Source organism: Colossoma macropomum, unplaced genomic scaffold, assembly GCF_904425465.1.
Source record: "Colossoma macropomum unplaced genomic scaffold, Colossoma_macropomum, whole genome shotgun sequence".
NCBI classification, from domain to species: domain Eukaryota; kingdom Metazoa; phylum Chordata; class Actinopteri; order Characiformes; family Serrasalmidae; genus Colossoma; species Colossoma macropomum.
The window spans coordinates 7862251-7934122 of NW_023494789.1; the positions used below are offsets into that span (position 1 = coordinate 7862251).

General features: G+C 39.8%; 4 protein-coding genes across 10 annotated transcripts in view; 2 read left to right on the forward strand and 2 right to left on the reverse strand.

Moving 5' to 3' along the window:
* Nucleotides 1-15199: 15199 nt before the first annotated feature.
* On the reverse strand, nucleotides 15200-31974 carry sucla2 (succinate-CoA ligase ADP-forming subunit beta). The gene is made up of 11 exons (XM_036569963.1): nucleotides 31891-31974; nucleotides 29523-29718; nucleotides 24806-24905; nucleotides 23642-23804; nucleotides 22207-22335; nucleotides 21223-21361; nucleotides 20262-20423; nucleotides 19773-19915; nucleotides 19537-19657; nucleotides 17811-17899; nucleotides 15200-16399 (listed from the first exon to the last, which is right to left on the reverse strand). Exons 1-11 carry the CDS (start codon nucleotides 31972-31974, stop codon nucleotides 16325-16327), a joined length of 1401 nt encoding a protein of 466 aa, XP_036425856.1. The 3' UTR covers nucleotides 15200-16324.
* A 2081-nt stretch (nucleotides 31975-34055) lies between these two features.
* On the forward strand, nucleotides 34056-39558 carry nudt15 (nudix (nucleoside diphosphate linked moiety X)-type motif 15). Its single transcript, XM_036569498.1, has 4 exons — nucleotides 34056-34410; nucleotides 34520-34690; nucleotides 36434-36630; nucleotides 39149-39558. The coding sequence occupies exons 1-4, from the start codon at nucleotides 34370-34372 to the stop codon at nucleotides 39265-39267; spliced, it is 528 nt and encodes a 175-aa protein (XP_036425391.1). The 5' UTR covers nucleotides 34056-34369; the 3' UTR covers nucleotides 39268-39558.
* Nucleotides 39559-42470: 2912 nt separating this feature from the next.
* Nucleotides 42471-57711, forward strand: itm2ba (integral membrane protein 2Ba). Of its 2 annotated transcripts, none has more exons than XM_036569970.1 (6): nucleotides 42471-42696; nucleotides 52204-52335; nucleotides 52929-53186; nucleotides 54017-54127; nucleotides 55888-56038; nucleotides 56657-57711. In XM_036569970.1, exons 1-6 carry the CDS (start codon nucleotides 42610-42612, stop codon nucleotides 56743-56745), a joined length of 828 nt encoding a protein of 275 aa, XP_036425863.1. In that variant the 5' UTR covers nucleotides 42471-42609; the 3' UTR covers nucleotides 56746-57711. The 2 variants fall into 2 exon arrangements, with proteins under 2 accessions (XP_036425863.1, XP_036425865.1); XM_036569972.1 differs by having other exon boundaries at nucleotides 52968-53186; nucleotides 56657-56913.
* Nucleotides 57712-59168: 1457 nt separating this feature from the next.
* The window catches only part of abi2b (abl-interactor 2b), a 19457-nt gene continuing 6753 nt past the window's right edge, over nucleotides 59169-71872 (reverse strand). The window contains exons 3-12 of one of the 6 annotated variants that reach the window (XM_036569969.1): nucleotides 71830-71872; nucleotides 71579-71596; nucleotides 71394-71491; nucleotides 69035-69181; nucleotides 67119-67240; nucleotides 65711-65935; nucleotides 63676-63864; nucleotides 62830-62916; nucleotides 62166-62357; nucleotides 59169-61054 (exon numbers count right to left, since the gene is read on the reverse strand). The exon at nucleotides 71830-71872 is cut by the window's right edge and continues 134 nt beyond it. In XM_036569969.1, the coding sequence (XP_036425862.1) occupies nucleotides 60879-61054; nucleotides 62166-62357; nucleotides 62830-62916; nucleotides 63676-63864; nucleotides 65711-65935; nucleotides 67119-67240; nucleotides 69035-69181; nucleotides 71394-71491; nucleotides 71579-71596; nucleotides 71830-71872 (1297 nt within the window). In that variant the 3' untranslated portion in view covers nucleotides 59169-60878. The remainder of the gene's footprint in view (nucleotides 61055-62165; nucleotides 62358-62829; nucleotides 62917-63675; nucleotides 63865-65710; nucleotides 65936-67118; nucleotides 67241-69034; nucleotides 69182-71393; nucleotides 71492-71578; nucleotides 71597-71829) is intronic. The other 5 variants (XM_036569965.1, XM_036569964.1, XM_036569967.1 and 2 more) reach the window with 5 other exon arrangements.

Genomic DNA, 71872 nt, shown 5'->3' on the forward strand with positions numbered 1-71872 from the left:
TCTCTCTCTCTCTCCCTCTCTCTCTCTGTCTCTCTCTCTCTTTTTCCTTTCTTTTCTCTCTCTCTTTCCTTTCTTTTCTTTTTTTCTTTTCTTTTCTCTCTCTCTGTCTCTCTCTTTTTCCTTTCTTTTCTCTCTCTCCGTCTCTCTCTCTCTCTCTCTTTCCTTTCTTTTCCTTTCTCTCTCTCTCTCTCTCTCTCTCTCTCTCTCTCTCTCTCTCTCTGTCTCTCTCTCTTTCCTTTCTTTTCTTTTCTTTTCTCTCTGTCTCTCTCTCTCTCTTTTTCCTTTCTTTTCTTTTCTCTTCCCTTTTCAATCTCTCCCTCTCCCACCTCTTTCTCTCCTTTCTTTCCCTCCTTCTCTTTTTCCTCTCGTTTCTTACACCCCTTTCCCTCCCTCTTTCCTTGTTTTTGTCTCTCTCTCCTTCGCTCTCAGTTTTTCTCTCTACTGCTCTCAAATATTTCTCTTTCTCTCTCTTTCCCTCTCTTTTCTTTTCTCTTTTTTCTTTCTCTCCCTTTCCATTCTTTCCTTTTCAATGTATCACTCCCTCTTGTGTCTTTCTCTCTCCTTCTTTTTCTCTCTCCATCCCTGTTTCTCTCCCACTTCTGTCTCTTTTCCTCTCTTTCAGTTTATCTCTCCCTCTCTTTCCTTTTTTCTTTCTCTTCCTTCCCCTTCTTTCTTTCTTTCTTTCTATCTTGCTTCCTCTCCTTTTTCTTTCTTCTCTTTCCCTCCATCTATTTCCTCCTGCTATCTTTCTCTCTCTTCCTCCCCATATCTCTTTCTCTCTCTTTAATCGCTCTTTTTCTGTCCCTCTCTTTCCTTCTTTCTCCCCTGCTCCCCTTTCTCACTCTTTCTCTCCTCCCCTCTTTCTCTCTATCCCCCTCCCATGTTTCTTTCTCCATCTCCTCTTTTTCCCACTCTTTCTCTTCTCTTTCTCTGTCTCTCCCCTCTCCTTTTCACTTTCTTCCCTAGCCTCCCTTCTTTCATCTCTATTTCTTCTTTCTTTCTCCTTTTTTTCTCTTTCTTTATCTCTCCCATCTTTCTCTCCCCCTCCTTTTCTTTCCATCTCCTGTCTTTTTTCTCTCTCCCCATATCCCACTCTCTCTTCCCCCTTTCTTTTTCTTTTTTTCTCTTCTCTCTCATTTTCTCTACCTCTTCTTTCTTTCCCTCTCTCCCTTCTCTCCTTTTTTCTTTCTCCTCTCTATATTTCCTTTCTTTTTTCTCACCCTCTCTCAATCTCTCCCACTCTCATCTTTCTCTTTTTCTATCACTCTCCCTTTCCCTCTCTCTCTCTTTTTTCCCCTCATTTTTTACACTTTCTCCCTCCCTCTTTCCTTGTTTTCCTCTCTCCTGCTCCAATATATTTCTTTCTCCCTCTTTCCCATTCCCCATTCGTTCTCTCTCAATTTATCTCTCCCTCCCATCTCCTTTTCTCTCTCCTTTATTTTTTCTCTCTCTCCCTCCCTATCTGTTTCTCTCTTCCTCTCTCTTTTTTCTCTCCCTCTCCTTCTCTTTCTCTTTTTCTCTCTCCCTTATCCTTCTTCCTCTCTCTCTCTCTCTCTCTCTCTCTCTGTCTCTCTCTCTCTCTCTCTCTCTCTCTCGCCCGAGTGTAGAAAGTAGGCTACATCACATTTGCATCTAATTCTCATGGACTGGCTCTTCCAGGGAGTCCTTGGAGTGAGAGCGGTGGAGGAAGTCATTACGGAGTCGTCACTTAGAGAATGTCAATGATATGTAGTAACACAGTCCCGTGTGACTGAGGCTGAACGACGCCGGCAGTAAAATGAAGTGAGAGATTTTGGGATGGCTTCGACATTGAGGTGCTGTTTCCGATAACCTGGGGCGTCTCGCGCAGCCGTGTAAAGAACCGCAGCCTGTTTTCAGAAACTCAGCACAACTCCAGCTCCCACAGCTGCCACTGTTCACTAAGAGATGCTATTACATTTGAAATATGTATTTTTTGTGGTGTACATTAGTGAACACATGGACACAGCAGGGGGCATTTTTAAGGAGACATAATAAGCATGGTGACTGCTGGCAAAAGACCAAAAACACAGTAAATACTCTGCAAGAAAACTGCAAAGCATGAGGGGGGTAAGTAGTAACCATGGCAACAGGGTACTAGTCCTCACCAAACTTCTTCACCCCTGTGACAAGAGCACTCACATCACCCTCTCACTCACACTCACCTCCCACACACACACACACACGCGCACACACACACACACACACACACACACATACACACACGTAAGAGTGTTACCTCCGCCTGGGTGACACTGCAGAGGAAAACTTTTGTCACACTTGAAGCTGGAGCTTGAAGCTCTTCCCAAATTTTGGCAAAATGCATCAGCTTCTGCCTGGGCAGGAAATAACTTTGATGTTATAATGGACAATTCCATTCTGTGGCGCCCGCCCTGGGCCGCGCTGCCGTGTGGAGCTTAGGGGGTGTGGCCATGCAAAGTGGCCCTTGGGATGCGCTACCAGAAAACTTATAGAGAGAAGAATTATCACTCTGTAATGTCTTCCAGGTTTCTCAAATGCTAGAGGGCGCTCCAGAGCGAGTCCAAAATGAATACGTTAAGATGGAGCATTTGAGCAAAATCATAGTTTATAAATACTTAAACATTTTTAAGTATACAGCCATTTCCTGAACACAGAGTAGCACAAAACATTTTAATGCCACTGTTATATTATTAAAGGTTTCTAAACCCGAGTTATAGTAGTTTAAAACGGCGCTTCATGAATGTTCATGGCGTCTGTGAACCACTCAGCAAAACATTACAAACTTCTGCTTTCTAAAATGAAAGAAAAGAGAGATTAGAAACTACTTTAACTTTTCGTTTTAGCCGTTGAGCTCCATTTACTCCCATTCATTGAGGACTCGCTTGCGGGCGCCCTCTGCTGTTTAGAGTCCTGTTTTTGAAATAACAGGGGAAATAGGAAGAGGCCAGGCTCGTCATAAACTAGCTCTAGCGCTACACTCCTGCAGTCAGGTGCACCAGCTAAACATAAGTTTGATCAAAAGTTGGGGTGTAAAGTCCCCTAAACCTTATGTTGAGAGTAGTTAGTTTAAAACTTGTGACACACGATTTCAGTTGCAAAACAGTACATCTTAACTAGTACAGCATAAAGTGATTATAGATCAAAACACTGTTGCACAGAACGCAGTGAAATGACTCGCATTTCTTGTATGTGTGTTTATTTTGTTCTACTGCTGGTTTTCTGCTTCCAATATTCAAACTGCACAATATTTTAACAGCATTTTATCAATGAACGGTTGGTAACATTTGCGAAGCTGCAGCTTCTGTAATCGCCAATCTACTGATTGTCACCTACCAGGTTTTGGAATTACCCTGTAGCAAACAATCTCTATGCCAGACATAAAGCAGGACTCAGGGCTCCGTTCCTGTCAGTGTTGTGTTGCTAATCTGCGGCAAGGAGGTCTGTGATCTTTTCTATCTCCGGTTGACGAAAATGGGCGTAATCCATCCTGCAGAACTGGTCGCCACCACAAACCAGACGTATTTCGTTTTCCTGCATGTTTTCCTGTCGATCAAACCGACCAGCCATTTTAACTGATTTCTTATGGCAGAACTTACACCAACTATAGGGTATGTGTAAATTTGAAGGTGTAACTCAAAGCTACGTTGAAACTATGTCAGTTGGTGCAACCGGTTCAATTCTAGTAGCTTAAACTTGAACATAGTGGCAGTTTATGTTCAAACTAGGCTATGATTGAACTTACGTTCAGCTGGTGCAACTGGCTGCTGGTGTGACCCGAGACAATTGTTGTTGTTGTTGATATTGTTGATGTTTTTGTTAGTGTAGTTATTTGTTACTGAATTGTGTCCTCGGCAGGTGGGTTAGCTGTGTGTGTTTGTTCACCCTCCACATGTGTCGTGTCCTCCTGTGTTACCCCCTCCCTGTGTTTCGTGCTGGGCTTTTCGCTGCCTCGTTGAGTTGCCTGTTATAAGTTAAAGAGCATTTTGTCCTATCTACAATGTTGTTGTGTCTTTTTCTGTGCCAATGCTAAAATATAGAAGATTTCCAGTCCCAACCACATAGTGCAATTCTAACTAGGGCCCCTTGTTTTGAACAGGTCCAGTCATGTTTGGCTATTTTTTAACCCCTCAAACGCCAGGGGCCAACGGTGGGCCCAAAGTTTCATTACACATTTCTATAAAAAGAATAGCTCAGCCAGTTTGCATTATAGTCCTGAATAATAATAGTTACTGAATAATAAGCCTCAGTATGTAATAAGCCTGTGTCAGACGGTGCTGCGTCATCATAGAGGTTTGAAAAATCACGCTTTTTTATCATTAAAGCCATTTTGGAGAAAAAAGTGAGGGAAAACTGGACCAGTGACGTCTTTGGTCATATATGAAACGGAGAGAGGACTCAAGAATCACCGTGGAGACTTGATGTGCACAGCTTATACACTCCCTACCCACTCACTCAACCCCCTTCAGACTCAAACTCTCACACATACAACATACAGACACACACACACACACTCACAGACACACACACACACACAACCATTCAACCCAACTCCTTTAAACTCACAACAGAAAAGGCAGTCTTACCTACTGGTAGGGCTGGGGAGAGATCCCAAAAAGAATCGATTTGGACTTGGTTCCAGAGTGAGAGATTCTTCGGTTGTTGTCTAGACAGCCTGCAAATCTTTATATGTCCTTTTTCAACTCACACATCAATAGCGTCCAGCTTTAGACAAAGTGGAAAAAAACAAAGTGCAGTATTTATAATGATACATTTCTATAATCAAATAACACTGCCAGTGCTGAAACATCTATCCACCTGAAGACATTGATGGAGCCAGCTTTAGTCAGCTAAGTTGATTTAGCTCTCCAAATTTCCTTGCTAAGCTAAAAAGTTTTAATATTTATACATATAAAATATCTGTTCTATTTATGTCCATCTATAAGTCTTGGTTTTGGGAATTGAGATTACTGTGTGAAATCGACTCTTGGATTCGACTCCATCAAGTCCAGACCTAGCCACAGAAGGAGTTGGAGCAGACTTGCCACAGGTCTAGCGACACCTTTACATTTACACGATTGCAGTGACAACTGCAGTTGCAGTGTAAGAGGGAAACGTGAAGTGGACAAACAGTGGAATTTTTTAATGTGAACCTAATTTAGATCAGTGCATTCAGGTCACATTTTGAAATGTTGTCAAGCGAGCACTCTTTCTAATAGTTAAAGCAGTGTTAGCTCAATTATTAGAAACAGCCTTCCTCATCTCAGGTTTTCTGTTTCTGTCGAGTGTCCATGGAAATATTGAGTTCCAGTCCTGAGGGGCATGATCATGCCTGTGCAGTACTGATATAGCCACACCACCACAAACTGAAACAGTGCAAGAAACTCTAAGAGATGTAGGAGTAATGTAGGCTGTGGAATAAAAATAATGTTTTAAGAACTTTTGTTCTGAACGTTTACTTAGAGCACTGGTTTTCAAAGTGGTCCTCAAGGACCCCTAATCGGCCCACATTTTTCTTTATCACTATGCATGGTGGGGTGGGTTGAGGCAACAATGTGGACCTTCTGGGGGTTCCAGTGCACCAGTTTTGATGTTCAGAAGAAAATCATGCCATTTTGTGGCATAGTTCGTACCCTATTGGCAGAATTACATGTAACAGACTGACGGGCTAAAGATATCAGTAAAAAGTCTGATAAATCAATGCAAACACAATTAATTTAGTATAATTCCATTTTGTTCAAACCAGATGAGCTTTGTGTTTGACTACAAAGTAGGAAAACTAATATCAATGCAGTACAATTAACATATGTTTTATTTACATGACATCTATAGCAGTTTTTGGTACATTTGTGCTTAAACACAAACATTTAACTGGGAACATGGGAATATGAGGATATGAAGAAGAGGACTAAAAGCATGTCCTACTTGAACTTGTTTACATGAAATATGCATGTTTCAATTTAGCGCGCATGTTGTGCCCCATTCTGCCCTACTTGAACTAAGAAATCTGTATTACAATCTTTTTCAAACATCCTAACAACCTCCAGAGATACCATAGCAACTGGACAACAGCACCCTAGCAACCACCTGGGATAACCACCTAGCAACACTCAAGCAACCACCTGGGACATTATAGCAACCGCATTCAGTTTTATGAAACAACAGATATTCAATTTACTGTTTCAAGATAACACTTAGTATTGATATTTTCACATGAGGATGGATTCTCAAAAAGAAATGTCCCGATTGGAAATACTTCAGTACAGCAATACAACCAATACTTCAGTAACCCCTTCAGGAACCACTGCTTTCCCCTAGAGGAGCCAAACTAAGCTAGCCCCCAGGATCCATGCTTGTTAAAATGACGCTTTACCAGTGTTTTGGTCGCATGAGTGTTGGGCCTTTACCTGACATGCTTCTGGTTAATAGCTGCTTTGGGTGGGGAGGAGGAGAAAAAAAAGCTTCAAGACACCCTCATCCTCAACTCTGTCACTACTCCCACAGAAAAGATTTATGAACCGCCGTCAGGGCATCACGACTAATGAGAGGGAACGAGGGAGGAGGGCGGAGGGAGTGAGGGATGAATGGATGGAGAAGAGACTGTGGGAAATGAAAAGAGAATAAGTAATAAAGAGGTACGGCTTCACTGAGGTGTGGAATCGAGCAGAGGCTGTTTCAGTAGAAGCTGGATGCTCTGGTTGGAGTGCACATGAGGTGAGGTGTCTGTAATGCATAACCCAGCACTAGACTAGCAGCCTTTTCTCCACTTCATCAGTTCCCTTACAGTAAGACAAACTACTCTTGACAATAGATGTGGAAATAGCAATACTTTAGCAAGACTTTACTGGAGTGCAAGTACAAATGTTACTCAATATACTTTTTATCACTCAAGTAAAAGTAAATATGTTTTTTCCACTAACCTGTCCCACTGGTTTCAAGATATTAACACCGAACCGCCCTGTAATGTTCAGTCTGATGGGAAAACGTGGGCTTGGATACAACTTGATTGGACGCATAATTTCCACCTAGCAACTGTTTAAATTGATAGTTGATTTTTTCTATAGGGATGAATGGTGAAACTTTGTGGCCAAAAGTGTGTTCACCCCTCTTATGTCACCATGAGAATATACTAGCAACCAACACCCAAGCAACCAACTGTGATACCATAGCAACACCTAGCAACATCATAGGAAACACCTGGAATACCATACCAACCACTTAGCAATACCACAGCAACATTTTCAAGCATAATAGCAACCATGTAGCAACATCCTAGCAATCACCTGGAAAAACCACTGCAACCACCTATCAACCCCAAGGCAACCCTGTAGGATACCAATGCAACCACCGAGCAACACCTTAGCAACCATCAGGAACACCACAACAACTACATAACAACACCCTGGTGACCTTCAGGGATACCATAGCAGTGAGACAGCTACACCCCAGAAACCACCTGGGATACCATAGCAACTGGATAGCAACACTCTAGCAACTACCCAGGATACCATAGCAACCACTTAGCAACCGCACAGCAACATTTTCAAGTATAATAGCAACCATGTAGCAACATCCTAGCAATCACCTGGAACATGGCTGCAACCACCTATCAACCCAAAAGCAACCCCATAGAACACAATTGCAACCACTAAGCAACACCCTAGCGACCACCTGGAAAGCCATTAGCAACCACCTAGCAACACACAAGCAGCCACCTGGAACACCACAACAACCTCATAACAACACCCTTGTGGCCTTCAGGGATACAAAGCAACCAGAAAGCTACACCATAGGAACCACCTGGGATACCAAAGCAACCAAACAGCAGCGCCGAAGCAAGCATCTGGAATACCATAGCAACCACTTAGCAACACCACAGCAACTTTTTCAAGCATAATAGCAACCATGTAGCAACATCCTAGCAATCACCTGGAAAATGACTGCAACCACTTGTCAACCCAAACCAACCCTGTAGGATACCATTGCAACCCCTTAGCAACACCCTAGCAACCAACTGGGATGCCATAGCAACCACCTAGCAACACCCAAGCAACCACATGGGATACCATAGCAACTGGATAGCAACACTCTAGCAACTACCCAGGATACCATAGCAACCACTTAGCAACCGCACAGGAACATTTTCAAGTATAATAGCAACCATGTAGCAACATCCTAGCAATCACCTGGAACATGGCTGCAACCACCTATCAACCCAAAAGCAACCCCATAGAACACAATTGCAACCACTAAGCAACACCCTAGCGACCACCTGGAAAGCCATTAGCAACCACCTAGCAACACACAAGCAGCCACCTGGAACACCACAACAACCTCATAACAACACCCTTGTGGCCTTCAGGGATACAAAGCAACCAGAAAGCTACACCATAGGAACCACCTGGGATACCAAAGCAACCAAACAGCAGCGCCGAAGCAAGCATCTGGAATACCACAGCAACCACTTAGCAACACCACAGCAACTTTTTCAAGCATAATAGCAACCATGTAGCAACATCCTAGCAATCACCTGGAAAATGACTGCAACCACTTGTCAACCCAAACCAACCCTGTAGGATACCATTGCAACCCCTTAGCAACACCCTAGCAACCAACTGGGATGCCATAGCAACCACCTAGCAACACCCAAGCAACCACATGGGATACCAAAGGAACACCCAAGCAACCACCTAAAATACTACATTAATCATCTGGCGACATCCTGGCAATCATGTAAGAACTGCTTAAGCTGCACAATCACTCTGCATCTTCTTTAGACTAGATGTTGATTTAGTAACTCTGGTTATTAAAAGTGAAAAAGTTACTTATTTACTTTAATACTTAATCTCAAGTAAAAGTAAAATGACAGTGATTGATATATAATTAATTACCTATTACTGTTTGAGAGAAAATGTGACTTAGTACCATCACAATGGTAGTTGTAATTTGTCACCTACAACTTATGTTATTACCTATCATAGATTATAATGAGCCTACGGCTTCTGCAAAACCGTGTTGCATAATAGAGGGAGTGAAGCACTGAAGGAGGAAAAAAGGAAATTTTTATTTTGCCGCTTTCGTTTGGAGCGACTTTCCCAGAAGTGCCCTAGACACATGCAAATCTGCAGGAGAAAATGTTCCGCAGTGCCAGTTTAACTTAGTTCTGCTGATTTCACAGGAGAAGCCCCAGCCCTCCTCCTCCTAAACAGTTGAACATAAGTTCAGCCTCAAGGCACCAGCGAAGCATAAGAGCAACTTTAAAGTCACGAAATCACACATCAACACGCACCAAACAAACAGGTAAATACAAGAGACCCCTCTGCAAGCTGAGCAATTATGCTAATTTCAGCTCCAGAGAAGTGAATGTGTAGACTGCGTGCTTCAGTGCAGCGTGCAGGCCACAAGACACATCACAGCAGATATGAATAATATGTGTAGTAACAACATGGTCAGATTTTGACTAATAGTTTTAGAAAAGGCCCTAGAAGAGAGAAGAAATGTTATAAAAGAGATACAAGGTTTAGCAGCCGCCTGGGATACCAAAGCAACCAGATAGCAACACCTTAGCAACCACCTGGGATACCATAGCAACCACCTAGCAACACCCAAGCAACCACCTGGGATCCCATAGCAACCACTTAGCAACACCACAGCAACATTTTCAAGCATAATAGCAACTATGTAGCAACATCCTAGATATCACCTGGAACATGACTGCAACCACCTGTCAACCCAAACAAACACTGTAGGATTCCAACATGGTCAGATTTTGACTAATAGATTTAGAAAAGGCCCTAGAAGACAGAAGAAAAGGTATAAAAGAGATAAAGAGTTGATGAGGTATGCACAGTTAGGTGCATAAATATTTAAACATCAATAAAGTTACTGTAAAGATTTTCATCTTTAATTTTTAGGGTTTTTCATCCAATTCAGGTAAACAGTGTAGGAATTACAACCAAGATCACAAGTAATTGGACAAACTAATAATCATAAATTGTAATTTTTAATACCTGGTGGCAAATCCCTTACAGTCAATCACTGCCTGATGTCTGGAACCCATAGACATCACCAGACACTGGGTTGCGTCCCTGGTGATGCTCTGGCAGGCCTTTACTGCAGCTATCAGTTCCTGCTTGTTCCTGGGTGGGGGTGGGGTGGGTTTTATTGAGGTCAGGTGATTGACTTGGCCATTGCTAAACATTCACTTATTTGGCTCAAAACAAAGTATTGGGTCGCTTTCGCTGTGCTTCGGGTCATTGTGCATTTGCACTGTGCAGTCCAATAAGTTTTGAAGCATTTAACTGAATCTAATCAGACAATATAGCGCTACAAACTTCAGCACTCATCTTGCTGCTTTTGTCAGTGGTCACATCAATAACAAAGGAACCAGGTCCCCTGGCAGCCATTCATGCCCACTCTATAACACTACCTCCGCCATGTTTCACAGATGAGGTGGTAAGCTTTGGATCATGAGCAGTCCCTTCCCTTCTCCATATTCTCCTCTTCCCATCATTCTGGTACAGGCTGATCTTTGTCTCATGTGTCAATGAGATGTTGTCAGACCTTAATCTGGTCTTTCTGTTGCTTTACCAACGCTTACTAAGGCTTTCTGGTTTACATCTTGTGGTAAATCCTCTGTATTTATTCTGTTGAAGTCTTGATTGTAGACTTTGCCAGGGGTACGCCTACCTCCTGAAGGGTGTTACGGATCTAGCCAACTGTTGGGGTTTTTCTTTACCAAGGAAAGAATTCTTCAGTCATCCAGCACAGTTGTTTTCATTGTCTTCCGGGCCTTTTGGCATTTCTGAGCTCACCAGTGCATTCTTTCTTTTTAAGAATGTACCAAATAGTTGATTTGGCCGTAATGTATTTTGCTCTCTCTCTCTACCTGATGGGTTTGTTTTGATTGTTGAGACTAATGATGTCTTGCTTTACTGGCAGTGACATCTCTTTGGACTTCCAACTAAGAGCGGGAGAGAATTAAACAATTCTAAATGCAAATTCCAGGCTTGAAATCAAAACTAGACCTTTTATCTGCTTACATATGAGAAATAAAGAAGGGGAAAATTAAGGGAATTACACACACCTGGCCATGTAACTGAGCAGCCAACTGTCCAATTACTTTTGAGCTCCTAAAAATGGTGGGAGGTGGCTATGTATGAACATGGCTGTAATTATAACACTGTTCACCCAATCTGGATATAAATACCCTCCAATTAAAGCTGAAAGTCTGCACTTTGAGCTTATATTCATTATTCAATTCCAATATGCTGTGGTGGACAGCTAAAATAACTAACTCTGTCAACGTCCAAATATTTATGGACCTGACTGTATCAAGTGCTCCTTATATGCTATGTATCATTATATACACTTCACTATTCCTATGGTATAGTAGTAATTAAGCAATTACACTGTGTTGAAGGAGGCAAATCAAGAGCATGACTGGTTCCACAGTGAAACTGTAAAAATAATGACAGATACCATAAAATAACATAAAATATTAATGTTCTGACATTTATCATATTTCCTATTATGAGTGGCTGTGTATTAAGAAAACAACCATTAAAGCCAAATTTAATACAAATTATGTAAAATAATTCCAACTGTACTCATTCTGACAGCAATGCTATAATTCCAATGGGCTGAGGCCCAATTTATATCATATCTTCTAGCTATATCTTTCCACAAATATGCTCTTATTATATCAAATATCACTTTCTTTGACTTAATTAAAACTGAGAGCTGTTTAAAATATCACACCTAATTAATATGCAATGAATAAACTGTGAAAAGCTTTATCTCCCAGGATCCTCTAAGCAATGAAGCGAATTGCCTACTGTTTTTATGGGACCTACTTTATGTCACGATGAAAGAAAATGATAGGAAAGAAACCCAAACGGTTCAGCAACAACTCTCAGCTGTTCCAAATGTCACCAAGTCATTTATTCACCAAAGCTTCCAACAATTAATGCACCGCTAGCTCTTTTTGCCGGATGGGGTGGGTGGGCAGGAGAGAGTTTGATCACCATGCCAGTCCCAGAGTGTGTGCTGCATTGCTGTATCCCTCAGTAACCAAACCTGGGAAACGTTCAAAGTCACTGATGAACAAAAGCACTGTAAGTGTGACTGAGACCACCCTTCATTTATTTCATTTCCAATCAGAAGGCCATTATGCACATCATTCCATTTTTAAGAGTTTGGGGGAAAAAGAGGAAAACACTGAACAGAAAATGACATAAAGGATAACAAATAAGTAACATCAGCTTTTCAGTATTTAGTGTGTCCATTACAGCTTCGGTTCTTTTCAGGAGACTCGCTTTCAGACTTCCAAAGAAATCTGCAGGGATATTTTTCTACACCTTCCAAAGTTCAGTCCTAGAAGTTGGTTGTATTTTCTGCTTTTCACAATCCAAATAATCCCAAACACATTCAGTGATGTTGAGGTCTTGACTCTGGGGTGGTCAGTCCATTGTTCTGATAACACCAGCATCTTCTTTGTTTGATTGGCAAATGTCTATTTCCTTTTCTCAGTAAGGGCTTCTTGGCAGCTACACATCCTTTCAGACCCATAGTGCTGAGTTGTCCTCTCACAGTGGAAGGACAGACAGAAACACCTGTGGATGTTTTCAGATCTGAAGCAATAGTCCCATTTTCCCTATATCTGTTAAGCTGTTGTAAAACACACCATATATGCACATCTATGACTGCCTAACAGCAACCGAACTCTATACCACTGCGCCACGTCATGACAAACCCTTGTCCTGTTAATGGAATAATCTTTGACTCTCATGCTGCTTGCACGGACCACTGAGTCAGAGCGTGTTTTTTGTTTAAACTGAGGGGCTGAAAACTTATTTTCTTGACTAGAGCTAGGCTGCTCAGCTAGCTAACAGGCTAAAAGATAGCTAACAGGCTAAACAACTCCATCATTAGTATCATAGACAGAGGTGTAAGTAACGAATCACATTAAAATCTTATTCACAATATTAAAGAGAAAAATCACAATAAGACACTTTCCCCAAACCGTTCAGCCCCAGCCAGAGCTAATATGACGAGGGTCTTAACAAACGGATTTATTGTTTTAATTTTTTTAGAGGACAATGAACACACACCTGTTCAGCCACAAAGGACTCCGCAGCGTCCATTCAAATTTATCCTCTCATTAACACCTGGCCAACACTGGATCTCTGTAAAAGCCCTTATATTTCAGCTGTGATAGGGCAGCGCTCCAAATCTGCCTTTTATAGTCAAATATAAGAACCCAAGCAGAGTTAATTACAGTGATTCAGGCGTAACGGTCTTATTACACTTCATATTAAAGCCTTTTATAACAGAAGGCTCATACACATACTGAATGTGCTGGACATTTTTCCATTCAGGGAAATTCCACTGATTTCTCACATTTTTTGCACAATTAAATGGTTAACAAGTAAACAAAGTACTTCAGAGTTTAATGTGAAAGTCTGAGTCAGAATAGTTCACAGTGGTGGTGAACCAGACATCTGAAGCTTTAATGCCTCTAAAAGCTACTTCACAGAAAGTATTCTAAAAGGTTATAAATACACTGTCTAATGACCAAGACACTGTTTTATGATAGCTTTCAGATACAGATGTATATGGAAGTTTGAACATCCCTGGTCAAATGACATGTTTTGTTGCTTTTCTAAGTGAAAATATGTTTTAAAACATTTGGAAATTTTTAAAATTTCCGCCATAAATGTTCAGTCATACGAAGACTGGCCATGTCACTGAGATGACAGGTCTTTCCTGAAGAAAAGCTTTTTGCTCTGTGGCTCGATGCATGATCATTCTGAAAATTGACTTAATCTCCAAACCTATTCTCTATTGATGGAATGAGAGAAGTGTCCAAAATTTCAGGTTACACCTGGGCACTGACTGCTGAGGTAACGACTGCCATCTCCACTGGTCTGTATCTGACATGCAACCCCATATCATCCTAACTGAGCGGAGAAATTTGTTTTCTTCAGGCGGCCATCTTAACGTTTCATTAAAATGACCCCACACTAAAGCTCCAGCATCATCTCCTTGGCCAATGCAGATTCAAGATTCAGCAGTGAATATCACTTTCATTCAGTCATCCACACTCCAAGACTGCTTCTCTATAGCCCACTGCAACCCTGTTGTCCTCTGGTTCAGTGTAAGTGCTGGTTTTCATTTGGCTTTTCGATTTCGTTCAGCCCATTTCTTATAGTTCTGTCACAAACATTTGTCTTTTGTTTTGTTGTGCATTTTCTATTTTCAAGGCAGTTTTCCATCCCGACGCTTTGACATCTTCCATGATCTACTTGTGTGTTTCCCTTTCATAACCTTCCCATTTTCTTGCACCAAATTTTAGACACTGACTGGGAACAACAAACATCTTTCACAACACTGCGTGTCAGATTTTCTTCTTGAAAGAGGTTTATACAATGTATTATTTATTAGATTTATTATTAAATATAGATTATATTATGTTCAATTGACAACTTTCTTGTTGGTGCCAGGTTTTCTTTCAATTAGCCAAGTCCAACAGTTCGTTAAGGTCCCTTAAGTCCCTTTTAACTGCAGACTGATTTGCATTTGTAGACCTGTGAGGCTATTTGTTTTAGAAATACAAATCACAAGTTGATTCCATGTTTTTTTTTTCCTCTACTTGACATGGAAAAAATGTTATAAATGTTATTATTAATTGAAATCCTATTTAATTTGTTTGAGGTTTCATGAAGCCAGAATGTTATTCAGCTACTGAAAAAATGTTTTAACTCATGTCTGTGATTTGTTTATTTGCTACGAAAGCTGCGTGAATATCCTCGAAGTGTGGCGGTTCGATGGGTTGTAGAGCGCTTTAAGTAAAATAGGCCCCAAGGAAAATGCATCTTTCAAAATTTATCACTATTTTACTATTAATAACATTACGTATAGAAGCTCAGAAGACGTGTAGGTTTGTTGGTGGTTTTGGTTTAGAAATAAAATGGCTATATTTGTGTTGTAGACATTGTGAGCCCTGATTCCTGTCACCATTGTAAAGAAGTCGGAGCTGAAGTTTCTCTACAGTGAACCATTTCACATCAAACCACTCTGAATGACTGTTTACATTTCAACAACAGAATTATACAGAAATTAAAAAAAAAAAAGATGGAATTCCCCTTCAAAGCTAAGTTAGATTACTTTGTTTACTTGTTCACATAGGCTTTACGGTAAATATACTTGTTCACAATTTATTTTCTTTGCATGCCTCAAGAACTCAAAATAAGCCAGTAACAAGAGTCTTAGATTTCACTGTTTACAATGATGGTATAAACAAATCAAAACTTAAAAAAAAAAAAATTGGCTCTAAAGTTTAGTCTGATGCAGCTTTATCAAACCAAATGTTGCGGACGCTACGCTGCTGAAAAAAAAAGTACCTTTAATCTTTTTTCTCAACATACTCACTCCTACATACAGTATAGCTACAGGGGCAGTGAAAAGAGAGCTCCTCTTTTTCAACTCAGTAAGTTCTTCATCCACACAAAGTCCTTGAGCAGAAATCGCCACCACCACCACCACCTTAATTATCATAACTGAACATTTTATTATTTACTCCCTCTTGCTAACCAGTACTTCCCATATATAGCCAAGAGAACACAATACAATTAAGGTTTACACAGATTCCCCAAGGTATTTGTGCGTTTGTCAGGGTGGGAAACAGTGCCGTGCTCTTTGGAAACACTGACTGAAGCAAAGAGCCTCCAAGGCTCTACAAAGGCTGGAGAAAAAGAGAGAAGTGTTTTTAATTAGACTGTCTATGTGCACGTGTTTGTGGCAAGAGAGAGGACCTGCATCAAACATACACGACTTCCAGCAAGCTTCACCCCAATGTACAATTCCTCAATATAAATACAGTCCCACATAAATAGGTCCATCTCTTAATAAAATGAAGAAACAAAAACAACAAAATAAACGAGGGTGAAGAACAGGTAGTAATACTGACCTGATCTAATCAGTGCAGCCGAGAACACCTGCTTAATCTGGGTCTGGGTTACACTGAGTTAGAGCAGGATTCTACAATTGGGGGGCGCAGAGGAGGCGTAGTTGATCAGCAGGGACTGAAGCAGTAAAAATCAGATGTGTGAGTGTGTCTTTACATTCTGGAAGCACTGATGAAACACAAAAGAGGGCTGCGATGACCACAGGGAGGAGGTTCAGAAACAAACCACAGACAGAAGACTGGACGCCGCGTATGGGTGATATGAGGCTCGGCAGCTAGAAGATCAGTTTATGGTTTGAACAGTTCATGGTCTGAGCCGTGAAGAGAGGTGTGGTGTATGGGTGTGGTTTTAGGGCGTCTTTATATGGGCAGCTGGAACTTCACATCCACTTGGGCCTCTTTGGCCAATGACACAATTTCAGAAAGCTTCACAACCTAGAGAAGGAGGGGTAGAGAAAGAGAGAGAAAATACAGAAATAAAGGAAAAGCAGAGTTAGAGACAGAGTGCAGAAGACAAAGATGGAAACATGCGGATGTGGATCAACCTCTCAGATTTAAGACTTTATTCAGGCATACATTCAGGCATACTTGAATAAATCCAGCACTGACTATATCAAGCCTGAGCCAGTTCTGATCCTTTCTGGCGCTTTGTTTACAACGCTGTTGTGGAGGCGCCACAAAATGACATTATCCACAACCTTTGGCAGCGAGGTGAGTTTTCAGAGCCATCTACCCAGGGTTACCAGGGTACCTTTTTCTGCATGTGCTTATGCTATAGTAACTGCAATTGTAACTAACAGAGCTGTCTTGACAGAATACCATGTCCTACAGCAAATTCATAGCATTTTTAAGTTTTCCTGTTATAAACTGCTGTTTTTGTGTACAAATAAAGTACAAATTAAAAACAGAATCTCTCTATTATGGCATGACTGAATTTTATGATCTATAGCTGGATAAGCGATTATGTTTGTGGATACATTAGTATAATGTGTCTGTCCTATACTAGTCAAAAACTGTTTTGCTTCGGCCACCAATATACGCTTTTCACACTAATACGCAGTCATGCTGGTTAAATTCATATTTACAGCTTAGGAATAATGGAGCTATAACACAATAACAAATAGGGTTATGAAAATGTTGGCATACTTTAAAGTTGTGACAGGTTCTGCTATGGGAAATAAGGTAATGTATGAGGGCTATGCATTAAATTTTCAGGGGCCAAAAAAAAAATCCTTGCATATACCTCTATTTTAAAATGGACAATGAAAACTAATATCTGCAGTGACAGAGTTTTGAACTGGTCTGCTTTCGAAACATGAACACATTTAATGTGAGCACACGGCTACACGCTTTTAGCTGAAACATTTTGCTTTTCCAGCTGTGCCACGCACACTTGTTTAAAACTGCAACAGAAAAAGTGAAAAAGAACTGAAATAAGGGAGCAAGTGACTGCAAACAGTCCATATTAGACATACTATAATGTTGTTATTAAAACAGAAAAATCCAGAGAACCAATCCAGAGTTTTACTATACGCAAACACTAAAAATGAAGGGGTTTTACTGTAGTATTCACTGGCATGTCAAACCTAAATGATGTGGGTGTATTATCTATAAATACAAATATCACACCAGTTTTGGCCAATACTCCGTAACAAAGCACTTATATCGGACTGTGTAGCAAAAACCTGTATCACGACATGCCTAATATATTCTCTGAAACCAATACGCAAGTTATGTAGTTAAGAGGGTGAGAAATTTAAGTGTGAGCCCACATACAGGCCCTTAGAATCTGAGAAGTTAAGTGTTCGATCATTTTTATTATTTGTGAAGGTTAATGGTGGTGTACCATCTTAGCTGCCTCGTCCAAGTCATCGCACGCCAGAATCTTCAGAGGACTGGCAGCGATCAGTGCCTTGGCATCGTCCACTCTCGTTCCTGCAGCACAAACCAACAGCAGGGCACATTGAGGATTCACACACAAACACCAGTAATGCAGTCCTGAGTACAGAAAGTGTTACTCGACAAAGTTACATGACATTGATTATGATTATGTCTATAAGGATTTTTATTGAGCTCTTTAACATCCTGTGATGTTTATATGGTACATCCAGAAATTCTTATAGAATACAAAACACCAGAGCATTGGGACGGCAAGATTAATAATATTTTTATTGTTATCACGATACGAGTGTTTGCAATGAAGAGTGCTGTAATTAGATAGGTGGGAATCTACACACGTGCAAAGCTCAAAAGCTACTCTCTCCTTTACTAATTAGCCTGTAATAATACTTCGAATGTGTTTATTACTCTCACTCCCAGTGTTTTGTGTAAAATATATGAAACAATAAAGGTTACTGTCAACAAACCTGCATCACCACAATAGTCTTTTTAAGGAGTTAAATATCCAAAAAGAATCTCAAATTTTGATTCATCGGACCACAGGACACTTTTCCACTTTGCCTCGGTCCATCTTAAATGAGCATGGGCCCAGAGAAGTTGGTGGCGTTTCTGGATCCTGTTCATATATGGTTTCTTCTTTGCATGATACCAGCTTTCACTTGTTGATTGCATGGCGAACTGTGTTTACAGACAGTGATTTCTGGAAGCGTTCCTGAGCCCATGCAGTGATTTCCAGCACAGAATCATGCCTGTTTTCAATGCAGTGCCGCCTGAGGGCCTGAAGATCATGAGCGTCCAATATTGGCCAGGGGCACAAGGCGTACAGGGATTTCTCCGTTTTCTGAATCTTTTGATGATATTATGTACTGTAGATGGTGGGATATTCAAAGCCATTTTTATGCGAGGAACATTTTTGTGAAATTGTTCCACAATTTGTAGATGCAGTTTCTCGCAGATTGGTGATCTTTGCTTCTGAGAGACTCTGCCTCTCTAAAATGCTCTTTTTGTACCGTCATGTGAGTTAGTTGCAAACTGCTCCTCCTGCTGTTCTTTATTAGTACCACTTACTTTTCTAGCCTTTTGTTGTCCCCACCCCAAATTCTTTGTGATGCGTAGCTGCAAGTTCTAAATGATATAATATTTTTCATGAAACGGTAAAATGTCCCACTTCCAACATCTGATATGTGTCCTTTGTTCTATTGTGAATACAATATGGGTCTATGACATTTGCAAGTCACTGCATTCTGTTTTTATTTACGTTTATTTACATTTTACACAGCGTCCCAACTTTTTTTGGAATTAGGTTTGTAGTTTGTGTTTCTTTGCACCATAAAAGAAGAAATCATTTATCACACAGGTGGAACTTTGAATGATGGTGTTGGCAAAGGAAGGGGAACTAAATAAGACTTAACAGTTTGGTTAGTCAATTAAAAGAAAATTAGCTGATATGTGAACTGATCACAGAAATAATCAACAGCTGTCTAATTCTTGTCTATTATCCTTTCATCCCTTCATCCCTTTCAGCCACTCAAACCGGACACCTCTTACTCACTGTGCTACCCTGATCTTTTTTCTTCTTCTCACTTTAGCTGCAAGCTGCAATATTTCATCTCTATCTGTCCATCAGTTTTCTCACCACTTAAAATCCTTCTTTTTCATTTCTTTCCTCTCACCTTGTAACCGCACTACGATGGGGATTTTCAGGTCCAGGTCAGAGACAGCCATGATGATGCCCTGAGCGATGACATCACATCTCATAATCCCACCAAAGATGTTCACCAGAATGGCCTGGACCTGTTACATAGCAACCAAACAGTCCAATCAGAGCACGCACTCTACTGAGAATAAGTCAGGTCTGTCTAGCCAGAGGCTGTGACTGATATCCAGTATGATACACTGCTGGTGTTACCTTTCTGTCTGATGTGATGAGCTTGAAAGCTTCGGTCACCTGATGCGCTGTGGCTCCACCGCCAACATCAAGAAAGTTGGCAGGAGTTCCACCATGGAGTTTGATGATGTCCATGGTTGCCATTGCAAGACCAGCTCCATTGACTATGCAAAAAGAAAGAGGTCACTATATCTGTAGTACAAAACCTTTTATAATGGCAAATGAACCCAGAATGGTAACAGAATTTCCATGTCCAACTTTAAATGAATAAATCAGTAAATATTGCTAGATACAAAGCAACACAATACCATGTTGGAGCACTTGGTGACTATTTTTGTTCTGTATAAGCCATAAGAGACAAGGGCTTTAAAATCAAGTAATGTCCTGGGTACCACATGTAATCTAGGAATTTTTCTGTTTACTACCATGCGCTTATCCCATTGAGCCTATGTTAATCACATACCCATATACATATTCCCATTAACATGGTGTGAGGGTCACTTTACTCACCCAGGCAGCCTATAGTGCCATCCAGACCAATGTAGTTAAGGTCAGCTTTAGCCGCTTGTCTGTCTCTGGCGTCCTCCTGACTCCAGTCTCGCATGCTGAACACTTTCTGCTGTCTATATGCAGCGTTGGAGTCAAAGTTGATCTTGGCATCCATGCACATTACTTTAAACAGAAACACCAGGTGAGAAAATGATTAACAGTGATATGCAACACTACATAAGTCATGTAAGCCAGTTAAAAGCTGCAAGGAAATCTACCAAGACATCTGCTGTAAATATGCCTACTCGCCTCCTTCAGTGGTGCTGCAGTGGTCTCTAAAATGGGACTTTACTCCCCTTAGATGATGTATCTTGAAGGTGGGAAGAACTTTTGAAAAACTATAAGTGCTCTGGGTGGATGCATGAGGGTGAGGTGTTTGAAACACATCTTTGATTGCCCTCTACATCAGAGGATTTTATTTATCACAGTGGGACTGTATGGGTACTGTAGTGAGAGAAAATTATATATCCGATATGGTAATGAATGATCATAATGATCAATAGAATAGAAAGGCCAGATTTTAAGCACAAGAATGAAGCAACGAGCACTGTGAAAGACGAGTAAAGCCTAGACACACTGGAGCGGTGCATTAAGACAAATTCAGTGAAAAAGCTGGACATGATTTGTGTATTAGTTTGGATTATATTAACAGGGTGGATGCATTAGTGCACTGGCAATGGACAGTAAGGCAAACTCAATTTACAAAATGTCTTCATATCCTTCAAGTACACTCCAGCAGCTAAATAGACACCACAGAGAGTAGGAGCAACAGACTCTCCAAGGTTTAATTTTACATAACTCTCATCCATTTTCCTGATCTCTCATCCTTAGAATAAGGATGGCCATGTAAGAATTTGTGGCTGGCAGAGTGCAGAATGAGCTTTTCTTATACCTATACGTATAATAAAGTGTGTGTACGTACCAATGCCAGAGGAGTCTTCCACCATAGGGTTGATCTCCACCATAGATGCGTCATATTTGATGAAAACATCATAGAGTTTTATCATCATTTCTGCTGCATCATTTACCAAAGAATCAGGAAAACCCATCTGCTTGGCTACCTGAAAGGGAGAGGATGAGAGTCTCAGACCGTGCTTCATTCACACTAATCACACACAATCACAAATCAAAATTTCTGCATATTTAAATGCTTAACATGTAAACAACTTCATTCAGAGTGGCTTGATGTGAAATGGTTTAGAAAAACTTCAGTCAGAATTCTTCACAGTGGTGGTGAAAGAAACCAGATGAGTGAAGAGCCTAAAGTCTTTAAAAGCTCCCTCAGAGAATATAATTACATGAAAGAGTTATGAATATAAAGACCGAGACATCTTTTTATGATAATCTGGAGAACAATTTAGGCCTGACACCTATTTTTACAACACATTCACACGATGGAGAGATACATGCAGGATGTCATAAGGCTACAAAAGGCCCCAAAGAAAACTTGTTTTTACCATTAACAATATTACATATAAAAATTCACATAGATATGAAGGTCCTTGGTCGTTTGGGCAACTGAAACAGCTATATTTGTGTTGTAGATGTTGGGACCCCTGACTCACCACAACCACAGTAAAGAAATGTCTCTACAATGAACCATTTTTCGAAAAACCATTCTAAATGATAGTCTACATCTCAATGACTAAATTATGCATGATGGTAAAATTTCCCTTTAAATGTACATAGCATTTTTAATTAGTGAACAAATAAAAACACCTCTGATTGGAATCCTGTGCCTGAAAACCTAACATTTACAAAAGAAGTGTAAAAGAAGTAAAACATAAAAAAGAACTATGAAAAGAGAAGGAAGGAAATAAAGAATAGTAAAGTTGGGGTCACATTTACATTATGTTGTTATTTACTACCATTCTGTATTGTGAATTGTGCTCTTTCTCCTCCTCACCTTTACTGCTTGATCCTTTTTAATGCCCTTTACGATGTCGATAGGCTCTTTCACGATGGCGTCCGGATTCTCTGCCGCCACATCCTCAATATTCACACCTCCCTGAGAGCTGCCAATCAGCACTGGGCCCTGAGGAGACACCACCACTACCATCAACATCAGTATGGAAAACCATAGATAAGCATCTCAGAGAAGATTTAGTGACCACTGAAATGCAAATGCAACACTCTAGTGCCCTCTGCTGGATAACTTGGTTGCATTTACTGCCTCTCGCAATCCAAGCAATCTCAAACTAATTCAATGATTTGAAGGTCTGTGGCCACTAGAAAAAATCATCAAGTGAATTTTGGCCTTATGTTTTCCCTTTACCAGAGGTGATCTGCCTAAAATCTATTCAGGGAAGTGTTTAGGTGGAGAGTTATGATATTTATATTAGCATATTAGTAAATACAGCTGTTCACCCCAAATTTAGGTTTCCGTTTTAACAACTGCAAAATGTACATTTAAATTTACTGCTTGAAATTGATCTCATAACCATTTAAGGTGAACACTTAAGATACTTTAAGAATGTGTGCACTGGAATCTGAGGGTGACCAGTCCAAAACATTTTTTGGTCTATTTTCTCACTTCTTGACAGCTACACATCCTTTCAGACCCATAACGCTGAGTTGTCTTCTCACAGTGGAGGGATGGACAGAAACATTGGTGGATGTTTTCAAATCTGAAGCAAGAGTGGAGTTTCTCCTCTCGCTCAAACATTTTTAAGTGCTGTTTATCGATGGGGACAGTTTTGGTGTCTACAAGGTACATTTTTGCCATGTACGGACATTTTTTCTGTGTGTTTTAGCTCCAGTTTTGCAATTTGCAGTTTATTCCTGCTTATTTTCCTTTGACTTTCCCCATCCTTATGCAAATAGATTATCTTATATCAAATCTCCTCAGAAAACCTCCTGAAAAGTGACTAACTTGCAGTAAATGACCGTTTTGAAATTAAATAAATGAAGGTCTTGTTGCACAGGAGGGTACAGAACATGTCAATATGCAATAATATTATTATTATATTATTAGCCATGTTTTTTAGGGCACAAATACTATTTTATATATATATATATATATATATATATATATATATATATATATATATATATATATATATATATATATATATATATATATTCCTCTTGTGTATAAATATGTCCTCCAGCCACACTTCCATATTCAGTGCATCTTTATTTATAAAAACAATTTATAATAATTTTAAATCGTACCAAAATAAATTTGTTGAATTGATTTGTGGTGAAATTTAAAATTTCATGATGTACTGAATCCTTTCCCAAATAACTGTAATTGAATTGTTAAGAGTTTGGAGATTTGCATTCCTGCGTGTTATCATGTTAAATTACATTTCCAGCAATGATATCAGCAGAGCTCTGACCTGGTAGGACCTCTCCATGGTGATGGCAAAGTAATACTCCCGGCGGGGATAGCGGCGCTCACAGATAAACACCTGGTTACAGATCCGCCCTGCCTCGCCTGTCTGCTTAGTGTATAGCTTTCTGCCAATCATCTGCGAGGAGATATCCCTCGCTTCCTCCGGCCTACGGAGACAGAGAAACCAAGATAGAAAAGACAGAAATAGTACTGTGATGGAAATATGATAAAGTTATAGACGTTGGAGAAAATCTACACGTAAGTCATTTCCAGTGTACAGCACTGTGCAAAAGTCAGACCATTCATAGGCTACATTCACATTACAAGCCTCATCACTCAAATTCCATTTTTTTTTGCTCAAAGCCGATCTCTGACACGATGGTTCACACTTGTTTAGGTAAGTGATTCAAATCTGTCATTAACGTGAACGAACCGGCGTCCTGAAATGACCTGCATTCGCACATCCTACTCAGTAACGTCACGTGAATGAATCACGTGTGTCATCGGCACAAACTAACAAGCAGAACGAGCTTCACTGAGAAGATAATTAACTCTCATCAGCTCTCAGCTGTTCATTATTAGAACGACACGAAGGAGAAAAAGGTGAGATGTGTTGTTTTTCCATCGTTTACAGGCTTTAATTTCTGTTCGGCACTGCTGCCATGGTAACGCTGAAAGATGCCGCACGCGCAAAGGAAAAGAAGCACATGAATTCCGATCTGAGCATTTACATTAAGGTCGCACAGCCACTAATCGGATATGTATCCGATCTAGGACCACATATGAAAGTGGCTCAGGTCGGATTTGAAAAGATCAGATTTTCGTGTCCACGCAGCCCTGAAAACATCAGATCTGAGTCACATTAGGGCAAAAAATTGGATGTGTGCCACTTCAACCTGGTAATGTGAACGTAGTCTTAATTTATTAAATTTTGTGAAAATGACCGTTAAGGAAAAGCTACTCATTTTATAGCATCAGGAAAAAAAGCAGTAGGCCTAAGCCTCAACAGTCAAAGAGAATTTCAAATCTTGATCTTCTCAGAAATACCTGTAAAATAAATAACTTGTACTTAATGGCCGCTTTGAAATTAAATAAATAAAGGAAAGTCTATGACTTGTGCAGTCCTGTATTTGTGTGTGAACACTATGTGCTATGTGCTACTACTCACGAGTAGACGATTCTGACTCCTCCTTTCAAGCCTCCCTCAAATGTTCCTTTGCCTCGGCCTCCAGCCAACACCTGTGCTTTCACTACCAGGTCTTTAGAGCCTGTAAAAAAGGTAGACAAAGATACAGAGGTGGAGAGAAGAATGAGAATCTGTATGATCCCAAGACCCCAGATATAGAATATAGGCCCCCGTTGGTGACCATGTAACACATATAGCATCACATACCAAGCAGGGGTCATCTAAGTTAAGGAACAGGGCAGCAAGCTTACGCTTGCCTCTAAGCACATGTCTGAAATGCTTTAACAAATGTCACATACGCTACTACGTCCTCACACGACCAGTAACATGTTACTCAAAGAGCGCAAACGCTGCCAAGCCTTTTTACTTTAACACACCCACACTATGCTAATCCAAATTCATATAAACCAAAACCAACCACACTGAGTTCTGTCATGCAGCCTTCCAGCTCTTAGGTGGTGAGGCATAACAGAATGGTTGAGATGTAAACAAAGTCATTCAGAGACGTGTGACGTAAAATGTGCATTGTAGAAAAAAAATTATGGACTTAGATTTCTTTGCAGGAGCTATTAAACTAAATAGCTAAATAAAAATACATTTTTTTTTAAATAAACAAGCAGTTTTCTTTGAGGACTATTTTGTCCTGTGTGTACCCCTCCACTATGGAAGTATATCCATATCAAAATTAATATGAAAATGTAATGCATAAAATGGTAATGTATCTAAATGCTTCCATGAAATTTCTCACCCATACATAAAATGTTCAGCTCGAACTGAAAATTCAAATTGAATACTGTGATTTAAATTTGCACTGTGGTATACTAGAACTGACATTTCATTTACACAAAGCTTTAGATGCTTTATGAGTAGATTTTTTAATTAAAATGTATTTCTAGGGGGTTCCCGAGTGGCGCAACCGTCTAAGCGTTGGCCCTATCATCAGGAGATCGCGAGTTCGATCCCTGGTGATGCTACAGCCATCCATGGCCGGGAGTCCGAGAGAGCACAATTGGCCTCGCTCTCTCTTGGTGGGTGGGATGGCTGCCCCTCTCCCCCCATCACTCACTCAGCGCGATGCTAGCCAGCGCAGGCATCTGTTAGCTGACGTAACAGATCTGGCGGTTGGCGCTTTCCTCCGAGCGCGTTCGGCTGTCCAATGACGTTGAGTGAGCAGCAGCTCGAAAAGAAGCGGTCGCTGGTTTCACAGGTTGCCTGTGTTAGCCTTCGCCCTCCTAGCGTTGATAGTATCGTGTGTGATTGGGGGAGTCCTAACTAGCGGGTGGAATTGGAGACGACTAAATTAGGGGAGATAATTGGGTAAAAATTGAAAAAAAAAAAAAATGTATTTCTAGAACTGTATATTTATTTTTAATGTGATTATGCTATAATTGCGTCAAAATGATGATTAAATAATCAATCTTTCATGCATTTTCACTCACTAACAATGCATTTAAATTGTTTTATCAAATAGAACACCAAGCTAGAAACAGGGCAGTATTCAGATGTAAATGGGAACAACGCCTTTCCTGTTTGCAATTACACAATTGCGCTTGTTGAGCTCATTCTGTGGCAAAATGCCTTTGAAAATGCACTTAATCAATTGCATTATTAATTTCACAGACTTCCTAACCCGTCAATAATCCCATCGGGGCAGGCCCAACAGCAGAGCTGACCGTAGGCTACAGAGATTATTGTGGGCTTTTAGATAGTGAACATCAGATGTGGATGTACTGCAGTGTTCCACCTAATCTGCCAAAAATGTACTCATAAAATGGTTAAGTTGTAATTCGACTGGTACACATAAACGTGTAAATCACACAATCACCTTTGTCACAGTGGCTGAGTTTTTTTTGGTTTGTTTGTTGGGTTGCATGAGAGTTGGATCACGTTAGCCAGCTGATAAAAACAGCAGATGGGAGCATTGTTTGGGAATGTAGTGTTAGCTAGCTTAACAGATCCACCTCTGATGCTCACTCTGAAGTAGATATCCCTGCATGGCATCAACTGGAACCTCTGTGTCCACCCTCACTTTCAGCCACTGTCCAGAGTCTATGACATGAGGCTGAAGTTAGCTCTTCTTCAAATTTTCCAGTCCACCTTAAATGTGCCGCTGTATTGTTTGGGCGCATTGAGACACCAGAATGTAATTGCTGCACTGTTTAAGGTGGACCGGAAAATTTGAAAAAGAGGCTGGCGAGAAGGTGTTTTTTGATAAAACACTTTTTTGTGGGTCATTTATAAAAACTTAAAGCATCACGTGTCTATATTTCTCTTCACCACCTCTGCTAACGTAAAAGTAGCTATAAACTCTTTGGCCCCATGTTTTCAAATATAGCCTTTTCTGCTAAAAGCGCTGTTGGCCATGCCCTGATGGGAAGATTGACAGCTTGGGAAGACCATGAAAATGTCTGGTTGAATGCATTTCTAAAGGCATTTCGCCAGAGAATGAGTGCAGTAGGCGACAACATGTAATTTCATAGACGAGTCCTTCTACCATGGTGTTCTCTTTGATAATGCAATTTAACTGTATTATTAGAGAGCGAAAATGCATGAAAGATAAATTACACTTGTATTATCATTTGGACACTATTATTGCATCAACACATTATGCATGAAATATAGAGTTCTGGAAATTCATTTTAATTAAATTAAATCTACTCATAAAGCATCTAAATGTTTGTGTAAATGAAATGTCAATGCTAGTATACCACAGTGCAAATTATTTATCATTATCATTTTGCTTCTGATATGTTTCTATACTCCACCATGATTAAAACTTTATCCCAAACAACATCTGGTAAAACAACATCTGTCATCAGGCAGATCAACATAAAACAAACTCCTATCAGAAGTTTGATATTTTGCACACTGTTTCTGCAATGCTGAATCATCTTAATAAGCCTGTACAGTACAAAGGTAGAACAAATAAACAATGAAACATGCCTCCTTGCCCAATTACACACCTCACTCGCTCAAGATAATATCTAAGTAGGTTAAAAGTCAAAGAGATATATTTTCAGAAGCACGGACTGGATGTAAGAAACAAACCCCACGAGTAACACTATAAACACACTCCTGCATTCTCCTGCACTGGGTGAAGTTAATGATTTTAACACTGCATACCAGTGTTACATTGTGTGTACATTTCATGATTAATAGACCAAAAGAAATGACCCAAAATTACTTGGAAAAAAGTCTGGTTCCATTGACTTACATTAAAAAGTAAAGCATGTTCTTTCTTCTCTTGTAAAGTTGCCATTTTGGAGATACACGGTTTTCTTCCAACAGCAGTGATATGTTAATACATATTTCTTGAATATAACACAGTTAAACCCTTCTTTCACAGCATATCTCTACTATTAAGACAAAAATGAAAACATTTGGAAGCATGTTGAAAGGGACTGTAAGCTTCTCTACAATTTCACATCAAGCCATTCTGAATGACTCTGTTCACGTCTCAACCAATTATGCAGAAGTAAGGAAAAATGGGTGGAATTCCCCTTTAACTAAAATTTATGGTCACCAATTATTTGTGTTCTCACAACATCAGAAAGCCCAACTGCAGCTTCTGAATCTGCTCCAAGATTGTGAAATTCTGACTATGTGCCAATTTTGTAAAGTCAGAAAAGAATCCTTTCCTCTACAACCCAAGCCTGGTTTCACTTCTCTTTCCTTTGACATCAATTAGCCTATTAGCCTAGCACACAAACTAACCGTAATCATTTAAAGAGGCCTGACTGGATTAAGTTAATTTCTAAAACTCTAGTAAATGATCAGCAATTCAACATATACATGGCAAAAAGCAAAGGGACTGTATCATGACCGACCCCTCCCCCTGCCTCATTCACACACAGGGCACAGAGGCAGCGAGCACGCAGGACAGGTGCTGGCTGTATGCTGACAGCTACACAAACACATAACATGCATACGCTCAAGTCCCAGCACCAAGCTATGTTTAGACCCAAGTGTCTGTGAGAACAGTAAACAAGGCAACCCGTACACAATAAAGCTAAGAGATCCTGTATTATTCCCACAGTGCATATCTGCGCACAAACTGCGAGTGAATTGCAATGAATGTTGTTTATAGTGTACTAAGTGGAACTGAACATCAAAGGCTTATGGCTGTGAATCTGCTGACAGCGAGACTTCAGTTGTTTGCTGTTGTTTACCGTTGCTGCACGAAACCCCACCAACTCCAAAACACCAACTTTTTAAGAGAGGATAAAAAGGGTTTTTCTATTGAGAAAACTGGATATTTTTCCTGTTTATTTCTGGCTCCTGGCATTATAAAACACTTGGAGGGCATAAACAGAAGTGACAACTTTCAAAGTGCATAAAAAAAAATAATAAATAAAACCAGAGGCAAGTAAAAATGCATCTGATTTTGGAATCGTAGAATTGAAATAAATTGATTATAATAATATTCAATATATGCATTTATCTAGCTAAAACAGAATTCAGGCTGGTTTCAAATGTAAATGTAAAAGAAGGCTTGGCGTATTGTTCTTAATGTCTACATTTCACTACTGTGTAAATAGTACCTTTAATCAAATTTGCATATTCAGTCTTCTTTTAATAAACCGGATTTAGACGAATAAAAAAAATAATTACTAAATCACTCCCTAAAGAATCAGTGATTGGTAGGATTAATCTGATGGTCGGAGTTGAGTGGAACACCCTGGTTCCTCTCTGCTCTTACCGAGCTGCTTGGCGGCGGCGTAGGCCTCCTCAGGCGTACTGGCCACTGCGCCGGCGGGCACCGAGATGCCCGCCTCCCTCAGCAGGCCGATGCTCATGTACTCGTGCAGGGACAGGTTCCTCTGCTGCTGCAACGTTGCCTGCGGAGACGGCTGGTTGCCATGGTTACCGAACAACCCTGACGTCCCAGCGAGGACCTGATGGGAAACAAAGCAAGAAAAAATAGCAGTGAAATGGACACAGAAAAGGACAGATAAGATATTGTCAGGTAAGCTTACATACGGTCGTTGTGGAGAGGGATGAATCACAAAGTCAATAATCTCAGTCTAAATGTAATACAAGGAGAGCTCAGCCTTCCATTTAGTGAGTTTAAAAGAGAAAGCTGCCAAGATGTGAAACTAAGACCTTCTGAACAGCATGTGTAAGATAAATAAACGACCCTGCAGAAAGACTGTTACTTTCTCATAGTTTGAATACAATAACAAAGAAAAAAAAAACAAAAAAAAAAACAAAAAAAAACAAAAAAAAAACACATATATATATATATATATATATACACACACATATATATACACACACACACACACACACACACACATATATACACATATATATATATACACACACCAATTAGCCGTAGCTTTAAAACCTCCTTCTTGTTTTTACACTCACTGTCCATTTTATCAGCTCCACTTACTATATAGGCGCTCTTTGTAGTTCCTCAATTACAGACTGTAGTCCATCTGTTTCTCTGCATACTTTGTTAGCCCCCTTTTTTCCCTGTATTTCAGTGGTCAGGACCCCCACAGGACCCCGACAGAGCAGGTATTATTTGGGTGGTGGATCATTCTCAGAACTACAGTGACTCTGACATGGTGGTGGTGGTGTGTTAGTGTGTGTTGTGCTGATTGGAGCAGATCAGACACAGCAGTGCTGCTGGAGTTTTTGTACACTGTGTCCACTCACTGTCCACTCCTACCTTGATGGTCCGCCTTGTAGATATAAAGTCAGAGACAATAGCTCATCTGTTGCTGCACAGTTTGTGTTGGTCATCCTCTAGTCCTTCATCAGCGGTCACGTGACGCCGCCCACAGGACGCTGTTGGCTGGATATTTTTGGTTGGTGGACTATTCTCAGTCCAGCAGTGACACTGGGGTGTTTAAAAACTCCAGCAGCACTGCTGTGTCTGATCCACTCGTACCGGCACAACACACACTAACACAGCACCACCATGCCAGTGTCCCTGCAGTGCTGAGAATGATACACCACCCAAATAATATCTGCTCTGTGGTGCTCCTGTGGTGGTCCTGACCACTGGGTGAAAGGGCACTAACAAAGTATGCAGAGAAACAGATGGACTACAGTCTGTCACTGAACAACTACAAGGTTTGTTGACCAAAAACATTCCTTAAAAAAATAATACAGTTTGCATCCATTTTAAATGTACAAACTGTACTAAACGCTAAAGCTCTATCCGTAGCGTTGGTTGTGGCTGAGTTTCCTGTCAACCGCACAGGGTCAGTAACCGGTCAGCATTTGCCTATTTTTGCTGACCCATACTGTCTATACTGAAACAAAAGAACAACCGCATTAAGAGCAACAATAAACGCTCTTGACAGAGTCACAGGGCGTCATGATTTACTGTGGGAACAAATGAAGGGCTTGCCCAGCTACATACAACCTCCGTTAAGGGGGTCTCCACTAAAACAAGCTCATACAGAGCGGAAGAAGTGGTGACACCTGTGAGCGCTAGCTAGCTAAACACCAGTCAGCTAACTTAGCTAACGCTAAATAGCGGATGTTTTATGCGACACTGAGGTCCATGTTTAGCTAAACCCCTATTAAAGCTGTGTGGAAATACTATCTGCCTGAGGAGCGGAACGGAGGAGAATTCATTTCAAGGAGGTCAAACTGAGCTGGAATAAAACGAAGGGAACGCTATCGATACAGTATTTATGAGGAGGCGCCAGAATGTAACTGCTGTACCATTTAAGGTGGAACCGGACAATTCGACTTCAAATAATTAGCATTGAGCTCTCTTTCCAGCCGGCCGACTCCTCCAGGCTGAAAGTATTTTCTTAATTGTATTATGGTTAAATGCTTTATAAATACTCTAAAATAGTCGTTATTAGTGACAAAACACGGCTCAGCATCGGCATTAACAGCTCGCAAGCTAATTCGCCTGGCTTTATGTTGATGTTGATAGGCTGGGCCAGTTAGCTCGGAGCTAGAAAGCTAGCTAGCTAGTAAGCTAATGTCAAATGTGAAGCCCGTCTTTAAGGTCATCCCAGGCGGGTTACAGGAGTCCACAGCCACACGAAAAAGACAGGACATAATCACCGGATGTGTATTTTTTCTGTAAAACTAACCTTAGCGGCTGAACCCAAAGTCGTCCGGGACCCAGAACTCCTCAGTCCAGCGGACAACCGGCCGCAGATCAGGGACGCTGCCATGTTTCTCTCAGCACCAGCAGGGCTCTGCAGAAAGAGATGTCACTGGTAAACGAATCGCTTTTTGATCCGGTTCTTTTTTAATGAGCCCGTCGAACCGATTCACAAATCCAACTGAATCGAACGAAGCGGTGCGCTGTGTTTAACTCGTGCTTCCCCTTCCTTTTCGCTTTTAACGGAATTAAGTGTTTACTGTTCATGCTGTGTTGTATGGTTTTCTACATCGCTATTTTCTATATATGGTCATTGTGCATATGCATTTCATGGCCTGGTATTGGAGCTTTTGTCACTAGGACATCTCATTACAGCGAAATAATCTCTGAATCGGACGTTTGATTCGAATTATTGAACAGACAGTTCAAAAGAGTCGGTTCCCTGGCCTGAATCGAACTCACCGTGCCACTAAGCAGACGCGCATGCGTACGCGCAGACTGATGCAGCGTTCACAAACCTCTTCGCCAAAAAGCAGAGCGGAACCTTCAAAGCCATAAAGATTTCAGAAAAGCGCCCAGCAACATCAACCGCATATTGAGGCCACGAGTTAATATAAGTAATTCGTGGTCTCAGTATGGTAAATTGTGGCCCCAATATAGTAATTTGTGGCCTCAATCTGTTCAGTTATGGTCTCAATATAGTAAATTGTGCCCCCAGTATAGTAATTTCTGGCCCCAAAATAGTATTTCATGGCCTCAATATAGTAATTTGTAGTGTAGTGAAGTGTAATTTAAATTCGTGGTCTCAGTGTGGTAAATTGTAGCCCCAATATAGTAATTCATCTGTCTCAATGTAGTAAATATAGGCCCCAATATAGTAAATCGTGGCCCCAGTATAGTAATTTGTGGTCTCAGTGTGGTAAATTGTGGCCCCAATATAGTAACTTGTGGCCTCAATAAAGTAATTTTTTATGGTCTCAATGTAGCAAATTGTGGCCCCAATATAGTAATTCGTGACCCCAAAATAGTAATTACTGGCCTCAATATAGTAATTTGTGGTCTCAGTATAGTAAATTGTGGACCCAATATAGTAATTTGTGGTCTCAGTGTGGTAAATTGTGGCCCCAATATAGTAATTCGTGGTCTCAATGTAGTAAATTGTGGCCTCAATATAGTAATTCATGGCCTCAATATAGTAATTTTTGGTCTCAGCATATTAATTTGTGGCCTCATTTTAGTAATTTGTAGCTTCATTATAGTACCTTGTGGCCACAATATATTAATTTGCCTTATATATACATCTTACACTTTATGATTAATATTGTCAAACAGAATCATCCATTAACGCAGTGTTGAAATTGTCATTTTATGAACTACAAATAAACAATTTATTTTTAATTAAACAATTTCGCAATATTGTATATTGACTTTCAACACAAATTGCCTATGTATAATTCTCAGGCTACATCTGGTCGCTAATTCTTTTCACATCTCACTCCGTTTGTAAACAGTGATTCATAAAATTGTATTTTATTTTAGTTTATTTTGCTAATTAATTAGCATGGAAGTTGTTAATACATGAATTGTGATTCTTAATTGCAAGGACTAAGAGGTAAGGCTATTTTTTGACTTTGAAAATAAAATGGCACATCAAATGTAATTAATTGTAGGAATGAATGAGCCGTCTAGAATAAAAAGCCATCAGAACTGCATGTGTTTCAATATTTTATGTATATGTATCACCCTATTTATTAATGTAAGCTACTTTCCTTCATTTGTGTCTTTTTAAGTACTATTAGTTGTTGTTGTTTCAAATTAAAAAAGGAGAAAAGGAAACAATACAAAGAGGAGAAAAGGTGGGGAGGGAAGTCACGATCATAATGTCATTTATTAACATGTCATGCAGTTTTTTCACCAAACTAATCTTAAAAACTAAAAGACTTAATAACCGGTTTCTCAACTGTTGTTATTTTTCTCCGCCTATGTTGCTGTTGCTATGGAAACCGCCCGCCCTCGCTGAGCGTCCTTTTACCGTTCGTTCTGATTGGCCGGCTGAAAAAAGTGGCTGACGTCACTCTGCGCTAAGAAGTTAAACTTTATTACTTTGAACGTAAACATCACTCTGAACGTGAAATTCACCGACCTACCAGAAAAAGCATCTTCGTTTTTTTATTCTTTTTTATTTCCCCCATTCTGAGTAATTTGGGGCTGCTTCCCAAAAGAATCCAGGTTAGACAGCCTGTAAAACCACGAAGACTGTGAATGTATCTTTACGCTATTTCCGTATCTGCGCACCGTGAAAGGCGTAAGCACCACATGCTAAAACCGGAGGGCCTACTTTCACAATTCACCGGAATACCTCGATTTACGCTGCATGTCTTATTGAAATAAGTACCAGAGTTAGCTTTGTTGTGAATGACTGTAATGTGCTTTTAAGTTGATAATGACCTAATTCCGCTGTAAATATGTTATTGGCCAGAAGATTCATATGTCAAGGAGGACATCAGTGAGTATTGGTCTTTTACATGTCCTCTTATAAAGACTGACTGAAAGAGTTTTAGGAGTGCTAAACCCTTTATACTGTCAAATAACTAACCTTCCTTGTCGTGTCTCAGGTTAACTAAAATGGCAGATGCAGTTCAGAGCTCAACCCCAAGGCGGCCTGGTGTGGGAATTGGAGTGCTTGTCACTGATCCCACTCAGCCGGGGTGTGTGCTTTTAGGGAAAAGGAAGAGCTCGGTTGGAAAGGGTGCCTATCAGTTACCTGGAGGCCACATTGAATTTGGGTGAGTAAGCCCAGGGTTGGGATGGAACTGAATACAAGTATTGGGAATATGTATTCAGAATACAGAAATTGAGTATCTGCAGAGCCCTGATGATGACATCCTTTATAAATAAAAATAATGCGTGGCCACGTCTTATTAACGCGTGGGAACAAGATCCTGGATGACCGCTTGGAGGGACGAGATGCTGAGTGAACTTGCCCAGAAGTGCTGAACATTCAACCAACCTCAGAATGCAGTTACTTTTTATGTTTTTAGGAGAATACCTTTAGAATACTCACACAGTAAATGTTAAAAATATATACGATATTTACAAGGAACACTTCTTTATTAGCTTTATAAAATCAGAGCACAACATGTACCATACACTCTTGTTAGACGATTTCTAAAGAGGAAGACTGATAAATCAATGTGAGGATCAGTTATTAATCTCAGTGTTACTGAGCTCTGCTAAAGCCTGAGTAGACTGATAAATCAATGTGATTATCAGTTATTAATCTCAGTGTTACTGAGCTCTACAGGCGTATCTATGCTACAGGCATATGTACAAAATACATTACTGCGACACTATAAAATCTTTAATTAACACAAGACGTCCACAAAAAAAGTACCACTATGCATCAAAAAGTGATTTTACTGCAGAATATTAAAGTAACTGGTAGCCAAATCAACAAGAAAGGCAATCAGATTTGTTCATAAGTCAAGAATCAATATCTATCAATCCAGAATGTCACATTACATTAATAAAAAATAAGTAATTTTACTGTAGTATTGAAGGGCTATATCCAACATTTCATTTTTTCCACGTGAGGTCCACTTATAACATTTGTGTGATTTTATGTAACAAAAACAGTCATGATGCATTTTCACATCACTATTTTTCAGCCTCTCTTTATCCCTTAGAATTAAACAGGCTTTTTGTGTTACTGTGCATTTAAGACTGATATAAGATAAATTAGCTTTGTTCTGATTGGCTGCCCTGTATTTGGCCTATTCAAAATCTTAGAAATTAGATATGAATGGGCAGGGCTAAAATGCTGTAGGCTGAATAGGTGGATCTATGTAAATGTGTTGGTTCTCATGACATCACAAAATCATCCTGGACTGCTTTTTATACAGGGCACAATACAGGACAGCCAATCAGAAGAGAGTTTGTTTACATATCTCAGTCTTAAAGACACGGTAACAAAAGCAGCCTGTCTAACTCTAAAGGATGAAGAAAAGATAGAAATGGTCATGTATAAATAAAACTGTAATGTCAAAATAAAATACAACTAAAAGGCACGATATTGGCCTTTTAAAAAAAATACACCAAAATGGCAGGACATGTGCCCTTTTAACTGGCAGCCCAGAGTAGCTCACCTGATTTGTGTGGTTGTATTATCTATGAAAACACAAAGATCAGATGAGATCGGTACTTAAAATTAAAGTGCTCGGATCATATTGGAGGGCAAAAATGGATTGGGGCATATCTAAATGCAAGCAGCAGATTTAGCAGTGTTTGGCAATTTGCATGTTAATTTGAATAATATAATAATACGTGCTGTGTTTCTCTTTGTTAATTTCATAAGCAATGTTTATAGATTTCAGAACCCTATACAGTCCAGTGGCAACTGTTATGACATTGTTATACATAGTACAGAGAAGCACCTTACCTTATGTGAGAAACCTACCAAAAATCTGCTCAAACCTCTTCCTAATGCTGAATGTTTGTCTCCAGCTGAATTTTGTGTGCATCCTCTGCAGAGAGACATGGGAGCAGTGTGCGCAGAGAGAGGTGATGGAGGAGGCCGGGATACAGCTGAAGAACATCCATTACGCCTCTGTAGTGAACTCCATCAAGCTAGAAGAAAACTATCACTACGTTACAATCTTCATGCAAGGAGAGGTGGACAGGGCCTTCCCTTCTGAGCCTGTGAATATGGAGCCAGAGAAAAACGAGGGTAAGTATGTTTGTAAATTGTGGTTTGTTAGTCTGAGCATCACTTCTAAAATAACAGTAGTTATTCTGATAAGATGGAAAGAAAACGTTCAACAGTTTTTCAAAATGTCACCAGCATGTTCTTAGTCAAAATGTAACAGTGCTGGAAACAACTGCTCATATCAACACCATCTTAAGGGGCATTCCATTCCTTTATTGGATGACCGCTTGGAGGGACGAGATGCTGAGTGAACTTGCCCTTCAACCAACCTAGCATGCTGAAGTCTTCATGGCTAAAAACAACAAAAGCAAAGGCGATACACTATAACTGTAAAGCAGTGTTTCTAACCAGATAAAGCAATTATTCGCGTACGTTATTTATGTTAAGTTCAGGCTCCTCAATGTTTTGCATTGCAGTTGGCTTAACAAGCTAAGTAGCAAAGTGCAAACCCCATTGAAAAATCTGCTTAAAAGTGAAAACACACTTTAAACTGACTTGGACATTAAGCTAAAATCCTTTTGCTTTGAGTGACTTAATTATGTTTGTTTTGTTAAAAGAAACGATTGAGCATTTCCTTTTGTCACTACCAATACAATCATAACACTACCGAAACTTTACCAAATGTTTCAGTGGTGACTGTTTCGGTAGAGACAATTTTAGCTAATTTTGAGCAGAACTCAGCCAGTGCATGACTAGAAACACGGTAATGTACACACATAAAATCATTATATCTTTCATTAAAACACAAATAAGCTATCTTAATTGCAGAAAACATATATTTCAGTAGTGACAGTTTTTAATATTACACACTAAAGTTCAGACTTTGGGACACAAAACAATGGGATCTAACTGCTCACCATGTGGCCATGAGGGACAGGGATGCAGTCTTACTTTCTGCTCTTAAATGCAAGATTTTGGCTGAAATTAAGCTCTGCCTATGGACTAAAACTCTTTGTGTTTTGATAATGAAATGAAAACGTGGGACAGCATTTTTTAAACGAAACTTTAAAAAAAATCTTTCAACTTGAAATCAATAAAAAATATTTTAAGTGTTAGTTGAAATTTAGGAGTTTAGGAGCAAACTCTTAACACCTCAGACACCTCCCAATACAAAGTACCCTATAAAATATGATTTTGTGTATATTTTTACCGTGTCTATTAATGCCTTGGGTTTAAACAAATTATAACATAATCATTGTAAATATCTAAGGTCTGAATACTTAATACTTTTTTAAATACTTTTTTTTTTTCTGTGGGACTGCAGTTTGAACTAATTTGGTAAAATTGACCAGGTATTTAAAAAAAAAGAATTTAAACAGGGTCCAGGTCTTTTATTGGGGTTTGTCTTGATGTAGAACGTAGCTGATTCATCTGTCTTCTAATGAGAATTAAATGGCCTTATTTTGAGTGCAGCTTCACCTAATAGGGCCTACTATTTTTTATGTTCACATTATAAACCTCAGGACACACACATTGATTAGTAAATATACAATACTGACAAATAGATGAGACTTTTTCATTCAGAAGTTACTCATTTACCCTGGCTTTTAAAGGGGTATTCCTACCTAAAACTAGAGTTTACTATGTTATTTACTGTTATGTAATGTGCAGTAGCGAAACATAAAACAGCTGAGCCTCACTGGTTTGACAGAATATACGTTGTTTTCATCTTTCTGTTAAACAGTGACACTACAATACCCAGAATGCCATATGCCACGTGTCAGGCTTCAGTCCTTGCGGGACTTCAGCACTCTGCCTCATTAAACACACCTTATTCAGCTCATCAGCTCATTAGCAAAGCCTTCAAGAACTACATTTAGAGCGTTAGATGGGGGTGAATGCTAATCTGCGCAGTACTTTAGTACCTAGTTTGACATTCCTGCTTTATGCAAATACATCATACAACAATTGGGAATCTCTGCGGTGTCAACCAATCCACTCCAATCCTGGCCACGCCACTAATCTATAGGCTTAATAAATGCAACTAAAGCTAACATTAGTGTAGCACTCATCTCGATTGTCAAACAAATTTGTAAAGATAACAGTAAATCTTTTTGGCACAAAATGGATGCCAGATTGCCAGATAGCTGCTTTACTTGTTCTTCTCACCTGACAAATTATTTTTGTCACGTGAGTAATCCGTTCTCTCCACTGTAATGATGATTTGAGGACTTATTACAGTTATACGACTGCAGTAAGATATTTGGCTTCCTAGCAGTAAGGTTAGCTATCTGCCTTCCTTATCTGCGTTCACCAGCTAATATAAAAATCCGAAACAGCCCAAAAATCCACCCCAAACCCCAACGTTTTAGAACAGTGTTCCCTCTACCTGCATGTTACATCATCAGCAGAAGGTTTTACTGTCTTTTAAAGCAGAAAATCTTACTCTGGTGACAGCTGTGGTATAGCTGTGGGACGCAAGTCAGCATCTTTAAAACAGAAGCAACTCAAGTTAAATTTTTCATTTGGTGCCCTTTTAAGACCAGAATATGTTCAGTTTCACTAATAGTTTTGACTGTTTTCTCTGTTCTACATTCAGGGTGGATGTGGAGACTTTGGGAGGACTTTCCCTCAGAGGAGCAGCTCTTCTTGCCGCTGGCTAATTTGAGACAACAGGGTTTCCAGCCGTTCAGAAACAGAGGCAAAGATCTAATGTAATCGGTAAACTCTGTGTTTACTTCACTGTGAGAAGATATGCTCTTTGAACAACATCAGCAACTGCTTTCTCTAACCTCATCCACTGGGATAAAGCAGGCACATGAAATATGGCTTACCAGCAGAAAGAGGACTGTGTGTGTGGAACTGAGTGGAAGGTGCAGGTGTCTTTCACTGGCAAGTGCAGTGGCACAATCCACCAAGAAGTACATACATACGTACATCATCTAAACCACTTATCCTTCTGGGTTGCGGTGGGGTGCTGGAGCCTATCCCAGCTGTCATTGGGCGGGGGGCAGGATACACCCTGGACAGGTTGCCAGTCCATCGCAGGGCAGACAGACAGACATACATACATACACAATCACACACACATTCACACATAGGGGCAATTTAGCATGTCCAGTAGGCCTGACTGCATGTCTTTGGACTGTGGGAGGAAACTGGAGTACCCGGAGGAAACCCACGCAGACACGGGGAGAACGTGCAACACCAAGAAGTAGATTCAATTAAAGTTGATTGATAATTTGATAAAATGTGTCTTATTCAAGGTGTGCTTTTCTCTAATGATGCAGCAGTTGCGTAGGTAATATAAAATTTTGCTAAATGACCTACAGATCCACAAGTTCACATTATTTTGAAGTAGGGAAAGGTGGGAGAAGAACGGTGCCTGTTTACTGTAAAGCTAAACCATGTCTGTGCATGCTTAGTATGTACAGGATGATGATGAACAAACCTACACACAATTAGTGCAAAAAAATCAGATCAGTAGGCAGTTTTGTTTTTATAGCACCAAAAAGAGGCAGTACCAGCCTAGAGAGTTAGAAGCCCCCCAGGCAAATCTTGCATCAAATTGTCATATAAATTGTTTGGAGCTCTGTAGTGAGTGATGCAGCAGAGGATAGGTGCTGTGCGCTTCAGCACTCGGCGGCCCCGCTCTTTGAGTTCGCATGGTCTACTGCGTGAAGGTTGAGCTGTTGTTGCTCCTGGACACTGAGCGCTTTGGCACGACCCATTCTACTGCCAGTGTTTGTGTATAAATTTTTTAATTGCAAATGATTTGATGAATTATGAATGCAATTTGGCTTAATATAGCCTAATCATTTTATACTGTTCCCAGTTTGAGCCTCAGGAACCTCATTATGAACCACTTATCTTGATCGTCAAGCAAATTTGTACATATAACAGTAATTCTGAGGAGAAAATGCTACATTTAGAAACTTAAACATCTGAAATGTTCAATGCTTCTAAAAGCTACATCACAAGAAGGTATTACATAAATGAGATATATGAAAGTTTGAGGTTTTGGCCGAAAACTATATATATATATATATATATATATATATAAATCACTGTTGTTGAAACAAAACCTCGATTTTTGTCGAATTTCAGTTTTTGACACAAGTTGAAAATGCCTGTTGTCCTTTACATTGTGTGCAAATTTCATGATGAATGAACTTGGAAAAAAGTCTGGTTCCATTGACTTACATTAAAAGTAAAGTATGCCTTTTCCTTCTCCTGTAAAGTTACCATTTTGGAGATATGAAGTTTTGTTCTGACAACAGTGATATATATATACATACATGTGTATATATATGCAAATTTTAAGAAAAACTAAAAAAGTACTGCACTGTGGTAAAGACTTTTCCTTGTTTTGAGTACACTTGGCATTCAGCATGTCCTGTTATATTAGTGTTGGCAGACAACTTCTACCATCAACACAAATCAACACAGAGTTATGTAGGACAGTTATGTAGGAAATACTGATTATGGAATATGAATATGATATGAAAATATTACATTAACTGCTTTTCTGTAACACCTAGATTGTTTCTCACACTTTTGTACACCTTTTATACTTTTGTATGATGTTTCAGTTGAAAGTAGGTTTGTTAGGCTCAGAAAAAAAAAACTTTATTTACATACATGTATTTAGAAAAAAAATGACATTAATGACTGATCAACAACAGTATTCATTAATAATACTTTAACATTTACACGGTGCTGCTTCAGTTGAACAGATGCAATCTTGTAATTCAATAACTTATGTAAATGCGTTTGTAGAGTGAAATCAGACAACAGACATAAATAAAACTGGTGTTTTGGCCCAAAATAGGCTTCACAAATTATATCAGCTTAGTATATTTAGCAACAATGTTATGTGTAAAAAAGTGTTATGACCCTACGGAAACTGATCTCATTACACGTTACGCTAAAAATGTTATCCACTGCTTAGGCCTGAATGTGTCTGTAGTTGCAGAAACACCCACATAATTCTCAAAATACATACGTGGTGGAGAAGTATGCAGGGCATTGTAAGGCAAATGTATCTGTATTCAGTCCAGGGCAGTTTTCAGAATACAGTTACCTTTTACATTTTTATGAGATTACTTTTAGAATACTTACCACTAAATTTAAAAACTAATACCATCTTAAAAAGAAACACCATCAGTGCTTGTTTATCAACTAACTAACAGCATATAAACATACTCCAAAGAAGAACTTAAACGGGTTCTTGATAAACCCTGAAGTTCCTGCTAAAGCCTGAGTAGACTGATAAATCAATATGATGTGAGTTATAAATCTCTGTGTTACTGAACTCCTTTGAGAGATGATGGAACTGAACAGTCTCCTCAGTAGTGGACTGATGTTCATGAGTGATATCTGTGTTGTACTGGTCTTGTGTATTCTTGGCAGGTTAAACACATGCCATTAACTGAAAATCACAGCTACCAAATTTATAGTCAAATTTGCAAAATTTTATTTTTGGGATATGGCAAATTTTTGGCTTAGTCCATGAGATGGCAGTGGGATTATGGGGGCAGCAGTGGACCGAAGCAGGCGATGAGAGCCAAAATAATGTTGAGAATTTTGTAACTTCATTTAAACAAGTGTTTTTTTCATGAAACATATTAACAGGAGAATTAAATGAGGAAAACCTCCGAACAGAAACAGGGACGAGCCACGTGAATACAAATTTCAGCAGCAGAGTTTTTCCCATGTGCCTTCAAGATGTACTGTAAATGTATTCTGAATAGGTTGCTGTTTTCAGCCATCACTACAACATTCTGTCCAATCCTGCTTTTTACATCTTAATGACGGAATTGTGCGGATTTTTGGGGAACATCAATGGAATTTCCCTTTAATGTGGGCTGTCTATATTGTTATTATCAGTAGCGCCCCCTACCGACTCCCTTAAACGCCTGTGTTTGTGTAAATGCGTCACAGCAAGTTGGAAGCAGAAGCAGACATTGTTCGGGTCCGGCTTGGGTAGGTTAGTTTAGGCAGTTTAACTTGGTTCAGACCGCGGGGTTGTACTTTCTGCATAGCTAGTCAGGGTCAGCCATGGTTAAACTAACCTTTACCTCGGCCCTTGGCCAAAAAGACCTGAAGAAAGGAGAAAAGGATGAAGCGCTGATTCCACAAAAAGGGGTGAGTTTACAAAGACGACGGACCAGTTTCTGTTAGCGGAGGTAACGTTAACGTCAACTTAACGTACCTGACGAAGTCGGTCACTTCTCAGATAGCTTATAACGACATTCCTCAAAATGAGTTTGGTTATTTACAGATCTTACTTGCTAAATCATGTCTGTATATTGACAGAAATTGTTACATGGAGGGCATAAATAGAGCTTCAAATCGACTTTAACCTGCGTTTTGCTAGCTGTGTTAGCAGCCAGGCTGGTTTTTTAATCTCTAACCGAAAGTGTCGAGTGTCGTCAGTCAGGAAGTCCAGAACGTTGTGGCCGAAATTTTCTGGAAATAACACCGAAGAAATGCCTCTAGACATGCCACTTTTGGTTTTGTTTGAGTGGACAAGTCCCTGGAGACATTATTTCCTGTGGCTCTTCGAGCTCAGTAACTCCATGAAAAGGCTCGGCCCCTGAACATGAAGGCAGAGTGTGGGAAAATGGCTGACTTCAGAAAACGCTGCTGGTAGTCGAGATGGCTAGAGATTGACAGTCGCCTTAGCTATCCTTACATTCAAACAGCACTCAGTGATATTGTTGTCAAGTCCTTAAGACTGGCCTGAATAAATCTGATGGCATTTTTAGTACGTTTGTTGGTTTATTTTGCACCTACCCCGATTCGTGCCTTTCACAAATAAAAGTAGGAGACGAAGCAACTGTTATTGTGTTCAGAATGACCAAGTCCTCAAGCTAGAAATCGTTTCTGTCGTCTGTTTTCGACTGTAAACTCTTAGTTTCAGGCCGTATGGACAGGCTCGGATTTCATTGAGAAGTCTCAGCCTATTTCTGTTTGAATGCGGAGGTGCCAGACTGAGCACGTCTGTCTGATTGTTGTGGGCGAGTCGAGTGTAAGAGATGCAGCCAAACCTGCACTGAAATCTGCTAATGATGAGTCAGTGTGATACGGGCCAGTTAGGCTTTTCACGCTGAAACATTGTGAAATATTAATGAAATACAGCCAGAGGAGTGTACAGGAAAGCTGGGGCCATTCTGCTACACAGCCTGCTGCAAAACAGGGAAGCAGCAGAGAGGAACTGCAAATGAATTATGTTTTTGTTATGGATTGAAAATAACAATTCCTTAAAAGGAAGCTGGTGTTCTCATACAGCATGAACTGAAAGTAATGATTAGATAGTAGAACATTTGATTGCATTGCATGCAGGGGCTGACTGGTATAAGAACTGCACTACTGCAAATGGATCTCATGGCCAAAATAATTGAAGCATGTTTGTCATATATGCGTTGTATGTCCAACCCAATTTCCAAAAAAGTTGGGATGCAACTTTTTGCGCAAATCATTTAAAACCTGTATTTAAAGGAAAATACTACAAAGACTGGCTGTGATCTTTGGGCCCTCAGATGGCACTGCATTGCATGGAAGGGGCTCAGAAACCACTGTCTGTGAACACAGTTCATCACTGCATCCACAGATGCAAGTTAAAACTCTAAAATGCAAAGAAGAAACCATATAGAAACAGGATCCAGAAATGCTACCACCTTCTCTGGGCCCAAGCTTATTTAAAATGGACTGAGGGGAAGTGAAAGTGTTCTGTGGTCTAAAAAAAACCTTTAATATTCTTTTTGAAAATCATGGACGCTGTGTCCTCCGGGCTAAAGACCACTCAGCTTGTTATCAGTGCACAGTTCAAAAGCCAGTAGTCATGATGGTATAGGGAAGCATTAGTGCACATGGCATGGGTGACGTGCACATCTGTGAAGGCACCATTAATGCTGAATGATGCATGCATGTTTTGGCAGTATATGCTCCAGATGACGTCTTTTTCAGGGAAGGTCTTGATTATTTCAGTAAGACAATGTAAAACCACATTCTGCATGTGTTACAACAGCATTGCTCAGTATTAAAAGAGTCGTTAAACTGACCTGCCTGCAGTCCAGACCTGTCACCCACTGAAAACACTTGGAGCAATATGAAATGAAAAATATGACAAAAATGACCCCGAACTGTTGAGCAGCTGAAATCCTACACCAAACACGAATGAGAAAATGTTTCACTTTCAGAACTACAGCAGTTGGTCTCCTCAGTTCCCAAACACTTACAGAGTGTTGTTAAAAGAAGAGGTGATGCAGCACAGTGATAAACATGCCCCCGTCTCAACTTTTTTGGAACGTGTTGTTGGCGTCAAATTCAAAATGAGCATATGTTTTTCAAAAAACAATAAACTTTGTCAGTTTCAACATTCAATATTTTGTTTTAATAGTATTTTCCTTTAAAAATATGGTTTACATGATTTGCATAATTGCATCCTATTTTTATTTACATTCTGCACCTTCTGCACAACTTTTTTGGAAATGGGGTTGTAGAATGAACAAACATGCTTCAGTACCAAAATAGTCAGATATTGCTTTGAAAAAAGGAAATGTTTATTAAAACTGTACATGAAGAAGAAAATTTCCGCTGTGGTGACCGTGGTGGTCCCCTTTACCAAGCTGGTACATGTCATGTGATCTAGGCTGTCATTGGGTACCCTGTTTTAATAGAGTGATATCAGCAAACTTTAGCCTGTGGAACAGTATCTATATGGTATCTAAGTAGAGCAGCTCGATCGATGTCAGTCGTAGGTAACGATATTGGGTTGATGTCTGTGTGGGAAAAGATGATTACAATCCAATCCTATAGCAAATGTATCCTAAAATGGCACGTAGTCGGACTGTGGGATGTGATGTTGTTAGCTGTGTATTTCTTTCTGTGGTTAAGTGGAGTGTTTGAGTATTTTGATTATAACCTACTTTTAGATGTTGATCTTAAAGGAGAAATCCAGAGAGAACCTTACTAAGTCAAAAATGTTCACAGTAAGGGTGATAAAAACCACATGTCTGAAGCATTTGGTGCATCTAAAATCTACTTTGCAGAAAGTTACTGCATGAAATGGTTCGAAGTTTGATGTTTGAGACAATAATTTTGAGGTAAATAATTTTTTTAATCCATTCATGGTGAAAGATACATGCAGGGTGTTGTAAGGCAAAAAGAAAAATTATTTTTCAGATTTACCATTATTGTCAACATTATCAACTTTACATTACACACATATAAAGTCAGATGACGGGTGTAGGTTCACTGGTAGTTTTGGATAGTAAAGAAAATGGTTATGTTTACATTGTGACCCCTGGTTCTTATCATCACCACTGTAAAAACATCTGATTTGGTGAGCTTATCTAAAAGGACCAATTTCACATCAGACTAGTCTGAATGACTTTTTCTTCACATCACTGATTGAATTATGCGGAAGTTTTGATAAGTTGGTGGAATTCGCCTTCAAGCAAAGTGCTGTCTCAAATGAAAGCTTAGTAGCCCTCAGAGAAAAATATCAGATTGGTATCGGCCGATGCTCAAGATTTTGTTATCAGTATTAAAAAAGAAAACATTCTAAAAGGATCATGTCACCATGGTTTGCTGTCATTGATTCCCCACTAGATAAGCAGTAAGAACAGTATGTGTGGTCTGATTCTGCTGAAGTGAAGACGGTCTCTTGGATCTCTGTCACACAGGTGATCAAAGCCTGGCTGAGGCCGTCTGGCTGGATCTGATCCTTTAAAGCAGAGTTTTTTTTCTCCCTTTCAAAATCTCCTACCAGTTCTCCTACCGTTTCAACAAAGACGGCCTCTGTTAGGCCTAAGCTGTTTTGTGTGTGTGTGTTTGGGAGTCGAACAGGCTGAGTGTGTTTGGGGATGAGTGAATGGTGGACAGGGTGAAACTGGAGCCTTTCCGTGTTTGATTTTCAGAGGAGATTTAAGGAAGCAGCTGGTAAGAAGCAGGATTGCGTAATGAATATCACATGCCTGATCAGTATATGTTTATCAGAGTTTCTGATCAGTAGACAATGTGGAACATTTTAGCTGATCGAATCAGATTTGTTTTCCCACTGTTGTTGTTTCAAGCTGGAGTTGTGTATTTTGGCAAACCGCTGGCTTGTGGTCGTGTGCGAAAAAGCACCTAATTGTAACCATTCAATTTTGTTAGAATGAAAGGTTCAGCCTGTCTGGAATGTGCTGCCTGCATTAAAGCTGTAGTTCAGCAAAAAATAAATAAATTTACAGTTTTCCTTTCACACAAAAATGTGATCAGCCAGTGGTGGACAGATGTTAAGATTTGGCCAAATTTCTAACCAATATTTGATGATGTGTTTAATAAACTCCGAAGAGCAGAATGTTTATGTGTCCTTGGGACAATATGCTCAAATTTTATTCCTTACTGCAATTGTTAACACAATAGATATAAAGATTATATTTCTCTGCAATGCTGATCTCTCTCACATATCTCTCGGCTTTGGCAGATATGTATATAAAAAATATCATATATCAGGATTGAAAGATTCCCATACCGACAGCATCCCTAGTTGCCACTACTGTTTGTAGCTATGAAATATAGATTTGTCCATTATTATAGATAAAAGGATGTTAAACAGTGTGGGAACCATACAGTCAAGTCTGTTTAAGATTATTGAAAGGATTAGTTAAACCACACTATCAGGGCTGAAAAGATTCATCGTTTTTATATTGTAATCACGGTTTGAAAGAGTCCAATTTCCAAATCACAAGAGCTGCAATTTCAAGCATAGTCTACAAGTCTTAAGTGGGGAGGTTTAACCTAATACCACACAGCTTGTGAACTGTTTGTAGATGAGTTAGACTAATCAGAGGCAACCAAACACCCGTGTGCTAGGACATCAGATCTTCAGTAAGCCAGAAAATGAGGAAATGTTCGTAATCTTGGCAAAAAAAGGCATGGACCTAAGTTTATAGTAAACAGTTGAACTTTAAGTCACAGTACGACTGGTCAGAAAAATCACTATTAGATATTTAGCCCAAATTGTTCAGTGCTACACATTAGTGATGTCAAATCCAATTAATTTTAATATTCAAATATCCATAAGAGTTCATAAACTGATATTCAGTTAACCACTGAGAAGGAAAAAGAATGCCTAAAAAAGAAAACAGCTTTGTGGAGATGTAGGGCTGAGGGCTCAGCTTTTTAGATGAGCTCTGGTGTTGCACAAAAATATATCAGCTTGCGGAGAAACGTTTTATTAATTAAAAACGGGTTATGAAAATCGGTTGGTTTTAATGTTGGATGATTAACTGAAGGTAACTCTTCAGGTAAGTTAATGAGCTAACAGTGTACAAGTGTCATGTTGGATGCTAATGACTCATTGTCTTTACCCAAGGTATATATTCTAAGTGTTGCTGGCCCTAGTTAACATCAGCAACAGTCAGTAGCTGCCTTGTTAGTGATGCTGCTTTGCTATCTTTACCTTCTCAGTCATATCCTTAACAACTCGTCCTTGGCAACATGTTCACGTTCAGGCACTTATTTTGGAGCTAAATTAGTCTCACAGCTCCAGGATTGAAGGTGTAAGCTTCGGACACCCAGACATGTCTTGGCTGATCAACTTCATTTAGGTTAAGGGAGAAAACTGTAAATGTAATTCTTTGAAGAGCTCTCCCTTGAAGCTCGGTTCTAGATTCATTTCAGTGCTCTTCCTGGAGTAAAGGAGGGCGATGATTTTGCTCCATGCTAGAATTGCACCATCATCACAGGGGAAGGCGACAGAGCGGCTCCCTAAGGATTCGCGCCAGTAAACATGCCTGTATTTACTTCAGTGTTTTCTTCAGCACGTTTTATTAGCTTGTGGCTTTTCCTCAGACTGGTAGAGAATAAGTTACCTAATCAAACAGTAAGCTCTAGCATATCCAGCTGTGGTCTTTAAGTTAAAGTTCCACTGATTTTTCACATTTTCACATAGTTCAATCATTGAGATGTGATTTATCGCTGCTAAAGCTTGTTAGGATGTTAGGATAGAAGTGAGTTCGCTGGCCAGTACAGTTACACCACTTACCTCGTCACTCACACTTGGTCACAGGAGAACAGATCGACGATCGCTCCACTCAAACAGGGAATATATAACTCCATGTTTCAGGTGTTGCTAAAGTGTATTTGGCAACTCATTTCAGTCCTCAAACCATGTCAAAAACTCGGAAGTGCGCCCTCTTGTGGCAGCAGAGTACTGTCGCTTTCTTTGCAGTAGAAAACACCACGGCTGTCGCTAGAAAATGGAAGTGTGAGAATGGTGTATTATATCGAAATTTATCGAACATTTCCTATAGTTCTGTCAAGGAAAGTTATATTGCAATAATTATTGTTATCAGTTTATCGCCCAGCACTTGTTTATATGCACTTGAGTAATCAGATCATGTAAAAACTCTGGGTCTACATGATTTAGGCAGTAATCAGATTTCTGCTTTGCAACCGGCCAATAAACTCACAGAAGAAGACGTGACGTAAACGTAATATAAAACTCAGACTTCATGCTGCGAGTTTTCGTTTTGAAAAACATCCCGCATACTTTACCTGAAAATATGACCATAGGTCATCTAGAAGATGAGAAATATTTAAATCCTTCATTTCGTGTTTGGTTTCAGCGTCGCTCCAAAAGTGTTTTGCTGCGTCTCGCGGCAACGCTGCTCACTTATTTTCTAGTACCGCAGTCTGTCCCGCACATGCTCAGACTGAGAAATCCGAAAGAAATCAGAGTAAGAGTTTACAAGTACTGAGCAAATATACAGGTCTCTTTATCAGATTTCTTAATCGGATTTCTAGATCGGAGTATAATGTTTACATGACCATTTGAATAATAGGATAACTGCAGAAATCCAGTTATGATTGGGTCATTGAGTGCATGTAAACACACTCATTGTCTGAGACCGTAGGCATCATATTTGTAAATACTTCCTGTAATTACTTTCTGTGAGGGAGCTTTTAGAGGCATTAAACACTTTGTACATCTTTTGCCATAAACCACTCTGAAGGTCTTTGTTTACACCTGCAGAAATTTTGAAAAATTGGTGAAATTCTGCTTTAAAACTTTTGCTTTCACTTTTACAAAAACAACTATTATTATCTCTCCTGGTGCCTTTTGCCCTGTTCCACCATGAGTTCTGTTATTTCCTGTCTCTGGGGGCTGGAGGGGGGGAGGGGTTGTTCTTGGAAATGTCCCAACATCCTTTTCCCCACAAAGCTTTTGTCTGAAACGTGGCTGCCACACCCAGACTGAACAATAACACATACTCAGCTTATATAAATACATCTAGTACATGCTTGAACAAGAGGAACGCTTGTTAGTTTGCTGTAAACCTCTTTTAAGATAGAAATGAATTAATTCATGAATCTCATGCAGTGAAACTGAGATGGATCTAGAGAGGAGAGTGGCTCTGTTACATAAACACGAATGCTCTTTGTCCCTGGCTGCTCAGAGTCCCTTAGAGATCGGGCCCTTTAATCTGCAGCCTCCGCTGTGGAACCGAGGAGCGTCTTCACTGTCGTAGTACACTTCATACAGCAGATTGTGCCGGTTCTAAGATCTGATGTGCCTGAACCTGATTATTTCTGTGTTAATGACCCAAATCATTAAAAAAAAAAAAACAACACCTGAAGAAAAGTATAAAAGTGCTTTAACTATACTTCAGATCAGTTGATGGAAATGTTGAGGTCAATGTCAGTGATCCTCCTAATCATTAAGACATGCTGTTCAGGTTATGCTTATAATAGATTATTAATAATTATATACGAAACACTATTGCTTATCACATTGTGTTGTCACTATATGTAATGCTTCACTTTGTGCCTAATGCCCCTTAACTGGGTAAAATGGCCTCTCGAGGTTTGTTGCCTTAATAATAACCACGATGACCGTCCCTCAGGATATCATATCAGCACAAAGCAGGACAAAAGCAGAAGCTAAGAGAATAAGCACATGATGTCCTTTTCTCAAAGAGGAAGTCAGCAGTAATACGGTTTGAGCCTGAGTGGACCAGCCTGCTGACCATTTCTGTCTGTTTGGCGGCTTACTCATCAGTGGTTTAATATGGTGAAATTGAATTGTACAGCAGCTCTTCCTGCATTGTAGGCGGTTCCACGACATAAACTAATATACACTGTCCCAGGCTTTATGCTCAGAACTAAAGCTTGAGTCTGGAAATTGTGGTCGAAGCTAACTGCAGCACATCAGTCTGTCAGGAAACGCCTCTTGAGATGTGCAATAAAGTTGTTATAAGTTGTTCAGACATCATGATGACCATGTAAGATGCTGATATCTAGGGGTGGATCATTATCGTGATATGAGAAACACGTTTTTCTGAGCGTATTGTGGATATTGTCAGTACTTAAAGAACAACTATGTGTTTTACTACTACATGAGCATAATTAGGCCTGTTGAATTAGATTTAGTGCGGTAGAGTTTGCAAAACATGATGCATATCGTGTATCATGAAAATGTCTTGCAGTATCGCATTATAATAGTTTTACCATCTCACCTACCCCTACTGATATCTAATTTTTAATGTATTGGATGTTGATGCAAATGCTGATACACACATTTATAAAATGTAAATCTAGTAGCCCAGTGTTGCCTGCTGAACAAAATAAATACATCATCATATCTGTTTGAAATATTGGTCAAATCTAAACTTCTGTCCAATACCTATATTATGTTTTCCTAGCAAATATCTGTTGATACCAATATGATTCCGATATTGTGCATCCATACAATAAACTGTAATTTTAGAAAATTATACAATTTTGGTGCAGATCTGGCTGCATGTGCAGTAAAACAGACCCTAAAAATGAATAGCATATTATGTATATTATCTGTAGTCTTTTTTTGGCCAGCCGCACTTTTCTACAGACTAGTAGTTAATGGTAACAGTGCTGTTCTCCTGTTTGTGTGTTCATATTGTGTGTCTTTACATTTCTGTGGTTCTGCTCTCGTTATGTTCCTTGTGCACACAAGTTTGTGTAGTGAAAGATTTCACTCTGGTGCTCTGCGAGGGTCTTACTTCATAGGTACAAAGTCAGGCCAGTTTTTCATTTTGGGAAGCAGTTGACCGTCATTTTACAGCCAACCGACAGATAGTATTGATTAGTATTTAAGATTATTTGGCAGTTAGAACTAAGATAACTGTACTGAAATATAAAAAAGAGAGCAATGTTTCATGAGCGGTGGAATTTTTGTATATTCGTATTTCTTTCTTCAATAGCTTTCGAACAGTTGATGACAAAAGGTCACAATAGCTTAGCAGCCGTCCACAAATGACATCGCTAGTGGCGATCTTCAGAGTCCTTGCGCAAAGTGTCATGATAGAACCTGTAGAACAAAGTCTCCCACATTTGATTACAAAATGACCATTTTGAGCTTTATATGATGAGGAACAGATTTTGAACAAATAAGCTAAAAATACCTAGAAAACAGTAAAATTTTGGACATGACTTGTATTTGTCAACTTTTTCACTTCCAGATTTGGCATGAATCTCAACTCTCTCAAATCTAGCCCATGGCAGTGTGTTTATTGTGAAAACTTGTGTTGATGAGCAAAATGCTTTACATTGTGCAGTCCTAGCACTGACTCTCTCTCTCTCTCTCTCCCTCTCTCTCTCTCTCTCTCTCTGTGCATGCAGGATGTGGAGGAGGTTCTTCGGGTCAGGCAGCAGTCTCGGGCCTGGTGCTGGTGCATGTGTCTGGGTCTGGCCCTCATGCTCTCTGGCGTGGTGGTTGGTGGAGCTTACCTGTACAGATATTACATCATGGAGGTGAGGGAGAATGCTCTGAACGCACACACACCCATACATGCAGACCTAAACCTTTCCTGGATATTTCTTTTAGGTGTTATACGTGGTGTAATTCAGCGATGCATATAGTCCTAACAATGTCAAGAAAACAAGTTTATTTGAGAATATTACCTTGAGCTCAATGGAATTCAGCTTCTGGACATTTTAGAGCCATAGAAGCTGTGGTGAGAATAAGGAGGATGATCTCAACCATTGACAGTCAAGAGTTGTACATTTTGTTTTGTTATACTATTTAAAATGTACTTATTTAATTTAGTTCATTACATCGTTATTACATACTGTATTACTTTACAGTTAGATTTGCATTGTTTGTTTTTTTTCACCATTTGTTTCAATGGCATGTAAAGACCTAAACATGGTAATAAAATAAAATATCTCTGACTGACAAACACAAACGTGTCATTAATTGAAAATTTAGAATCTGAATTTCAACAGGCATTTCTCCACTGCTTTTAACGCGCTAAGAGTGAGATATAATTAATACCAAATGACGCCATGATTTTGTTATTGTTGATGAGAAGTATGACAGAAGGGTAGGACATTTATTTCCACAGGATGTGGGCACAGCTGAGTTTGATGCTGTTACTCTTCAGGAGGAGAATACATACTTTTGTGGCGTGAACTATCACGAGGAACGCTACATGATGCGGGAGAGCGCAGAGGAGGAGACCCCGGAGCAGCTGGTGGGCATGCTGAAGCGTTTGGATGAGCGTGTCAGGATACTGCAGGAGGACAAAGTGGAGCTCATCAATGTTCCAGTGCCTGAGTTTAGTGACAATGACCCTGCTGACATCGTTCATGACTTCAACCGGGTGAGAACAAATAAATAAAAATATTATTATAATTAATTCCAACATTTCAGTATTGGTGCAGTCAAGTGGCCGCCTTCATCATTAATTAATTAATTACTTAGTTAAGTCACCTCCGCATTTAACCCATCTATACAGTGAAACACCACATACACCCTAGTCAGTGCACACACACTAGCGCAGTGAGCACAGTTGCCCGGAGCGGTGGGCAGCCCTGTCCGCAGCGCCCAGGGAGCAGTTGGGGGTTGGGTGCCTTGCTTAAGGACACGTCAGTCATGTGCTGTCGGCTCAGTGTAGTATTTTATTTCTTCAGCCAATCAGGACTAAGAAAACAACTGTAAAGTCTTCCTGAGGATTTGAAGCAGGTATTACTTTTTTGTCAGATGCTACTGCAGCTAAGATAATTGAAAGAAAGCTCTTTTTTTCTTGTTTGTTAGTTCATTAATTTTTACAGTTTAACAGTCTAACTTTTGCACAGTAACATAAACTTGCTAAATCAATGGTGAAATGAACTTGCTAAATCAGTTTAACAGTGAAATGAGCGATCATTAACATTAGCTAAAAGTCCGTTAGCTAAAGGTTTTAGAATGACCTTTATAATGATTGTTAATACTGAGTCTTGTAATCGTTTCTAATGATTCAGTAAAAGAAGATGCCAAATGATTTGAACTCTCACTCAGGATACTAGTGGATACATGAAGTCTATGACTTTGCTTTGTGTGTAAACGCACAAACATCCGACGCCCACCTGAACTGCATTATAAGCACACACACACAATCAGTGGCACACCCTCACTCTTCTTCCTTCCATCTTTTGTCCTGTCTCCCCATAGAGAATGACTGCCTATCTGGATCTGAATCTGAATAAGTGCTATGTCACCCCTCTCAATACCTCCATCGTCATGCCCCCCAAGGACTTCCTGGAGCTGCTCGTCAACATCAAGGTAACTGTGGCAGCAGAGAAAGTCAGGCCAAACGGAGTTCTGTTCTAATGAAGGGATCCAGGAGCAACATTCCAGAAACTTTCCATCTTTAGTCCTAAATTAAGATCTGACCAGCTCAAGATAAGATTTTTCACAAAATTGGAGTACAGAAGCAAATCCTATCTAAGAATCAAAGAAATATGTCCTTTCTTACCACATCTTATGTCAAGTTAGGATGTCCTAAACTACTCAGTCGAGGTTTAATACTCAAGTCATGTCTATTACGAAGCAAGAGTCTATACGCACATAAACACCTGATCGAAATAATCTCAACAAAATGCTGAACAGCTACTACTGCAGGAAAAAAACTAAAACAATTCCTGTGCAGTTAACTTATGAGTTTTAGCCATGATTTAAATAGTCAAGAATACTGTGACTGTGTCTCCCCCTGCTGTTTAATGGGGACGTCATTGCTCCTCAATGTGTTTTCGCCAGCCTGTACACTGTACCCTGTATTCACCACCATCGGTAACATATGAAGGTATTATATCTTCATCATATCTTCATCAGTATAATGTGGATTTTATGTTTGAGACCTAAACATTAAGTCAGACCACCTGACTTTTAAAATGTTATTTCAGGCTCTTTACAGGGCGAATCGGAGCAGCGCATGTACAAGATTTTAATAACTTAGGAATTCTGCTTCTTTCAGTTTTAACAAAAGCATCTTATGTAGTGCAGCTTTAACGGCCAGTTTTATACTATATACGGTGTAACAGTCAAAATGGAAGCTTTAGACAGAAGCTAGGACAAAGGATACACCAAACTTTTTTTTTTTAATGTCTGTTTCTGATTCCTACTTCTTTACGAATTGGCCAATGGCTGATTTTTATTAGCTTTTTTTTTCTTTAAATCTGAAACTCAAACTGGTAAATTAATACAATAAACTTGCAATATAAACACCATGATTTGCTCTTTAATGGGCCGAAATGGTATTTCAAATTTTGTCCATTGTAAATCAGTTTCGCCTATTTAAATAGGACAATTGAAATGAAGCTTTGAAGGTAAGAGGCATCTGGCTGTTTAGCACAATGGGTCATGCATAATTATGCTGTGACATTTTGATACAGGTGTAGCAGCAGCCTCCACTCACATTATTTACAGAATAAACTTGCAGCTCAGATCTACCAGAATAAAAACAATAAATTGGCCTAGTGCCAGTTTTGTGTTTTGAGCAAAAATCTGCTGATTGCAGTCTTGGCCTTGGATTAATCATTAGGACACCACTGGGTTATTGTAAAGTTAGTATTAAGATGCTTCTGTAGTGCTCTTGCTTTATTTGGAGTTAGGATGAGATCATAAAATGGAGTTATGGAATAACTGAAGTGTAGGGGAGGACCATGCCTGAAACCCCCTCTCCTTCCAGTGGAACACCCTATACATTTCTAGCGCTATCTTTTGTTTTTGCAATCCCCACCACCATCCCCTCTCCTCCCTGTCCAGCCCTATATCAGTCTGACCAGTTTTAAAAAGGGGCAGTGGGGGCAGTCTGGTCTTGAAACTTCAGGTTCAAGTTCTCTCTCCCCTCCCTTCCTCCTTCCCTCAGTCTTCCGTCATGCTACCATCATATGTTAAAGGCACAGTCCAAACTCGCAAACTGAAGATGTGTTGTTCTGTGAAAGATGCCTATTGAAGTGTAAAAATGTTTGTGCTATTGGTTTTGCCCTGTTGTTGTATCTGCCTTTGTGTTAACCAGACCAAATGTAACACTCTGTATGTAGGCTGGCACATACCTGCCACAGTCCTACCTGGTGCATGAGCAGATGGTTGTGACGGAGAAGGTTGAGCATGTGGAGCAGCTGGGCTACTTCATCTACAGCCTGTGTAGAGGCAGAGACACTTACAGATTACAGCGCAGGGAAGTTGTCCCAGGTGAGTAATCACACACTTAGACTCTTCCGCCCACACACACTGTACATGGACACCAACCTGGATGAAATCCACCTACACCTAAGTACTATTCAGACGAGGTTAGTTTTATTTGGGTGGGATAGGATGATGTCATATGTTGTCTGTGTTTCTCAGTAATTTTAGTGCCATCTGCAGCCACATCCGCTATGTCAGTTATCTTTATAGGCTGCGTGCTCTCGTCAGTGAAGATTCCAGCGCCTTTTCCTGCAATAAAACAAACCACGTGAAAAAGATTTGAGTCACTTACCTACATAAATGTGAACCATTGAGTCAGAAGGATTGGATCAGAGCAAAAAGTTTGAATTTGAGGCTTGTAGAGTGAATGTATGCATTAATTAATTAAAAACAGGTGTTAATTTATTGCTTAAGCTCTTTATTAACCTTTATTAACAGACGAGCAATTTCTGACAACTCTAGAAAATACATTCATAAGTGAAGCAGGACCCAAACAACTCTGACAACCTCCGACTACCTTCTTCCTTTTACTCTTCTAATGGATTACGAACAGTTCCAGGCTACTACCAGTGTTTTCCAGGTATTGGATGTTTGAGCTTGTTTCTTCCCGTCTGCTCTTCACAGGAATCCAGAAGCGCGAGGCCCTTGACTGCCACAAGATTCGCCATTTTGAGAACAAGTTTGTGGTGGAGACTCTGATCTGCGAGCAGTAGAGCGCAGAATCTCTGCTAGAAGCAACATGAACCACTTTAACCAATTCCAATTGAGTGCAGTGAGTTTCTGGGACCCCTTCCCACCCCCTTGTTCTCTTTCCTTTTAAAGCTCTTCCTGTTTCCCGTGTGTGGTGGTCTTGCTTTGTGTCCTTTTTACTGTACAGCAAAGATGATAGTGGAGAGTGAGAAAGGAGGGGACTAAAAGCCCCCATCATCCTGTAATAAACTAAGTTTAAGGCCCTTTCTCCATTTCCCTTTCAGAATCAACATCTCAATGTTTAGCTTATATTTGTGAAGATTTTTGTTGTTTTCATTCTTGATTAGTTTTACTTTGTTTGTAAACTTTCCTAAAGGTGGGATATGAGATTTAAAGCAAGTTCTCGTGAAAATGAGGAACGTTCAAAGTATACATTTGTACACGAGGCAATAAAAGAAACGCTGTTTTGTCTTTGCTTAAACTGTGAAGGTCTGTCACAGCCTAGTTCACCATATTATACACTGGAAGATTAGACAACATATGTAGGATATAGCCATTAAAGGAATATATACGAACACAAACAGAATAATTTTTGTATTAGATATACTTACTAGTCTAGAATGTTGAGGTTTTTTTAACTGGTTTATCAGCTAAAACTATTAATACAGTGCTAGAACGCAGGTAAATGAGTGTTGGACTTAGTGACAAACAGGGACATTTTTATCTAGGCTTAATCTGCTTTACGATGTCGGATATAAAAGGCAAGAGAATCTTTTTAATTTCAGAGCATTCGAATTTCATAGTGATTTGTGACAATGAAAAAATATTAAACGAGATTTCAGAATGTATAAGATGAAAATGTAAGGGTTTATATCTAAATTCTACCACAGATGTTGAACTCATTGTATAGACGATAAAATGTGTATAACATTATGTAACAAAACATTAAATGTACAAATGATTAACACAATAAAACTTGGACCACTGTTTTCTTTGTTCTTTTTCTGTTCTTCACACAGAGAATCTTCACCTAAGGTATCATTTTGGTATTTTCTATTTCTTTGGCCTGGAATTACTGCTGAGGTCTTTGCCTGTGCTGAACTGTAGTCACCTCCTAGTTTATAGTTACAGTCAATGGGCCTAATTTATCAGCCATTGTTAATAAGATTTTTTTTTTTTTTTCATGAAACCCACTTCAGCAGTTTTCACAAAGATTCTAACATTTACCAACGTTTTCTTAGTTGGAATTTGTTCTTGGGTAAGAACAGAATCTACACACTCAGGAGCACAAACATGCCAACAATTCTTTGGATTAAGAACACGTCATAATTCTGACGTAGACGTTTTCTCGGGAACTTTTCTACAGAACAAATTTATGAACTCTTAGGAAGGTATTGGTGAATGAGGCCCACTGTCTAGATATTACGAAAGGTTTTACTAGCGAAATCAAATTGAACCTGTTGACTTCTGGTCACCAGTTTCTCAAACAGCTTGTGTGTAATGGGCATTACCATTGCTTTAAAAAAAAAAAATTAATAAAAAAAAAGTTCAACAGCTCAACCTGGTCCTGGAGGCCCACCTGCTTTAACAAGCCCTTCTTCAGCCAACCCACAAACCAGCAGCTAGACTATTTTATTTTATTTACCAGAACTAAAACTATGTTACCTAAACGTGAAAAAGACAGGCAAGTTTCATTTTTACACATTTGGAATAATTTCTTTAATAATCTTTCAAATGGTGGGCAAAAAAGGTTCATATGAAAGTGACTGTTAGTAACCAACACAGATTTCGTCTAATTTTGATCTGAAACACATTGGTTTCTGTGGATTGTAACCGATATGAGAGCTAAACGACTGTGCAAATTACAGCGCAAGTAGCGATCACTGGGGGTCCAAGCACTATGCGCCAGAGTGGAGCCCGTAGAACACAAATGATGGGCAAAGTTTTTAGAATGGCCTTGATGTGGCGTCTCAAGACCTCTGCAAATTTTATACACATGGGCCTTTTGACCTTACGGTAAGCAACAAATATTTCAACAAAAAAAGCCTAAATACCTAAAGTTTTCAAGTCTCAACAATGCACTGTGACATTACAGTGCAGTATGTAGACAGTGTGCATCACGGTCAAAGCATCTACTGCAGCTGTACTGTTCGAACACGATCGTTTGCAAACAATCAGCAACTCACTCCAGCACTCCTGCCTCTCAGATATAGAGTTGTTACTAAGCTATGCAACAACATGACTGTAGTCATTATTTTTCATTTTAATATTGTTTAAAATACTGTGAAAAAACAATCATGAACCCAGTTATAAATCCAAATGTGGGTTTAGTGTATGGTCACATTCCTAATAATTGTGGCACGTAAGACACCACATTTAGAGGGTTTTGATCACAGAAGGCTTTGTCTTCTGAGTTGTTGAACAGAGATTCTCATACGCAAAGAACTTGAGTATACAGACTAGATAAATCCAGTTTATTCTCCATCAGCAGGAAAAAAAAAAAAACAAAAACACAGAAATGATCAACATGCAAGACTCACACACTGCCACAGACCCTCCATCGAAAATAAAAAGAAATTTGCACAGACGAGCAAGTCAGTCACCAATAATCCACAAACAATTTCACACCATTCTCTCTCTCACGTACACATCCTCACATACAGACTAACATATAGACATCAATGTACCTCATAGAAAAGAAAAAAAAAACGTCTGTGCTGTTGGCACAGTTCTGAATGAGTGGAATGAACCACATCGGTGTGAGAATGTTCAGAAGTTTGGGCTGGTTTTTATTTGTCTTCTTTACTCACACATTAACCTTCCCAACCTTTAAGTATCTCTTTCCAGGCCTTTGTATCATTTCTACTTGTGCTTTCAAGCCTCTGCGAGTGAACGCAGACAACTTTCTAACTGTGCCTTCATTATTGCAGATAAAGTGGGTGTTCTCTTGTTCTTATGTCAGTCATATACACCAACGCATTACCATTATCTTAAAAATCAATATATAACATACATATAGTGTATTTCTTGAGTTGGTCAAAACGATAAAGAAAAAATTCCACCACTTCTGTTTTTATCTGACGAACACAAACGACGGTGGCGAGAATCTTAGAGAGTCTTCTTCATAAACTTTTCTGACTATCTATGAACACTTCTTTTATGGCACAAGCTTAAATTTCAATAGTGTTATCATACATACAAAGAATATAGATCATTGCAAAACTCAGCAATAAAAACTCTGATGGAAAAGTACGTAACGTAAAGGAATGACGGAAAAATTAAGAATCTTAAGGTTGTATTCGGTCACGTTGTCACTCCACGGTCCACACCTAAATGCATCTGAATCCTTTGGTATAGCCTAAAGACTTCAAACTGATCCCGTACAGATCTCTTTATATAGAGAAAACAAAATCACCAGAAAAGAAAACGAACCACTTCTAAAAAGCACAACTTACCATTTATCTGTAGTGTTAAGGTCCACAAAACTGAACAAAAAGCCTATCGTTTCTTGCCTGTAGAGTAGCCATTTGGCCAAAATGAGGACGCATCACCCTCTCTGCCCTTCAGCAGTCAAGCGCTGTGCCCTGCTTTTCTGTTGGAGTGGAGATGAAGGTGGCAGAAGCTGGCTGTCCTTTCTACTTCATTAGATTCCCACCATTCTTCCAGAGTGCAGGCGGTTCTCTGGAAAAAGGCGAGTTAGGGGGCATTATGGGGTCACCACAGGTCAGCATTTAGTGTTATACTATGAGATTAAAATTAAGACATGAGATGGTCCTTATATATCTTTAAGTCTATATCTTACAGCTTTCAACCACTCCCAATGTACAACACTGCACATCTTTCACATCAGAGAACACCATTCATTTGCTGGGATAAAACCAAGTTTAAAGGAACTGTCCTTCACTGATCAAATATACAGTGTATTACACTCTGTCCTCTCCTCCGCACATTCCTGCTCAGGACTTCTTTCATCCATCCATTTGTAACTTTTCTCCATCAAAATGTTGCCTGTTTGTGAAAAGGTGTATGTATCTCACGTGCAAGTCAGTATATGTTCTGCAGTCTGTGTGTGTGTAGTGTGTTTGCGTGTAGTGTGTCTGTACGGGTGTATGAAGGAAGATTTCTGGATGTGAGAGGAATAGCACCCCCTGCTGGCTCAGTCGGCATAGTGCATGATTGATTCGACGTAGTTTCCAGGGAAGAGACCCGTAGTGCCGTTCATCACCCCCTCGAACCAGCCGTCATCGTTCTTCTTGATCACGTAAATGATCGCCCCCTCCTGGAAGGACAGCTCGTCTTCCTTGTCACGTGTGTAATCGTAGATCGCCACCACTGCCAGAAAAAAGAGAACGAAATTTAGAGGCCCTGTTCAGACCTGCTTATAACATCTGTCATAATTGATATGATCACAAGAGGACAGTGAAATGTACAGCTGTTAAGGCCAGGCATTTCCATGCATCTTGAATGCGTCTCCACTCAGCACATCAACACGAGATTTGATTTCGAAACAGGAAGAAGGATAGTGCATACATTTACTATAGCGTAACAAAGTAAAAGTTTGGGCTGGTCAAATGACATGGTTTGTTGATTATCTAAGTGAAAATAATCCCCTACAGACAACAAAGTCCTGGATGTTTTAATGCTTCATTGATGTTTATTTACTGAATTTAACAAAAGATATATATCCCTTCATTCAGTTTCCAGTCAAAACAGCTATTAAGTACAAGTTGTTCAGTTTTCAAGAGATATTTCTGAGGAGATTAGACATAAGATAAGCTATTTGCCTAGGAAAAGAGAAAGTAAAAAGACAGGAGTTCCCAAAACTGGAGATCAAAAACTGATTAAAAGAGAAAATTGGACTCCTAACAAGAAGACCAAAACTGTCCTCATTAGATAATAAATACTTCATCTTTGAGAGAGAGGAGAAAATCAAGCTCCACTCTTATGTCAGATCTAAAAAGAAACAGGTGTTTCCATCCATCCTTCCACTGTGAGAAGACAACAAGATGTGTTGCTGTTAAGAAGCTGTAACTGGGAAAAATAAATAAAAAGAAAAATGCAAAATGACAGTCCAGAAGTAGAAAATGCAACCAACTTCTAAGACTGAACTTTGGAGGTATGGAAAAATAACTCAAAGCAAGTCTCCCGAAAAGAACTGAAGCTATATTAAAGGCAAAAAGTGGACACACTAAAACATGAAAAATCTCATTCAATTTTAGTTATTAAAGCTTCTGTGTAATTTTCTGTTAAACATGAATGAACAACTTGTACTTAATAGCCGTTGTAATAAGTCAAGGCTTGTCTTTCTGACTTCCACACAATACTGTATGTTTACTAGGAGTGAAAGGGGTGAAAATCTACTGTCTTGGTTTAAGCAAGTGCTTTTTTGTGATTGATGACAAGTAAATAGAGCAAGAGAGAAACTAAGAAGTCAGTGTGGAACCTTTTTCCATGTAGTTGCGTGGGGCCCACGGTGGATCCTCCTCAGCATAGGGGTCACTGTACTCCACCACCGCTGACTCTTCATCTTCTTCACCTTCCTCATCCTCGTAGTCCTCTGGCGGAGGTGGGGGTGGGGCTGTGTCCACAAACTCCGCCTCTTCTGTAGGGGGTGGGGGAGGAGGTGCATCTGAGACTGGGATGAAGAGAATGCACAGGTGAGCTAATCAATACACGCACTGATTGACATGATCTGTTTAGGATGTGCTTTTATTCACGTTAGCACATTCAGAGCAGATCAGCCTTTCTCCTTTAGTTTACTATGCTGTCCATTTCATATGGGGTGAAGCAGAGAAAGAAAAGACTGTAATTAACATGCACAAAACCCTGACTGTGCAAAACCTGAGGCAGAATGCAAGCAACATGCAAGTAATGTATCTAGAATACACATGCATTCAGACACAGGCTAATACACAGCAGGTTTTCCCTTGGAAGAGTGGTAGTTAGTGTGCAGTGTGTTGTGTGTGGGAGGTGGCTGAGAAGACCAGGTATCGTCCCAATGGCAAGGCCAGATATTAATCTTAACTATAGATTAAAATGAGATACATAAGAACCACTGAGGGATCCCGCATGCAAACAGATACATACAGTTTAAACTGCTGACTTACTGGTCTCCTGAACACGAGCCACAAAGCCCATCAGAGGGAGCTGAGGTGTGATCTGTAATATTGAAGGGGGAGGAGGGGCCATGGGGGCTAAAAGGCACAAAAGGGAGTGGGGGAAAAACAGCAAAATATGGTGGAAGGAGGAGTATGGATGGAGAGAGAGAGAAGGAAAAAAAAAAATCAGTGTCATTTCTTTGACTGTGGGTCCCAGGAAGAGAGACTGCTCAGTATTACGTCCATTAGAAATGGCCAGATGTGACGTGGCACACACGTTAATCTGGAACCACTCCGCGACGCTTGTCATTTCATACCGGATGAGACAAACGGCTGCAGTATGTTTTTTCACATGATATAAACATCTGTATTGTTCGTTTGTTACTTGTACAAACTTATGTAGATGACAAAGAGATCAACGATAAAATCTTGACTAGCTGCCTTGACTGTTGCTGGCTTTCTTACCAGGTGATGTAGCTCTACATGAAGAGGAGATGACTGTGTTCACAACATTTACCTACTCAAGGGATTTCAGTCAACCTGTCAGAGTTAAAACTAGATTTGTTTATTAGCCTAGATTGTATATTATAGCATATACACTGCATATCTGTACTGTCTCAGCATAGAAACTACTGGCATGCTGTGTGCGGCACGCGTCAGAAATAGACCCAAAGCATATTTTTGCGCTTCACGCATGTGTTACTGCCGCGATGGCCGCGACACACGGCCGGTGTGAAAGTCAACGTTGATCAATATAGGAGCGTTTTGCGCGCGGCACTGCGCAGCGTGTCATGTGGGGCGGTTACTGCATGTGGTATGAAACGGGCTTTAGAACCGCAGAGCGCTGAAGCCTACCTTGGTTTTGGTTGTAGTGTGGTCCCCCGTTAAGCTGGTTCTGGCTCAGGTTTGGGTGAGTGTTCTGAGGTGCGTTATTCGGCTGATTGGTGACTGAGGAAGGCCTGCGATAGGGCAGAGACCCTCCTACTGAGGGTGTGGTCTGTCGCGTCATTGGTCGGTTCATACTGTAGAACTGAGGACCATTTCCTGGAAGACAGCACATAAAAACAATCAAACACACTGAATCACACTGGAAAAACATGCCCAATAATCTTAAAACAGAAAATGAATGCAAAACAAAAAACATAAACTAAACACATGCAACAGTGCATGTAGAGAGGGAAGGGGGCAATACAGCCAAATATGACGCAGCCCCTCACAACTGATTTACCTAAAATGGCAGATGTGAATACACACGGGGAAAAAAAAACAAAACACCACAAAAAAGCAGACAAGAAACAGACTTTTGCTGCCTACATGTGCTCTCGGAATTAAATTTAAGTTCTCAACCTAAGAATTTTTTAATACGCAAGTTTCTGATTTATTACTGACCTTTAGCCTTTCATCATGACGGAGGAAAGGAAGGTTTTAGTGAATGATGGTGTGTAATTCTTTATTTTCTAACACTTACAACTTACTTTTCCAATTCACCAATTACGCTACAGACATCTGCTTGTATCTGTTTGATGGGGAAAATGTTTGAAGACACCAAAAAGTGATCAGAATATCTACCTAGTTTATGTTAGTGATGCACTTACCGAACAGCAGGGTTAGGAGTCAATCCTATATTTTTCTTTGTAACAAAAAAAGTGGCTTATAATGAACTTTGTCGGTGCTAAAATATCTACCTTCTGAAGCTGATAGAGGAAAACTAGGTACAGCCCTGATAGTCAGCTAATTTTAATGGGAATTTCATTTATTTCTTTTTTTTCCTGCATAATTGAATCATTGAGAAGTAAACAGTCGTTCAGTGTGGTTTGATGTGAAATGGTTTATTGTAAAGAACACAACTCAGATTTCTTTACAGTGGTGGTGACAGGAACCAGGGGCCCACAGTGTCCACAATACAAATATAGCCGTTTTATTTTCTGTCAAAAACCACCAGTGAGCCTCCACGCTTTCTGAGCTTAATGATACGTTATTAAGTGTTAAAACATGGGTAAACCAGAAAAAAGTTTTCTCTGAGAACTATTTTGCCTTGGAACACCCTGCATGCACCCGTCCACCATAAAGTGTATTGACAACCATTCGGTTTAATAAATGTTTGTGGGGAAGTTTTTAGAGGCATGAAACGTTCTGGATGTCTGGTTTCCATCAACTACACTGTGAACAATTCTTACCTGGAAGGTTTCTCTAATATGGAGCTTTTCACATCAAACCATTTCAAATGACTGTTTATATCTTAACCATTAAATTATGCAGATTTTTGTCTCTAATTTCGTTAATGTTAGCTCTTGGAACTGCCTTGGTAAGGTCAAATAAGTCTTATAGTCAATATGATAAACTGATCTTGTGTTCCTGAAAAACATTTGAGGTGACAGCATTAGAAGTTAATCTGTCAAGATCCCTTGTTATATTCATACTATTATAGTATTTTATGTACTTAATATTGTACTTTTCCATGTTGCCAGATCTCCTTACCTATGCTTTGATTTTTGGAATATTTCATGGAATCGAACAGGCCTACCCAATAGCAAATCCTGCATATTTCCGACAACAAAGCACTTGAATGCAAAGACATGGTAATTACAACTTTACAAACAGAAAACAGGACTTTCCGATGACCACATGAAAGCAGCATTATAAAGTACAAGATAAACGAGGAAAAGGGCACAAAAGATCCAAAGGAAGTGCAAGCGAGATGAACCCGAAGCCACGCAACCAGCCAGCCGAGCCATGACGGAGGTGTGAATATGGTGATGCAGATCATGTGGGTGGACATGAACAATCTGACTCAAATGCTGAAATGAGGATGGGGACCGTGGCATGAGACTGAGTGGGGGAGGTGACTGGGGCGCAGTGACTTTGGGGGTGGGGTGGGGGGACAACTCACCTTGTGCAGGGGTGCTGGTAGCAGCTGCAGTGCTTGTGGTGGAATTAACAGGCAAGGTGGGGGGCAGTTGTGGGGGAGGGGGGACTTCAGGGGGGGCCTCTGCAGGGGCCACGGGGGCAGGAGGGACAGGGGGTGCAGGCTCAGGGGTGGGGGGAGGAGGCGGTGCTGGGGGAGTTGGGAGGCTGGGAGGGAGCTTGGGGGGATTCGGGGGGGCAGGGGCTGTACCTGCTGCAGCACGGGTCGCAAAACGAGGGAAAGAGAGAGCAGAAGAAGAGAGGAGGAAAGAGGAGAGACGGTTTAAACATATGTATGACAGCATAATGGAAGGAAATTAGAAAGGTGAGGAATAGAGAGTTACAGACGTGGGTAACTTTCACTAACAGAGGAAATCTGTGAGTAAATTATAACAGATCACACAGAGATTAGTAGAACAGGGACTTCGCAAACAGGGACAAATAAAGAAGGATTTCCAGGCAATAATCTGATCAACTTCTAAAAAAGGTACAGTACTGTGCAAAAGTCAGAGACCACCCTTCATTTATTTAATCTGTAGTGAAAAACGCCATTATGTTATTCATTTTTCAGCCTCAAAACATTTAACAGAAAACTACACAAAAGCCTCAACGACTAATTATATTATGATTTTTCTCAATATTTACTTCACTTCCATTCTTTTCGGGAGTCTTGCTTTCAGTTTTTCAAAGGAATCTACAGGGATTTTTTTCCACACCTTCAAAGTTCAGTCTTGGAAGTTGGTTGTATGTTTTGTATTTTTCCAAGTAATCCCAAGCACATTCAATGACGCTGAGGTCTGGACTCAAGAGCGGCCAGTTCAGTGTTTTAAAAACTCCAGTAGCTCCTTTATGTGATTTGCTCATTTTTTCTTTTTTGTCCGTTTCCTTTTCTCAGTGAGGTTCTTCTTGACAGCTACACACCCTTTCAGACTCATAGCACTGAGTTGTCTTTTCACAGTGAAAGGATGGACAGAGACACCTGTGGATTTAATCTCCTCAGAAATATCTGATCTCTGAGATGAATGAAGAGTGGTCTCTGACTTTTGCACAGTAATGTAGTTCAGCAACAATCTAATTTCCACAACTTAATCCAAATGCAGTCATTTAGCTGACACATCTAGTGTTCGAAGTTGGCTTCTTTAGTTTTGTAGGTAAGGCTTACCCCCCACTAATTAGCATCATACAAATTGCATGTGTCGTGTTAAGCAATCTCAAATAATGAACAAAAATCCAGATTAAATTCAGGCTTCAAGATTTCAACTTTTCTTTTAGCTGTGTGATGAACTTCTGTCGATGTTTATAAATAACAGTAGGTCACCTGGTGTCTATTTGATATTACACTGGAGGTTGTGAAAATTGTGAGATCAGTGAGCACAAGGAGGTATAGTTATTACCTGGGAAAGCGGAGGGTGGGGCAGGGGTTGGCACGGCGATGGGCACACCGACACTCCCACTGCCGCTGTTCTCTCTGCTGCTGCTCCGACTGCTGGGGTGACTGCCTCCACTGCTGCCACTGCTAACAGACAGAGGGGAGGAAGAGAAAGGAAGGAATCACACAGCCATTTGAAATCCCACCGCTAACCAGATGCTGATTTACTTGCATTTCTATGCAAGTGAAAGAAACAAAGACTAGGCTTGGATTAAATTAAAAATTCTTTTTGATGTTTCACCAGTGCCAGGAAGCTAATTAGTAAATGTTATTCAGTCCAGAGCGAGTGGCTAAAATATTTTACAATATTACACATTTAAAACAGTGCAGGCCTCGTCAACAGCTACGCTTCCATCCAAATTTGCGATTTCAAAATGCGATTTCAGCCACCCAGCATGTTTCCATCAAACTCACTTTTCACATAAAGTAAAAATGCTTTATGTAATGTCATTTACAAAAAATCTTCTGTTCCATGAGTTTTTTTTTGATAACATGTTTCTATCTGTAACTTTATATCACAACTTGCGTACCTTTAGCTTCCATAATTTCCTCATAACTTACTGATAAGAACATTTTTAACATGTATTATTTTTTTTTTTTTCCATCTGAACTATTGCATGAGAGATCATGTTTCCGTGCCACATAGAGCTGTTGAGCACTTTCCATTTAGAAAGGCTGTGGTCTTTTCTGAACATCTCTCTCTGTAAGAGCTGAAAAGTGGAAACATTCCTTTTAAAAACTTCTCATCTCCTGCTCAGTCCTGGGGTCTCAGTTACAGGGTTACAGTTTAACATCCTAACAGCACTGATGGCAGTAATAAACATGATTTCATGTTTAGCTGGCTAACTATAATCTTAGTTCCATCTACCCTGGATTTTCTGTCTCAAGACAGTGAATCTGTTTTCACCACCGCAGTGGCATTTGAGACAGCATTGCTTATTTACAGTTATAAATACTTTTCTCAAAATAAAAAAAAAAGAAACAAAGACAGGAAAAAAGAAAAGTAAGTTTTCACAGCATTTGGGTATTGCTAAACAATTTTTAAGAGAAAAAGTCTTTGGATGTAAACTTAGCTACTGTAGCAACATGCTGACAAAACATGAAAAGCTGAGGAGCGTGTGCTTTGTGACATCCTGATTATCAGGCTGCTCTCGCTGTTCCTTTCAGTTTGATCCCCTGAGAGACTCCGAATAAAAGCTGGCTGTTCGGCTCAGGATGCAAAACAGCAAAGAGATGAAGGAGAAAAAGAAGACTTTCAGAAAAAAGACTGAAATAGTAACGGAGAGAAAAAGAGAGATCCAAGAAAGAGCGTTAGAAAGAGGGAGAGAGAGAGAGAGAGAGAGAGAGATAGTGAGAGAGAGAGAGAGAGAGAGAGAGAAAAAGAGAGCAAGCAAGTGAGAGAGTGCGAGCGAGAGAGAGAGAGAGAGAGCAAGAGAGAGCGAGATCTTCTTAGAGGATGCTATGGCTATTTGAACTTAGATGAAAAGCTCCGAGGATGAAAGAGCAGAAGCCAAAGAGAGAAGGAAAGAGGAAGTTAGTGAGTGGTTGTTATTTTTGCCGAGACACACCGACAGAGACAAAAAGACATAAGACAGACGGCTTACAAACACACAGAGCTCCAGAGAGAGCAACAGGTGAAGAGACAGACTGAAAAGAGGGATGGGGGAAGAGGAAGATGGTGTGGAAGGAAGGGACCGCGTCTCCTGCTTTCAGTAGTCAGAGAGGAGAAAATGATCTCAGAAGAGCCTCAAAATGCAAATGGCTGTAAAATGCATGTGTTTCATGCGAGTGTGAGCCTGGATGTCTGTGCAGGTGTGTTTATCGTGTGTACTGTGTTTATTACGTGCGTGTGAGTGTGTGGGTGGGTGTTTGTGTGGGTACCTGTACGTGCGGGTCCTCTGATTAACGGAGGCGGTGCGTGCCGGGCTCTGGAGGGGCGGGGCCGTGTTGCGGGTCGGGCTCGGCACATAGTCGTTAGGGACGACAGGGGGACGCACGGGCTCGAGCGTCCGGTAGGGGGAGTGGCGCCTGCCAAGGGGGCAGGGTTACAGTTTAACATCCTAACGGCACTGATGGCAGTAATACTGGCCCCCCAATTACACACTAGGACACTGGCACACGCCTACTTCAGTTCAACACTGTGGCTGTGTCCCATTGTATACTGACCACTAACAATAATGCTAACTGGTTATAAAGTAGAGCTGAACAATATGACAATATTTATTAATATCGTGATAAAAGTGTGTATATCATGGATACTCTCAGTACTTAAAGAACACTAAAAAAACTCCATATTTCATCACAAAGCACAGCACAATTAATCCTGTTTAATTGGAATTAGTGTTGTGCAGATTGTGAAATACCAAATATAATTATTTTTTATTCAGTTTTTGATGTCTTATTTAAATCTGCAATTATTGTGTCTTTTTTTGGCTGTTCCAACTTAGCCATAAATTTTGTGAATTCTGTCATGTATCATGAAAATTATATCCATTTTGCCACCCATAATATATTGTATATAATATATGCACCTAAGTGCCTTAGTTAAAAACACTCAAAAGCATTGACCCTACTGTAGGGCCCTCTGTGTTTCCCCCTTTTATTGTTTTCTTTCTTTCTTTCTTTCTTTCTTTAAAAAATATGCAGTATGGCCCCCACTGTTAACTGACATAAGAAAAGTTTAATCGACCACAGGAACAATACAGAGGAAGCTTTACTGATGTACCTTGCACACTGTGATATAGTGGTGGGTGACATGAAAATAGTATCAGGATACATAAAGAATACTGTCAAAAACTGTGAGAACAAATGATCTTTTTTTTCAACCCTCACACATTATCCTAGTTAAGCAGAACTAATTATGCTCTTTGTAATGCAACTGGTCAGTGTTCCAGAAGTACGGAAAATATCCATGATATACTCAGAAAAGCATATTGTGACAAAATCTACCATGATAAAGATAAATATTGTCACACTGGCCACTGTGATGTATACAAACATAAACGGATTTCTGTGAAGAACAGTGTTCACTAAAAGAACAACAGATGTGAACATATCTGGATAAGATACACATAACATTTAATATGTTTAAAAATGTTCCCAAAATCTCTAAATTCCACTACGTGTTTCTGAATTTATTTCTTTAATACCTCAATTCCACAATTCTGTCCATGTTCTCCACCTTGTGGAAATCATAGGGAACTACTACTGTCCCACAATGCAACACGAGGCAGAAAGGGAGGCACTACTAATGGGATAAAAGATTTTGGAAGATGCTGAGTAAGCTAGCCAGCTAACAATATTAAGGTGAAATCTACAAGTAAAATTAGAAAACAGTACAGAACTCCTCTATGGGAGTGTTTTTTGTGACTCAAAGAAAAAAAAAAAACAACAAAAACCAGAAATAAATTGCAGATCTGTGAAATTTGTTGTTTAAATTCAGTTGCCTAGAAGGTCACAGCTTGGCCTTAATGACATACAATGAAATAAGAATAGTACAAAAAGCAGCATGTTCAATTTGGGAAATTATAATCTGTCAACATTTTAATCTTATAACATTAGTGTTTAGTGTACAACTGGGACACGACTAGAAATGACTCAAACACATACTTTGACTATTTATGTCATATCAATTTTGGCCACAGTCTTGAGTTTACTCTAATGTGGCTCTTCATAAAAGACCAAACTTGGGGAAACTTAGTTCAACAGTGCTTGGTGTTGGTGACTGACAGCTGTGTTACCATGGTGACAGTGTGAGGGCAGGTGTAAGGGCATGAGGAGGGGTCACACAGTAAAGGGAGAACAACAGAAACAAACAACGGCATTAAAAACACAAGCACACAAAATCGACACTTCGACGACAGAGGTTACAAGTTCTATTCCACAGAGTCCTGCCCAGGGAGAGAAAAGCACACACATTCAGAGACAAGAGCACATATCCACACTGCCCTGTCGAAACGAGTCCTCAGGTTCAAAATTAAAACAGAGCAAGACAGAATAAGCTTGGCAAGAGAGGCAGAGAGAACACAGGTAAGCACAGGAGTATTTATGTTAGGTTAAGGGCTCCAAAAAAGGTGTTTTTTGATGAAAAGCAGACAAAAGAGATAGTCTGGCCTTGCCTAAACTGAAATGGATCTGCACTCACTACAGTGATCCAAACCAAGCACTCATACATATATGTATATATATATATATATATATATATATATATATATATATACATACATACACACACACATACCCAATAGTGCCCTTCCCTGGGCCTGGAGGGCTGGGAGGTTTCTGGGTCGGGGCAGTTGTGCGTGGGGTCGTACCCGCCTTCATGTTCTGCGCATTAACCTGCAGAGATGAAAATGACCAAACGTCAGTTCTACTAATCTTATTCATAAAGATACAACACAAAGAAAAGCCTAAACTAAGGCTTACCTTGAACCTTAATAACCACTACACTCAGTTATGAAGCAAACAAGAGGCAAAGAGAGAAAACAGACTGTTAGTGTGCAGAAGTTCAAAAGAGCAGGCAAGCACACACAGTGAGTAAGTAACGCAGCAGAAAGCAACAGAAACGAACTGATTAGAGCCTGAAAAAGAACAATACAACTCTGTGACGTATTTGTTACTGTTACTTTAATGTGCAGATATGCATATGAGTCGGTCTATAAACACAAAAGCGCTACCTTCACTCCGTGGCCGACATCATCCAGCAGGCTGTAGTCGATA

Bases quoted from the DNA above. Each gene is read 5' to 3' on its own strand.
- sucla2 (XM_036569963.1), bottom strand. From the start codon at position 31,974: ATGGCAGCGTCCCTGATCTGCGGCCGGTTGTCCGCTGGACTGAGGAGT. The intron at 22,336-23,641 runs GTCAGAGCTCTG...GTGTCTCCTCAG, and splicing joins CCATGGAGAGGTCCTACCAG to GGCCCAGTGCTGATTGGCAG. The intron at 20,424-21,222 runs GTACGTACACAC...TTCTGTTTAAAG, and splicing joins GGAAGACTCCTCTGGCATTG to TAATGTGCATGGATGCCAAG.
- nudt15 (XM_036569498.1), top strand. From the start codon at position 34,370: ATGTTATTGGCCAGAAGATTCATATGTCAAGGAGGACATCA. The intron at 34,411-34,519 runs GTGAGTATTGGT...GTCGTGTCTCAG, and splicing joins ATATGTCAAGGAGGACATCA to GTTAACTAAAATGGCAGATG. The intron at 36,631-39,148 runs GTAAGTATGTTT...TTCTACATTCAG, and splicing joins GGAGCCAGAGAAAAACGAGG to GGTGGATGTGGAGACTTTGG.
- itm2ba (XM_036569970.1), top strand. From the start codon at position 42,610: ATGGTTAAACTAACCTTTACCTCGGCCCTTGGCCAAAAAGACCTGAAG. The intron at 52,336-52,928 runs GTGAGGGAGAAT...TTATTTCCACAG, and splicing joins ACAGATATTACATCATGGAG to GATGTGGGCACAGCTGAGTT. The intron at 53,187-54,016 runs GTGAGAACAAAT...GTCTCCCCATAG, and splicing joins TCGTTCATGACTTCAACCGG to AGAATGACTGCCTATCTGGA.